This window comes from Lactuca sativa, chromosome 3 (assembly GCF_002870075.4).
Source record: "Lactuca sativa cultivar Salinas chromosome 3, Lsat_Salinas_v11, whole genome shotgun sequence".
NCBI classification, from domain to species: domain Eukaryota; kingdom Viridiplantae; phylum Streptophyta; class Magnoliopsida; order Asterales; family Asteraceae; genus Lactuca; species Lactuca sativa.
Genome location: NC_056625.2, coordinates 109440924 through 109513012, shown reverse-complemented (window position 1 = coordinate 109513012; position 72089 = coordinate 109440924). Strand labels below are relative to the sequence as shown.

The 72089-nt window shown below is 38.8% G+C and overlaps 4 protein-coding genes and 1 long non-coding RNA gene across 5 annotated transcripts; 1 reads left to right on the top strand and 4 right to left on the bottom strand.

Moving 5' to 3' along the window:
• The first annotated feature begins 20988 nt into the window (after window positions 1-20988).
• LOC111897271 (folate transporter 1, chloroplastic) lies at window positions 20989-23269 on the top strand. The gene is made up of 11 exons (XM_023893232.3): window positions 20989-21215; window positions 21303-21379; window positions 21597-21673; window positions 21772-21862; window positions 21967-22060; window positions 22135-22208; window positions 22319-22429; window positions 22521-22592; window positions 22691-22711; window positions 22800-22867; window positions 22989-23269. Exons 1-11 carry the CDS (start codon window positions 21098-21100, stop codon window positions 23116-23118), a joined length of 933 nt encoding a protein of 310 aa, XP_023749000.1. The 5' UTR covers window positions 20989-21097; the 3' UTR covers window positions 23119-23269.
• A 126-nt stretch (window positions 23270-23395) lies between these two features.
• On the bottom strand, window positions 23396-24750 carry LOC111897263 (uncharacterized). The gene is made up of 4 exons (XM_023893226.3): window positions 24346-24750; window positions 24088-24267; window positions 23769-24007; window positions 23396-23698 (listed from the first exon to the last, which is right to left on the bottom strand). The coding sequence occupies exons 1-4, from the start codon at window positions 24649-24651 to the stop codon at window positions 23458-23460; spliced, it is 966 nt and encodes a 321-aa protein (XP_023748994.1). The 5' UTR covers window positions 24652-24750; the 3' UTR covers window positions 23396-23457.
• A 4585-nt stretch (window positions 24751-29335) lies between these two features.
• LOC111897277 (uncharacterized) lies at window positions 29336-30821 on the bottom strand. The gene is made up of 4 exons (XM_023893244.2): window positions 30409-30821; window positions 30151-30330; window positions 29827-30068; window positions 29336-29752 (listed from the first exon to the last, which is right to left on the bottom strand). The coding sequence occupies exons 1-4, from the start codon at window positions 30715-30717 to the stop codon at window positions 29512-29514; spliced, it is 972 nt and encodes a 323-aa protein (XP_023749012.1). The 5' UTR covers window positions 30718-30821; the 3' UTR covers window positions 29336-29511.
• Window positions 30822-34301: 3480 nt separating this feature from the next.
• Window positions 34302-35538, bottom strand: LOC111897287 (uncharacterized). Its single transcript, XR_002852170.3, has 2 exons — window positions 34658-35538; window positions 34302-34572 (listed from the first exon to the last, which is right to left on the bottom strand). It is a non-coding gene; the product is annotated as an uncharacterized LOC111897287 (long non-coding RNA).
• A 763-nt stretch (window positions 35539-36301) lies between these two features.
• Window positions 36302-37710, bottom strand: LOC111897292 (uncharacterized). Its single transcript, XM_023893254.3, has 4 exons — window positions 37347-37710; window positions 37091-37273; window positions 36777-37018; window positions 36302-36688 (listed from the first exon to the last, which is right to left on the bottom strand). Exons 1-4 carry the CDS (start codon window positions 37644-37646, stop codon window positions 36448-36450), a joined length of 966 nt encoding a protein of 321 aa, XP_023749022.1. The 5' UTR covers window positions 37647-37710; the 3' UTR covers window positions 36302-36447.
• Between the last annotated feature and the right edge of the window lie 34379 nt (window positions 37711-72089).

Here is a 72089-nt window from a genome sequence, read left to right as displayed (position 1 = left end):
CAACTCACCGAGTTCCAGGCCATCTTCAAGCAACTCGTCGAGTCCACCCATGTGACTCGCCGAGTACCACCGGTCTGAATCCATACAGAAGCACTCCAGGCCATGCAATTGCTCCAAAACATAGATCTAGCCACCTACCACTCATCCATCACGTAAAGTGGCAAACTTTACGTGAATCCAAAGAGATCTATGCATTTTGCACATTAGGGCTAAGGTTTGGGACAAGATAGCTTCATCCAACACTCAACACAGGGACTTTCATGCATTCTAACTCTTCTCCATCCCAGATCTGAGGTAGCAACCTCAGATCTAGCCTCTAAACTCCAATACATCCAAAGGATATGATCTCAACACCCCCAAAATGAAGAATCTAGACAATAGCAGCTCAAACAATGGAAAGATACCTCAAAAGGAAGCTCCAGGAGAAGATTATCCCGAATCCTTGCAAAGCCCTTTGATCCAAGCCTCTTCTTCTTTGGAATCTCTTCAACAACCACCTCTTCAAGCTCCAAATTGCTCAACAATGGTGCTTCTCCACGATTTTAGGGTTTCTGGAACTTAAGGGGGAACAAAGAGGCTGGGAGGAAAACATAATGATCTTTATATAGGGCTCAACCCCGAGAATTAGGGTTTTCTCCACTCAGCGCCTACTCGCCGAGTCGGCTACTTAACATGCGACCCAGTCGCGACTCTACTCGCCGAGTCCACCCATGGACTCGCCGAGTCACTCATTCCCAATTACTCTTTTAGCCCTTCCACTATACTCTTGATATTTCGGGATGTTACAATTCTCCCCCACTTAAATTAGGCTTCGTCCTCGAAGCCTACAGCAATTCAATCACAAAGATAGTCCCACAACGTGCCACCTGGCCTTAACCGGGCCAAGTCCCTCAAGGCATACCCATCGAAACTCAAACACACTTTCTCTTTCCTTACGGTGTCCTGACCACCGTCTCGAGCCGGCCACCAGCTGTACCCTCTGATAATCACACTCAACAATCGAGAATTACCCGAGATGCATCACTGCTCCAAATCTCAAAAATCGTTCGACCCATAAGGCTAGAAAGCCATGAACCATCGGATCCCCGATCCGAATCCCACTCTATCAATTTCGCGATGACGGAAAGACCCATTCTCAATCTCAGAGCAACTCCCACGAGTTCTCCTCTTGCAATCACATACACATACTGAACTTTCTCCAACACCCTCAGGTTGGGAAAAACCTGATACACTGATGATATCTTCCAACATCCCCCAGGATGAACCGCTAATACATATCCAATACCATGATCAGAATCACACTGAGAGCCCAAGGCTCTCTCCCTGCATCCCTTCCGAGCGTCTTGGCTCTACATCTGCGGAATTCCTCCGCAACCTCAGCAGACATCCCAAACCGGATGAGCTTCTATTCCACTTCCGCAAACACGCTGCTCACAAACCATACTCGAATTACTCTAATCATAACTCTGCTCTGCTGCTTTCACTTCCGTGAACTTGCACTCCCTCTCGGAGTTACACACCTCTCTCACTTCCTTTCCCAAGGAATCCACTTGGCCATATTGCTACTCCAACAAGTGCCACGGTGCTCGCCCAACGCTACACCACCCCTTGCGTATCCGCTATCCATCCAACACATATACTCTGACTCTCATCGTAGGGACTCTCAAGCCCATGCACTATCTCCACTAGTCAAGATCACTACCCGGGGCCAGACCTTCTAATGCAAACGCACTGCAACGAACACAATCCATATCCTCAAACTGATCCAATGATACCTGCAGAGTCTTCAGTATGACTGGACCGCCTCACTAGGCCTTCAGCCCATCTGGACCACTCTCTCAGAACCTTCAGCCAATCTGGACCGCTCTCAGTGCCTTCAGTTTGACTGGACCGTTCTCCGAGCCTTCGGCCTGACTGGTACGCCTACCAGCCTTCAGTCTATCCGGACCGCTCAACTAGCATTCAACATTCCGGGCTATCCTCCCGGAAAATCTCCCATGCATACCGTTCTAGCCCTCGAGGGGTTCTGAACTCTAACTCCATCATACATACTTGATCCTGGCCTGCTCCCAGGCCCTCCACAATCAAATGCCCTAGGTCTGTATCCCGCCCCGCATGCTCGATACTCACTCCTATCAACCCATACTCTGGGCTGACAGAACACTTGCTGAATCCCAACAGCTAAGCACTTTCGTTTACTCATCGATCTCCCGGAGAATTCTCCAATTCTCCCCCACTTGGGCACTAACTATCAACCACCGGTCGCCATCACCGACCTCCAAGAACAACTCTTCCACAAAGAAAACACTTACACGCGGACTGCTCCCCACAAGCATAAACAACCTCAACGAGATCTCACATCAACACTGATCAACCTGCTCGAAAGAAACTCGATCTGCATCTAACCACTCCTCAGAAAGCAGATGCTACCCGGCCTGCAACCCAATGCCGGGTTTTCAATAATAATCCTCATGAATGATAACCGACGGAATTCCCAAAACTATAACCCATAACCAAAACTACAACCCGTAAATTGAAGAATACCACATCGAAAACCAACAAAATACCAGCTCATAAACATTACACCACAAAAATCACAAGGTAACAAGACATCAAGAAAGAAACATACCCGCAGCTGCATCCGGCACTGCCCTGACCTCCTCTGCTGTAAGCTGGTAAGCACGACCCTGAGCCCTTGGGGGCTCCGCTCCACCCTGACCTCCACCTGTGATCCTCAAAGTGGCCGGTGCTGGAGCCTGCACCGGTCCTGCAACAAGCTGTGGACAGTTGACCCTCAAATGCCCCACCTGATGACAATGATAGCAAATCCTCAAATCCCGAACTGGCGCTGACTGCCGACAATCCCTCGCATAGTGCCCCTCCTTTCCGCACTTGCAGCATGCACCACCGGACCTACAAACTCCGGTGTGACCCCTCCCACACTTCCCATAAGTGTGGCTGCTCGGATCCCCCACTCTAACATCAACGGTCTTGGACCATTTCGGTGTCGGCTGCGACTGCACCGGAGCCTGCCTCAGCTCACGCAACTGCAACTCAATCTCTAACTCATGCCGCCTAGCGGCCTCTTGCAACTCCAACAAGGTCTCGCACCTCTGTGCAGACACAAACTGTCTGATGTCCCTCTTGAGCATGCTCAGATATCGAGACATCTGAGCCTGCTCCGAAGTGAACTCTGGGCAAAATATCGCCCTCTCAGTGAACATCCTGGTGATCTCAGTCACCGACTCCGAACCCTGCTTCAGCTCAAGGAACTCCTGATCCAATCTCTCACTCTCAACCTGCGGAACATAACGAGTGATGAACATCTCTCGGAACTGATCCCATGATACCGCAGCCCTTTGCGCATCCGAATATGACCCCGTGGTCAATCTCCACCAATCCTTCGCCCCGAGCCTCAACAGGTTCAGAGCACACCTCACCTTCTGATCAGCAGGGCATGAACACGTGAAGAAACACCCCTCCACGTCTGATAACCACCTCATAGCAACAATCGGGTCCTGAACTCCATCGAATGTGGGAGGCTTCGTATTAGCGAAGTCCCGATACTGAAAACCCCGACTAGCTCCTCCCCTTGCCGCAGCTACAGCCGTTGTAGCCGCCGCGGCAGCCGTCTCAGTGAGAGCTGCATAGCGCTCATCAAAATACTCAACCATGGCGGTCTTAATCGACCCAAACAGCTCTGGCAACTCATCCCGGAACAACTCAGCAATCTCATCACGCATGATCTCACGAATCCTCGCATCCAGCTCGCTCGTACTCATCTGACCGATAACCTCGGGCGGCACCGATTCGCCCGGAACTCTCTCTCCAGCTCCTGATCCTGACCCGGATCCACTCTCATCATGCCTCGGAATCTCCATACTGAAAAACACCACACAAAATCTCAGACTCTTCCCACAACCTGGGATCCAACTCTCTCTCAACCCAACCCTAGAGATCATGGTTTCCCTGATACGCGTATGGGTCCTGTGCTTTCAGTAGTATGGGCCCAAACTACCTTCCACACCTACCCATATTTGTATGAAGTACTACCACAACGCCCTAGAGAAACATGCATAACAACGCTCAACCCTCACCACTAGAGGAACACTGAAAATATCCCATAAGGAACCCTAGGCTACAGGCATCAAAAATCAGGCAACATATCATGAAATCCTGAAGATCCCTAGCCTATCACTAGCATGCTGTTCTATCAAAGCTCAAAAAAACACAATAACATGCATGGTATTTTGGAGTTACTTACTGGCTCCGGCTGATCGTACCTCCGCGTCCTCCCTTACTCATTTTGAAAACCATTTTAAATACTCTTTTGAAAACTCTCCTCGATTTGAGACTGGAGTCACACGAATGTTCCTCCAATTCACTCAAACCAAGGCTCTGATACCAACTTGTAACGACCGAAAAATACAACCAATTTTAATTTTTCAAAAACATCTCGATTCCATTAAATCTTTACAAAGAGGTTTTCAATACAAAACATTTAACGTGTTCCCAGAATCACAATACTACGAAATCATGAGGAGCTGTACGATCACGCCTTCGCCTTGCCACAGTCTCCTGAAGAACCTGAAAAACATGAAACCACAACTGTAAGCCCAAAAGCTTAGTGAGATATCCCCAAAATACCAACCACAAATACCATACACGCATAACATGGCATAACATATCCGATCACAGAACAGCCATGCACTTCGGGTCTACTGTGTGACTGGTCCGCCGCACCGGCCTACAGTCCACCTGGTCCACCCTCCGAGTCTATCCACATACATCGAGTCTGCAGTGTGATTGGTCCGCCCGTTCCCGGGCCTTCAATCCACCTGGTCCACTCTCTGAGCCTACAGTATGACTAGTCCGCCCGCACCGGGCCTTCAGTCTCTCTGGTCCACTCTCCGAGCCTTCGGCACGTCTGGTCCGCCCTTTCGGGGCCTACAGCCTATCCGGGCCGCTCTTTGGGCCTTCGGGACAACCGGTCCGCCCTGGGTATCTTGGCCTACAGCACACAGCAGGACCTGCCTCAACCCAACTCCAGTCCGAACAACCATGTGCACATATACAAACAATCATATAGCAATTCACAGTCAACAAGCAGATCAAATAGATCACATAGCATATCATCATCCTAACCAGGATACCGACCTAACAGGTCACTAGCATAGCATCACCCTATCTCTTAGGATACCAATCTCAAACAGGTCTCTATATACCATCCTAGCTCTCAGGATGCAAACATAACATAGCAACAACATAACAACAACTACCCGGATCTCAATCCGATAAGGGCCGGCCTTGGTGCCTTAGACCCTGTTGATATAGTGAGGATAACTCACCTCGAAACTGCCGACTGAACAGATAACTCAAACTGCTCCGATCACTGATACAATCTCCACCACTGAACAACCGCCAATGCACTGAACTCAAAACAACAATCAACAATTACCAAAATGCCCCTGGAAACCACTGGTCAACCCTTGATCAAAGACAAGGTCAAAGTCAACCCCTGACTGACTCTACTCGCCGAGTCCCCATACTCAGAACTTCCCTCAATCCGCGACCTAACTCGCCGAGTCACCCCGAGACTCGTCGAGTTCAACAACTCTGATTCCACTCGCACACAACTCACCGAGTCATCCCTTGACTCACCGATTCTCGACTCGACCAGAAAATATTAGGACTCTTCGACAAGACTCGCCGAGCCCAAGAACAGACTCGCCGAGTCTAAGGCTATCTTCAACCTACTCGCCGAGTTGTTCATACAACTCGCCGAGTTCCAGGCAATCTTCATCCTACTCGCCAAGTTGTTCATACAACTCGCCGAGTTCCAGGCCATCTTCAAGCAACTCGTCGAGTCCACCCATGTGACTCGCCGAGTACCACCGGTCTGAATCCATACAGAAGCACTCCAAGCCATGCAATTGCTCCAAAACATAGATCTAGCCACCTACCACTCATCCATCACGTAAAGTGGCAAACTTTACGTGAATCCAAAGAGATCTATGCATTTTGCACATTAGGGCTAAGGTTTGGGACAAGATAGCTTCATCCAACACTCAACACAGGGACTTTCATGCATTCTAACTCTTCTCCATCCCAGATCTGAGGTAGCAACCTCAGATCTAGCCTCTAAACTCCAATACATTCAAAGGATATGATCTCAACACCCCCAAAATGAAGAATCTAGACAATAGCAGCTCAAACATTGGAAAGATACCTCAAAAGGAAGCTCCAGGAGAAGATTACCCCGAATCCTTGCAAAGCCCTTTGATCCAAGCCTCTTCTTCTTTGGAATCTCTTCAACAACCACCTCTTCAAGCTCCAAATTGCTCAACAATGGTGCTTCTCCACGATTTTAGGGTTTCTGGAACTTAAGGGGGAACAAAGAGGTTGGGAGGAAAACATAATGATCTTTATATAGGGCTCAACCCCGAGAATTAGGGTTTTCTCCACTCAGCGCCTACTCGCCGAGTCCATCTTACTGACTCGCCAAGTCCGCTACTTAACACGCGACCCAGTCGCGACTCTACTCGCCGAGTCCACCCATGGACTCGCCGAGTCACTCATTCCCAATTACTCTTTTAGCCCTTCCACTCTACTCTTGATATTTCGGGATGTTACAATGAAAATTTTATTAAACTTGGGCCAAAAAGGTTAATTTTTATGTATTTGGGCGGAAAATGTCAACTTTTATAAAATTGGGCAGAAAATGATAATTCTAACAAAAGTGGGCTAAAAATGTCATTGTATTTTGAAACAAGCCCTTAAATGTAAATTTTTGGTCTTAAGGGACTTAAAGCGTCATTTTTACCAAAAATGTGTCTTAATTGTTAATTTTCATTTTTATGGTCCAAAAGTGTCATTTTTACAAAAAGTCGGCATTTTATGTCATCTTAGGAAACAATTGAGTTTAAATGATCAATGTAATAACAAACGAAACAAATACGTCATTTACACTTTTAATTTGTTCTGGAATAAACATTACATGTTTATTGGCCCTTTGTGGACCATTTACATGTTTATTGGGCCTGTAAGACACATTACCTGTTTATTAGGCCTTTGTGGTCCATTTACATGTTTATTGGACCTTTGTGATCCATTTACGTGCATATTGGGCCTGGAATACACATTACATGTTTATTGGGCCTTTGTGGTCCATTTACATGCTTGTTGCGCCTAATAAACTTAAAACATACACGGAAACATTATTCATTGCGATACATAGTGTAATACAATATTCACGTAAATTCAGTTAAGGCTCTTGTGAGACATTTCATTCATCTGTACCTATCTAGTATACAACCGTAAACCTGTAGTTATAACCAAAGTCTCCTGGAGGGAGAGCGAGAGTTTGTGTATAGATCTATACGGGGTTGACCCCCCCCCCCCCTCCACACACACACACACACACCTGAGCTGTTCGCTACAGTTAGACTAGACCAATCTAGGGTGACAAACCTTACGATAAACAAGTCGGCGCCTAAAAAACGTAAAGACAGACGAACCAGTCGTTATCAAGTATGATTATAACGACTCACATAGAGAATAACTGCATCGTATATTTACGGAATACATATACCATTTTTATGATACAAAAACATACATACACTGATACTCAGTCTTAGGGTTTTAAGACCACAACACTTTTATAAACAGAAAATATCGAATTTTCTGGGAAAACATACAATTATACAATACGTTCTACTTACAACAGAAAATATAAGATTTTCTAGAATACTCTCTTTATTGTTCCACTAGCTAGGATAAAATTATAAGATGTCCCTTGCATTATTACAACCTTCTTTTTTGATGTCAAAGACCAGAAGCTACGCGAAAATTTTCATTCGATCTTGGTTGTTCTTAACACCGATGGCTATTCATTTAAGTCTTCGGGTAGCACCACTAGACCTTCAACAAGGTGGAAATTCTCGTATTCCTTATGTACACGTTCCTACGGCTCGGATGATACATTTTAAAACAAAAACACACATGCTTTAGCACAGGATTGGACACAAAACTTTCAAACCATTTTTTACAGAACATATCAAATTTTCTGCTGTTTACTAAACGATACAAAACTTTTCATTCAAACATGCTTATGAACTCACCAACATTATATATGTTGACGTTTTCAAAATAACTTGTATTATCAGGAAATCATTAAGCAAGTAGACATCAAGAACATGTGGATTTTGTTGCATTTTGTTGCTATTATAAACCTTATATTTTTGGGATGTAACTTTTGTAAACAATTACAATGATCTAAACTCAATATTGTTGTATTATTGTATGTGTGATGATGATGTTGTCTTGTCTCAATTATACACACTGTGATGATATTACAAGATGAAGTCACCCAACCCCCGGACATTTCCGCCGTTTCTCCGGTTCGGGGTGTGACAATGTTGTAGTGCTCAAAATCCATCATATACATCATAACCAAAAATCTCTACTTGGATAAAAAGACCATTTTACTCCTAACATAGCTTGGTCCAAGAATGAAGCGCACAACCACAATCCTATGGGGCCAAAAGTTAAAAAAAAACTATCAAGGCCCAAAATATGGCTCAATTTCCATTTGAGCCAAATCCCTTCACATGGGCCTTAGCCCAAGGCCTAATAATATTCATGGCTTAAAACCTATCAAAATCAGATGGCCCCACTAAACCCTAGCCTTCTAAGCCCAAACTGAAAGTCCAACATCGAAAATGCCACCAGACTCAGTACGCTAGGCATACTCAGCTGGTACGCTAAGTGTACTGGCTCGAGGGCTTGTACACTGCACGTACAGGCTTGTACACCCATCGTACTTAACCAGTTCAACCACCTTCTAATTTAAGCACTTAACTCGTTAAGACTCCACCCCAAAGTGCAGACCTAGCCTCTTTAAACTGAAATATCACGTAAAGTTGCTAACTTTACGTCCATACATGACCATAAGTAGCTCTAAAGCTCAAAAAGGACTTAATGAATGCATGAGACCTCTAAACCCATAAAGTTGGCACCTTTATGTCAAAAGAGCCCATGAAGACCTTAGATCTGAAAGAATAAGCATTTGGGACGTCCTAATCCCAACATCCATCCAAACCATGGCTAAAACATAACTATTTAACCCAAAAAGAGATCTAAGCATCTAGCAACCAAGATAAGAACTTGATTGTAACATCCCAAAAACACAGTCCAAAAATTTTGTTTCAATTTAACAATAAACCATAGTCATCATACGTCATAGAAAAATCGTAAACAATGTAGCTCAGAATACTATAACAACTGTCATGTATATCAGAATATAAACATCCCAGGCTGAACAAATGGTGTGTGCACTGCAACCTTCTCGAGCTCCTCTTTTGAAAACTGAAGTACCTGAAAACAAAACTGAAAACTGTAAGCACGAAGCTTAGTGACTCTCCTCATACTACCACATACCATACACATAATCACATAACTTGGGCCTAGCCCATTGCATCGGGCCCTGCCTGGCATCGGACCGTAATCCGGTACATATAAACAAATCCACAATGCATATAACATAAACACATAACATAAATATAACTCTAAGACTACTCCCAACTGCATCGGGATGAATCCCGACATCGGCTTACCTGGCATCGGACTCCTGCCCGACATCGGGCTCACCCCGACATCCGACCGCATCGGGCATCGGGCTCACCCCAGCATCAGGCTTGCCCTGGCATCGGGCTTACCCCGACATATACACAACATAGAATATATCACATAACATAATCACATAATCTGCATCGGGCTTGCCCCGACATTGGACCGAAGCCCGTAACATATAACATATAACATATAAACTAGCATACATTGGGCTTGCCCTGGAACACATTGTCGGATATAGTGTCTAAGCCCATAACTATATTTGGTATATACTTGACCCGACCCGGCATGGTCCATTTGGGTTGCACTTCACCCAAACAATTTATGGATAATATTTGAGAATAGTACAAGTTATGATTTATTAATATATTATAAGTTCTAATATATTAATATAAGATCATATTATTTAATTAGTAGTGATCTATAATTAATCTAGGATTAATTTAGTGATCAAAGATATTACTAATTAAATATGGGCTTCTATATTTATATAGTGTGGGCTTATGCTTATTTGGAATGGGCTAGGCTTGGATGGAGAAGTCCATGGATACTCCATGGAGCTTTAACCCATGGATCTCATGGAAATGAAGAGACATGGGTATTAGGGTTTACATGGATGTAACCCTAATCCACCACACTATATAAAGGAGGCTTTGGCTCTTGAAATCACACTAGTTGACACATGTTGAGGTGAGGGCCGATTTCAAGAGAAGTGTGACTATTCTCTCAAAGTTCCAAGTTTGTGGTGATTTGTGACTTTCATTTGAGGCATCCACATTATTGGTGCTAGGCTCTAAAACTCCAAGGAATCAACTACAACTACAAGGTAAGTGTTTCTACTAGCTTTATTTGATTCAAGTTCCCCATGCCATGCTAGTTAGGATATAAGCCTTGGAAAAATAATTATTTGCATGTATCTTAGAAAAACATAGATCCAAGGTTTATTAGGGTTGCATGTACACTTAGGAAGTGTTAGAATGCTCAAAACCCATCAGTGGTATCAGAGTCTAGGCTTGTTTGTTTGATACTTGTTGCAATATGCTTGAAAAAGTCGAAATCTTGCTGTCTGACTGATGGACTCGCCGAGTCCAAGGGGGGACTCGCCGAGTCCACTTGTATCTTCAACCTACTCGCCGAGTAGGTTCATGCACTCGACGAGTAGGGTCGAAAGAGTGCAGTTTTTCGACTTTAGTTGCTGGAAATGGATTAGAAACATTACCCTAAACTGTTTTGGTACTTGAAAACTTGTTTTAGAAGGTGTAATGTCTTTTCTAACTCATTTACAACAACTAGTTATCAAAATTACAAAGATTAAGTGTGATTTTGATATATGAAAGTGTTCATGTTCATGATCTTGTTCTTATGATGTGTAGATGATCATAGGAATTATTTGTAACCTATGTGGTAGATTAATTCTTGATCATAATGTTTTTTAATGGAGTCCATAACTTGTCCTCAAGTTATGGAAAACCAAAAGTCTCTTGGATTGAAAACCATTAAAAGAACACAAGAGTTAGAAAAATGAAGAGTCTTCATTTTATTACTCTATTAAACTCATAAGTTACAAGATATGAAAAGTTTTGAAAGTTTACAAAACTTGCCCTCAAGTTTTGGAACAAGTAAAGTCAAGTTAAAACTTTAGTTCCAACCCTTAGAATTTTAAAAGTTAAAATTCAACCCTTATACTTATATTATTATGATTTAATAATTATATATATATGTATAAGAACAAAGTCGTCTTACCGCTAGTACGCCTCATTCACGAAGTCGGTCTATAAGGTGGGTATAAGGTTGTTGCCTATAAAATGGTGACTTAATGGGTGTCCACTCTCACCCACCGCTTGCTTGACTGGTGGAGGGTCGTTAGCCGAACGGGTAAGACAAGGACTTATAAATTCTCATTCAAAGTATGATGAATATTATAAAGTAACTAAATGTTTTATTAAATTCCCAATCTTAGTTACTTTAGGAAAAATGTGAATAAGGTGCTAATCCATGAAATTACACTTTACACTTTGTTTAAGTCGTTGGTGGAGCGTGTGTGGTTAACCGGCACACTAACTTGGACTTAACAAGGTAGGTAAAGGGTGACTTAAAGGTTTATTATAGTATCGATGGAGCGTGTGTGGTTTACCGGCACATCGATTGAATGATAAACTTTAAAGGGTACCAAGTGATTTGCATGGTTACTTCACACCTCGTTTTGTGATCCTCGGCATCCCAGTCACAAAACCTGGAGGGCACACTCGAGATTGAAACATGCCTTTGAAAAGTTCATTGAATCTCAAAGAATCTAGGAATTTCTAAGAACCAATCAAAGCCTAATACTTAAATATTTCAGTTTTCGTGGTGGAAATTGGTGAATCGTCATTCACCTACCTTTCAAATATGGTATAGCTTAGATTACGGCATACCTCTTCTAAGTTATATTATATTGTGATTGGATCCTAGCCTTAATATTACATTTGGGTGTTTTATTAAGGACTCTCTTATATCTAAACTAATCTTGTTCTCTTCTTTTTAGATGTCTTCAAACAATGCTGCTTCTGGCTCTAATCCTAATGGCTCCTTTACCCTTATGAACTTGTGTGGGAAAGTCACCTTTGATGGATCCAACTTCAATGAGTGGATCAGAAACATCAAGATGATTACCCGCTACGAGGACAAAGAATATGCCCTTGACAAGGAGCTTAAGGAGATTGATGAGACCACTGCAACTCCTCAGGAGATCGCTGAATTCCGGGCACATGAAAGGGATGCTACGAAAGTGGCTTGCATCATGATGGCCACGATGACAGCGGAACTCCAAAAGTCTTATGAGGATTTCTACCCTTATGAAATGCACCAAGATTTGATGGAAAGATACCATCAAAGTGCAAGACAAGAGAGGTATGAAATCATCTGCTCCATGATAACAACCATGATGAAGGACGGGGAATCCGTCACGAGCCACATGCAGAAAATGCAAAGGTATGTGGATCGTTTGCTGAAGCTTAATGTGAACTTCCCTGAGGATCTTGCAATAGATATCATTTTGCACTCCTTACCATCGTGCTATGATCAATTCCGCATGACATATCACATGAATAAGGAAGAGGTCACACTCAGCAAACTTCAGGGACTTCTCAAGACCGCAGAATCAGGTCTTAAGGGGAAGTCGGTTGCTATCACTCCTACTCCAAACTCAACTCCGGTTTTGGCAATTGGGAAAAATCGATGGAGGAAGAGAAAGAGATCCTCGAAGGGTACCAAGGCTCGGACCCTTGATGGCTCTTCTTCAAATGGAACCAAGAAAGGTTTCGTCACTCCTTCTTTTGACCCAAAAGAGGCTGAATGCTTCTATTGTCATGAAAAATCCCATTGGAAGCGGAACTGCCCAAAGTACCAGCAGGATGTGAAGGATGGTAAAGTCAAACCCAACCATGCAGGTACTTACACTATCATTTCTAATAACTCACCCCATTCTAAGTCTTGGGTCCTTGATACCGGTTGTGGTATTCATATTTGTTGTGACTTGCAGGGACTAAGAAGAAGTGAGAATGTGGAGCAAGGAAGAATAAACTTGATCATGGGGAATAGGAAAGCTTTACCTGTTACCAAGATTGGAGTTTATACTTTATCGCTAAGTAGTGGGTTTAATTTAGATTTGAATAAGTGTTGTTATTCGTCAGGAATGGCAAAAAATATTATTTCCTTTCATGCTTTGTACAAACAAGGGTTTACCTTTTCATTTAATAATGAAGTTGGTTCTATAGATGTTTTCTATAATAATGTTTTTTATTTTAAAGCATTACCTTGTGATGGTGTGTATGAAGCTGTATCTGTTGTAGATAACTTGGGAAATAATGTTTTGTGTATTGATTCTACTAATAATAATAACTTGGATAAAGCATCATTATGGCATTGTCGTCTTGGACATATAAGCAAGAAACGCATAGGCCAACTCCAAAAGGATGGAGTCTTTGAGTCGTTTGACCTAAAGTCAGATGATAGTTGCGAATCATGCTTACTTGGAAAAATGACAAAGTCACCCTTCACAGGCTCGTGTGAGAGGGGTGAAGGTTTGTTGGACCTTATACACATGGATGTGTGTGGACCATTCAAACATGCCACAAGGTATGCTAATCGTTATTATTTGACTTTTACTGATGATTACAGTAGATATGGATATGTCTACTTAATCAAGCATAAGTCAGAGACTTTCGAGAGGTTTAAGGAATTTAAACAGGAAGTCGAGAATCAATTGGGCAGGAACATTAAGATACTTCGATCCGATCGAGGAGGTGAGTATCTTAGTTCAGAGTTCCTCGACTATCTTAGGGAATGTGGGATTGTCTCACAATTGACACCTCCCAGGACACCACAGTTGAATGGTGTGGCTGAGAGGCGTAATCGAACCTTGTTGGATATGGTTCGTTCCATGGTGAGTCGAGCTACGCTACCAATCTCATTCTGGGGGTATGCCTTAGAGACTGCCGCCCATATTCTTAATCTTGTCCCTACAAAGAAAGTTGCCAAAACTCCTCACGAGATGTGGACTGGCAAAGTACCTAAGCTAGACCACATCAAGATTTGGGGTTGTGAGGCTTTCGTGAGACGCGAGACTCATGATAAGCTCGAACCTCGAAGCGAGAGGTGTATTTTCATCGGCTACCCACAGCAATCCTTTGGTTACCTCTTCTACAGACCTAGTGACAATGTGGTCTTTGTAGCAAGAAGAGGAGTCTTTCGAGAGAGAGAATTTATAAGCCAAGGAGACAGTGGGAGGCAAATTGATCTTGAAGAAATTCAAGAATCAAGCGGTGAAGGAACTTCAAACACTAGCCCTCAACTTGAGGAGGAAACTCCTGTTGAGCCAGTTGATGAGCCTGTACCTCTGAGGCGTTCCACGAGAGTTAGGAATGTACCTGAGCATTACTATGGTTTCCATATTACTGCGGAAGGTAAGACACTTATTAGTGATGAGACACTAGTAGGTCTGGATGAACCTAACAACTACATGGAAGCCATGGCAGGCCCTGAGGCTGCTAAATGGAAAGAGGCCATGGATAGCGAGATACAATCCATGTATGACAATCAAGTTTGGAACTTGGTTGAGAATGTACCTGGTCGTAAGACTGTAGGGTGCAAGTGGGTCTTCAAGAAGAAGACCGACATGGATGGTAAAGTACACACTTATAAGGCGAGACTGGTTGCAAAGGGCTTCTCTCAAATTCCTGGAGTGGACTATGATGAGACCTTTTCTCCAGTAGCCAAGATTAAGTCTATTTGGGTTCTGTTAGCCATAGCTACATTTCATGACTATGAAATATGGCAAATGGATGTCAAAACCGCTTTCCTTAATGGAAAGTTGGCTGAAGATGTTTACATGAGTCAGCCAGAGGGTTTTGTCAGCAACGAGTACCCTAATAGAGTGTGTAAACTCGAGAAATCCATTTATGGATTGAAACAGGCACCTCGCAGGTGGAATCTTTGCTTTGATGAGAAAGTCAAGGAATTTGGCTTTTCGAGGAGTGAAGATGAATCTTGCGTCTATATCAAGGCTAGTGGGAGCATAGTCAGTTTTTTGGTACTGTATGTGGATGACATACTACTCATAGGAAATGACATCCCAACCCTGCAGGAAGTAAAGTCCTGGCTTGGGAAGTGTTTCGCTATGAAGGACCTTGGTGAAGCTGCCTATATCTTAGGGATAAAGATTTTGAGAAACAGGAGTAAAAGACTAATTGGACTTAGTTAAAGTACCTACTTGGACAAAGTGTTGAAAAGATTCAACATGCATAACTCCAAGTGAGTTACCCATTCAGTGTAACGCTAGATTGAGTAAGACACAAAGCCCTAGTACTGAGGCTGAGATAGCAGAAATGAGTCGATTTCCTTATGCTTCAGCTGTAGGATCGATCATGTATGCTATGACGTGTACTCGACCTGATGTAGCCTTTGCTTTGAGCATGGTTAGCAGGTATCAGGCGAACCCTGGAAAGGAACACTGGACTGCGGTAAAGAATATCCTCAAGTACCTACGAAGGACTAAGGACTGGGTCCTTACCTTCGGTGGGAGTGATTACTTGAGAGTTGTAGGGTATAGTGATGCTAGTTTCCAGACTGATAGGGATAATTTCCGCTCTCAGTCAGGCTGGGTCTTTACCCTAAACGGAGGAGCAATTTCTTGGAAGAGTTCCAAGCAGGAGACAGTGGCTGATTCCACTTGTGAATCAGAGTATATAGCAGCAAGCGAGGCAGCAAAGGAGGCGATATGGCTAAAGAACTTCATCGGAGACCTTGGAGTTGTTCCAGCTATGAAAGAGCCAATGGAGATTTTCTGTGACAGCAATAGTGCGGTTGCCTTAGCCAAGGAACCAAGGGATCACAGGAGATCCATACACATCGACAGAAAATACCATTTTATCAGACATCGAATTGAAGAAGGACTCCTCATGGCGAAGAGGGTATCATCGGATGAGAACCCAGCAGATCCCATCACGAAGGGACTGAGTAGGGTTAAGCATCTCCAGCATGCTCGGAGCATAGGGCTGAAGGATGATATAAGTTTTAGTAGTTAGATAACCCAGAAATTTGTAAAGTGTAATTGACATTTGATGATGAATAAAAGGTGTTTTATTTATGAGTAAAGTGTTGCTATCTCTTGTCGATCTTTTACTATATTTCTTTTGCATGTTTTGACTTCCAGAATAATTATGTTTGGTATATCATATTATTCAAACCTCCACAGTCGGTCATATGTCGGAAGTAGGTATGAATCAAGACTGTCATGATTGGTTGCAGAGGTCTAAGGTGTTGGACATGGCTACAACAATCATGAGTGCTCATAAGTTCTGAGCACTGGACTCAACCCACGCTCACTGGAATCACTTCATGGAATTTTATCTCGAGTGATCGTGAGACGGTAATATCATATAAGTCTTCAAACCTAGAGATATGATTTGTTACTTACGAGTTGGTTATGCATTGATTGTACGTAAACGCATTGGTAACTCGATGTTATAAAACGTGCCTTTGTGTGTAATTCAATGAGTGGTAGAACAAACATATGCATCGAAGTTTATCTGTTCCTTCTTGGATTAGAAGCTGATATATGGGCCCCTCGATGATTTTGTTTTGACCTATGTACCGGGCCCGGTCAGAACTAAATTGATGTGTTCAGTTGAGTTCTATGTCAAACAAATCGGAAATCGGGAAACAAATGCTGGACAATAAGCAAGACAATGTTCCATGTGTTTGTCCGGCTGATATCTAGAACAGAGGATTATATGATCACTTATCTAAATGACGCGTTCTAGTTCAACAGAGTTTAAAGAGCTACGATTGCGGATCGGTTCCTGAAGTTATACTTGCAAATATAGTTACTAGACTTATCCAAGTGGGAGACTGTTGGATATAGTGTCTAAGCCCATAACTATATTTGGTATATACTTGACCCAACCCGGCATGGTCCATTTGGGTTGCACTTCACCCGAACAATTTATGGATAATATTTGAGAATAGTACAAGTTATGATTTATTAATATATTATAAGTTCTAATATATTAATATAAGATCATATTATTTAATTAGTAGTGATCTATAATTAATCTAGGATTAATTTAGTGATCAAAGATATTACTAATTAAATATAGGCTTCTATATTTATATAGTGTGGGCTTATGCTTATTTGGAATGGGCTAGGCTTGGATGGAGAAGTCCATGGATACTCCATGGAGCTTTAACCCATGGATCTCATGGAAATGAAGAGACATGGGTATTAGGGTTTACATGGATGTAACCCTAATCCACCACACTATATAAAGGAGGCTTTGGCTCTTGAAATCACACTAGTTGACACATGTTGAGGTGAGGGCCGATTTCAAGAGAAGTGTGACTATTCTCTCAAAGTTCCAAGTTTATGGTGATTTGTGACTTTCATTTGAGGCATCCACATTATTGGTGCTAGGCTCTAAAACTCCAAGGAATCAACTACAACTACAAGGTAAGTGTTTCTACTAGCTTTATTTGATTCAAGTTCCCCATGCCATGCTAGTTAGGATATAAGCCTTGGAAAAATAATTATTTGCATGTATCTTAGACAAACATAGATCCAAGGTTTATTAGGGTTGCATGTACACTTAGGAAGTGTTAGAATGCTCAAAACCCATCACACATAACACATGGCATAATAACTAACATACATTGGGCTTGCCCCAGCATCAGCTTACCCCAGAACACATAACACACAACATGTAAATTAACATATATCGAGCTTGCCCCGACATCAGACCGAAGTCCGGAACACATAGCTCATATCATATAACCTCCATGAATCACAAAGACATCACACATACTTAACTACTTCTCGGGATCGCCCCGACATCAGACGGAAGTCTGGAAATATATAAACTGCATCGGGCTTACCCGACATACTACAACTACTTAAACGAGCCGACATTGTGGCCTTAGACTCGTTCCTACTGGAAGAGGACTCACCTCACACTGCTGAAGTCCTGTTGACAAAACCATAGCTGCTAGATGACAGATTCCCGATCTGTCAATATCAAATAACACCACATTAATAATTGGGTTCCAACTCATAACCATAAGTCCATACTTGGGGTAAAAGACTACTTTACCCCTATCTTAGCTTGACTCAAGCCCAAGGCCCAATCCAAAGGCCCAAAAGTCTAATAATGGACCAGGGCCCAACTATGGCCTTTCTATGACCTAATTTTCCCAATTGGGCCCAAGTCTCTACATGGTCTTGATCAAAGGCCCAACCATTTAGTCCAGCCCAACATTTAGCATTCTAATGGCCCAATATCATATAACCATCAAGGCCCGAACTATGGCCCAATTTTCTAAATTTGGCCCAAACCCTTATATGGGCCTTACCCTAAGTCCATTAAATTATTCTAGTCCGTTTGCTTACTCTTGGACGATCCATTATTATCCCCCATCACCAAGGCCCAATAGGAAGGCCCAACTAAGTCCAAGTGAAATTAGGGTTTCACATAAAATGACAATTAAGGTTAAGTGTTTCTCACTTGACTCATTAAAGACTTAATCCATTAAGTCATTTACTCTACTATATAAATGATATGGAGTAATTGGGCTTAATACATAATCCAATCCTAATGGCTCAAAAATGGGTCCAAATAAGTCTAAGGCTCAAATACTCACAATTAGGGTTTTCCACCCAAACATGGCCCAATAGGCCCAAAACTAATATTTATGCCCATTAGGGTTCGCTAGTGGGCCACCACCCACTACCACCTCGGGTGGTGGTGGTCAATGGCGGCACACGACGGCAGCCACTACCTTACGGTAGTGGTTTGCGTTTCTTTCATTAATCTTTTCGATAATTACAATTACAAGGCTTTTAATCCAAAGATACACACACACACACTAACTACTCTAACACACATACAGTAAACACACACTATAGCCTTTGTCCGGAATAGAAGCACACCCACCCACCTGTGGCGTTGATGGCGACAGGAGCAGTACTAACGGCGGCAGCCACCATGGTAGACCGCCATGGTGGTTCTTCATAACCCTAGCTCGACAGAATACTCATACAACACATCCACATCGCAAAATATCAGCCCTAAAACTCACCATCATTCTCCGGTGATAACAAAACCACCACGAACTCATCCATCCACAAGGCGGCAGGTGGCGGATGCCGGTTGTTTGCTGCGAAGAAGAAATCGGAGGATGAGAAGATTATTTAAGCTGCAACAACGACCATGGCGTCGGCCTCGACCATCGTCGTAGAAGAGACATCAACGACAGTTACGTCATCGGCCAAGGATGGCGACGGCGGCAACAAAAGAAAGAACGAAGGCGGAGGAGGTTGGCGACCCAAATAGCGAACAACGGCAGCACGGTCCTTGATCTCCCGACCAACCCGCACTCGACTCGTGGCGCCTCATCTTCAGCGACGGCGTGGTGACTGAACTCGACCTTACAACGGCAGTCGGGGGTTGAGGGTGAAGAGGGGTGGCAGCTGGAAGGCCCAAGCATGGCGGCTGCTTCTTTTGCTTAGAGTTAGGGTTTCCCGGTGGAAGGTTAAGGGTTATATACCCGAACCCTAATCTTTTTACCCATAATGACACATTTACCCCCTAGTTCTCTTTTTCTTTCAATTTAAATCCTTAATTTACCAACTAAAGCCTCGCTCTCATAATTCTTTTCATACTGAGTCCTTTAGTTACCAAACAACCCCTTAACTCCCAAAATCTCTTCAAATTAAGCCCCAATAATTACCATTTAGTCCCTGCCTTCCATAATACTTACAAATTAAATCTGGATTTACACTTTTAACCCCCGGCTTCTATAATTATGACTTTTAACTCCTCGAAACTAACGTCTTGCTCAATTATTATTGATTTTAGGGCTTCTATGCATTTATTTATTTATTTTATAAACGGGGTGTTACATTGGTACCTCAAACTTCTTGAAAAAATGGGTAGTGGTTCTGGATCTAAGACTTCTTTCTCCAAGCTTAGCAACTTCAAGATCTTCCAACTCCTTCACAATGAACAAAATGAACACCAAGCTCTCTTCAAAGACTCAAACGCTTGACAAAGGAGGCTACAACCCGTTTTAGGGGTTTGGAGGCTTTGGGTGTTGGTAAAGAGGTCAGCTCCAGACGATAAGGATGCTTAAATATGGTGCAACACCCCATTTAGGGTTTAATTAAAGTCTACGTACGCCCAACGTACACATGTGTACGCCTAACGTACGCGACCTAAGTCCCGTCCTGCCACCAACCCAGTACGCTAAGCGTACAAAGTGGTACGCCCCGCGTATTGGCTTCTACAAAAGACCAAGTGTGTATAAAATAAGAACTATATTACCCTTCTAGACCCTTTTTCTATTGTTTTTATTAATCATGCACGACGCACGTGTATAAACCTAGTTTAAATTAATGTTTTAAAAACCGATCGGACCGGGGACTATAGCGGTTCAACGATGACCGATTTATGCTAAGTTCTAGATCGTATTGAACCGGACAGTTTCTTTAAAAACCGGGTTGAATTGGTATGATAGAAATAATAATAAAAAAAAAAATAAAATAAAATAAAAAAAAAAAAAAAATCGTTTGAACTATTTTATTAAACTTTAATATTTAGATTTCACTTCCTTTAATAACAAAAACAATCCATTTTTAAAGAAACTTGAGTAGCATGATTGATAAAGTTATCTAGCATCTACACAAATCAAAAGACAACGCCACTGTCAAATATAAATCAGCAATCGGATGGATTAAACTGAAAATCAATTATTATTTACAGATAACTAAAAAACCAAATTTTAAAACGTTGGTTTAAAACTTTAAATATATTTGGAAATTGCAACTTGCAACTTACTAGTACATGTTTCTGGGAGACCAAGATTGCCAACCAAACTGCCTTTTCTTTTCTTCTCACAAGGAACACTACTGAAGCAACCGCAATCGGAAAAGCTAAAGATGGCCGCCGCTCAGGCGGCACACTGGCAGTGGGAGAACGCCGCCGCCGGATCCGTAGCCGGATTCACTACCGTCACGTTTTCGCATCCCCTGGACGTCGTTCGTACCAGATTCCAAGGTGCGTTAGTATCAATCTCCTGAATTTGTCATAAATAAGAAAACCTAATACTCCCCTTCTTTCTACCTTCTACTCGATTTTCAACAGTTAATGATGGTCAAAACCCTCATCTCCCGAGCTACAAGAACACTCGTCAGGCTCTCTTCACCATAGCTCGATCAGAGGTTGCTTTCCTAAACTTAATTGATTCCCAATTGCAATTTCTCTGTATTCTCTCCTAGAGTGACACTTTTATAGCTCAAGTAAACCAAATGTATGTGCCTAAAGCTACTGAACCCAATTGAAATCACGATGTTCGTATTCTAGGATTGAATAGAGAAGTTTAATTACCTTTTAAAACCTAAATTTTTGGATCGAATCACTTGATACGATCCTTTTCAGGGTCTCAGAGGACTCTATGGTGGCTTTTATCCTGCTGTTCTTGGCTCCACTATCTCTTGGGGTTTATACTTCTTCTTGTAAGTAATTTAGACTCTAGATTTCACATCAATGATAGAATTAAACATTAATGGAGTTGCTTATACGAAATCGAAACAATCTTCTCCTTTTCTTATAGCTATAGCAAAGCTAAACAAAGGTATCTGAAGAATAGAGATGAGCTAACCCCAGGTCTTCATCTTGCTTCAGCTGCAGAAGCCGGAGGTTTGGTGAGTATATTTCTTCTTCAATTTTTATGTCTTTTTTGGTATATTTATACGTTTTAACTATATAAATTACCTTGATTATCATAAAATTCGTCATATTTTTTCAGGTATGTTTTTTAACCAATCCCATTTGGCTTGTGAAAACAAGATTACAACTTCAGACTCCTCAACATCTTACTCAACCATATTCTGGTTTCCATGGTGTGTTCTGAATCTTAAATTAAAAACATAAATTTTACATTTATTTGATTATCGAATCTGCTGAATGGTTTCAGACGCTTTAAAAACCGTTGTGAAAGACGAAGGGTGGAAGGCGTTATACAAAGGGCTTGCACCTGGTCTTATTCTGGTTAGATTTGGTATTATTTTCAATTTATTATTTATATTTTGAAATTCCGTTTAAAAACATCGTCACATTTCATGAATGTTTAAATACAATTTGCGTGTAAATATATGCAGCAAGTGAGTCATGGAGCTATTCAATTTACTGCATATGAGGAGCTGCGTAAATTTCTTGTCAACTCTAGATTTGAACAAAGCGTGTTGATTTCCAATAGTGCTGATTTATTGGTAACTTTGGTTATTCATATAAACGATTATATATATTTAAAATGAAATTTTGTTTTTATAAAAATATAATTTAGTTTGATTTTTCTTGTAGACGACAATTGATTATGCAACGTTAGGAGCTTCTTCAAAACTGGCTGCTATCCTTGTCACGTATCCATTTCAGGTTTTCTAAATATCCAATTATACAAACTAATTAAAACATGGAACTTTTTTTTTTAATTAGTTAATTCTCATCATTTTAAATGGTGTAACGTTTTTCAGGTCATTCGTTCTCGCTTGCAGGTAAACAAGCTTTTGACTACACCATTTCTCGAGTTTTATATATATCTGAACCTTTTATTTTTTTTTTAAAAATCATTTCAAATTTTAGCAAAGACCAGGTATAGATGGAATTCCAAGATATGTGGACAGCTGGCATGTCGTGAAGAAAACTGCTAAGTGAGTGTAATACACGTGTGATGTTATGTTAATATTTAATGTTATGTTATGTTAATACTTAATAGTTAATATGTTATAGTGTCACTAATTCCGTTTGATACTAACGGAGTTTGGGTTGTAGGTTAGAGGGTGTACGTGGTTTCTATAAAGGCATCACAGCAAATCTTCTCAAGAATCTTCCTTCTGCTTCACTCACATTTGTTGTATACGAAAATATTCTCAATATGCTCACATTACCAAGAGCTGATTAAGACCTAACAATTTTTACATGTATAATAATATCACTAAATGGTATATCTAGTATTTAGTATTAAGTAGGAAGCAAGTATTTATTGTTGTTTTTTGATAAACTATGTACTTCAAAAGAACAACAAACTTCATAGTTAACTTTTTTTTTTTCTACTTCGAATGTCTTCCAACAATTTGAAAGATTCATTCATTTTGATTTTTCTTTAATCCCACTATTTGTTTCTTGTAAGATTGACAATTTTAAAAAAGTTAATTGGTTTCTTTATTATGAATTAGACATTTTATGGTAGATAGTAATAAATAACTAAAATTTGTGTTTCTTAATAAATCATATAAAGTCTTTATGCAAGTTTGTGAAGAAAAGATAAGATGTGATCAGAAACTTGTTGAGGTTTCTCTTGATGAATAAAATGGTGGCCTTTGATCATCACAACTTCAATATCAGGAATCAATTCTTTCATAACATCACTCTCAACAAATTCTTTCGTCCAGCTTTTAAACCCATTATCTTCGTCTCCAATAATCAGCTTCGATGGAACTTTAATCTTTGCCCCTTGCCATGGCGCTTCAAGCTCCCACGACCTTCAAAATTACAAAAATAAGTATAAACAAAATTACAAATCAGATCCAATATCTGTGTTTTGAAACTTACAGATCCATAGCACGATAGTAATTTAAGCCTCCAGTAAATCCAGTCTCCTGAAACTTATCTGCATACGCTTGAAGCTCATCTTCAGTAATCCATGGAGGCAATGAAGGAGTTTCCATGTGATCGATAATCTCAATTCCAGAAGGTGCTACCAGTACATCGCCATGGTTGATCAGCAAAAACTTTTTGATTACAGTCAAGCAATCGTATTTCGCAAAAGCCCTCTCTGCTCTTCCCAATTCCTATATTAATTTCCTAAACTTTATGAAACTCATCTCCATGTAAACACAGTGAGAGAAAGAAGAAGAAGAAGAAGAAGAACCTGGAACTGAGTGATGTATAAATTATCTCCAAACGATTTGGTGAATAACTGAGTTGGACTGATTGGGGATCTAGGAAACAACGGAATACCGAGAGCAACGATTCCTTTGACTCTATCTGGCCGGAAAAGACTCAGATGCCAGGCGGCGTGTGCGCCCCAATCGTGTCCCACCACAAACACCTGATATTCATGCGTACACAAAATCAACCCTAATGCTAATTAAAGCTTCATCGCCATTAAAGCACACAAATGACATACCTGTTGTTGATTGAAGTGATCTAGAACGCCAATGAGATCACCGACTATGTGGAAGAAGGTGTAGGAAGAGGGAGACGATGGGGAGTCGGAATCGCCATAGCCGCGGAGGTCAGGTGCGAGGACACGGTAACCGTGGTTAGTTAAGTAAGTGATCTGATGGTGCCATGAAAACCAGAGCTCCGGGAAGCCATGGAGGAGGAGCACTACAGGTCCGTTGCCTTTTTCTGCAACATGCATCGATATTCCGTTGGTTTTGATTGTATGGTGAGTTATTTCACCCATCTTCTTCATCCATTCCATTTCCATGTCTGTAACTGGAGAGACGTTTGTTTCCTGTTAGAACACTGGATCATGAAAGTCAAAATTAAAACTTGCTGCATTCAAACTTATTGTGATTCTGGTCAACGGCCCCATTTTCAAACACGTATGTGATTTTACTTCTTTTATACTTCTTTTATATTAGAGAAGATTGTAAATTTGGTCCATGTAGTTTGCTAATATGCTTGGTACAGTCCAATCGGTTTTAAAAATTATCGATACGGTCCTTTTGGTTTACTTTTATTATAGATTTGGAAGACGGTTTACTCATTTCTTTTTTTTTTTCCATTTATTATTATTATTATTATTTTGGTTATTTTAGAAATAAGAAACAGTCAAACGCACGGTTTTTCATGTAATTTCTACTCAAGAACTCACATGCAGTTAGAAAAAAACTTACCACCATTGTTGCGATTCTTTCACTTTTATCAGTGTACTTTCAAGTTTCAATCGAAACCAAATGACACAGTTTCATATAAAGTTTCATCGTCGACCCTCTAGCAGCACCATGACCACACCCATGATCATTGGCACGAACCACCATCCAAGAATGTTTGTGGTCATGTTTCCTTTTACGATAATGAGATCACCTTCAAGTCAATCCCTTTATATAGGCATAGTCCTATAAATTATTTCTATTTGACTCAATTAACTACACTCGGTAGAAACGATTATGAGTTTAAAAGTCAATATTAATAAAGATCTTTGTATTAAGTACTTGGCATAAGAAGGGATTCGATATACAACAAGGGGCCAAGATAGTGATAGCTAGGGATGAGTGTGGATGTGGGGATATGTGTGATCATTTTTTATATACATTTGACCATTGAAATTATTCCACATATTTAAGAAAATATAATATTACTTATAACAATAGATAGTATTATCTTTTTAGGTGCATTTGAAACAACTTCAATGGTAAAATGTGTACAAAAAATATTATTGGCTAAATATGAACATCAAAACAAAGTATTTTACTCATTTAAGTCATTATCCATAGAAAAAACCAAGTTATTTATGGTTGTAGATGAAACTAAATTATTTGTCAATTGATGTGATTTATGAAAATTATTATTTCGATTTGATATGTTACTTAATATATATATATATATATATATATATATATATATATATATATATATATATATATATATATATATATATATATATGCTTAAAATAAAAAATATAAGGTTAATTGTCATGATACATAATATTTCAGATAAATTGTTTTGTCCCTCCTACACTATGTCATACTTACACTATGTTATACTGACATTTATTCCAAATTTCTTTTTCACCTATTCCATAGGTTGCCTAATACTCATTTTCAGTTTGTGTAGGAATTCAAGTGTGTAATGGCTACAAATCCAATCATAGTTAACAATTAATTCTAACTTAAAATTTATAGCATAATTATGATCATTAATAAGAGATTTGATTTGGAATGAATTTTCTTCACTCATCCATGAACCCCAAAGCATAAAAGTGCACTTTCCGAAACAACATTTGACCAGTAATCTCCTATTATTATTTTTTTTAATCTCCTACTATTATTTTTTTTTATAATATAATCGATACCCATTAGCACCTGCAGAATTGAAAACCATATGTTTTAACTGTTTGGGACTTTCAAGCCTCATACCTAGTACATGCTTCTACTTCTTCCAGTAAACATCTTCATTGAAGCTTGTTTGCATATCAATTTATGGATCATTGGTAGCGGTCATCCTTAGGTACTTTTTTAGGGTTGGATTCTCCTTACTAGGGTCGGCCTTATTGTTATAGGCCCCCCTTAACGGAAAATTAAATTAGTTGATTGTTTTTTCGGATTCTTCATTCAAGCACATCAGCAGAAACTACGACTCGATAACTGTTCTTCACTTCTACTTTCTCTGTCCTCTGAATCTAACTAACAATTAGTGATTTCATTCTTGATTCTACTCAGAACCGTAGAAACCATTACTTCTCTGATTCTCTATTCTTCTTCTAATCTTCTTCCTAGCGATTTGTAATAAATTGATTGATTCTTCTTTTTGAAAAGGACGTCAAGTGTCAAGATTAACTCAACTAATTTGGTGATTCATGTCCTGAAACTTGAAAGGTTGAATTTTGAAAAGATATGTTCTATTATTCTTCTTCGGTTCTTCCTCTGATTCTCTGTTCACCATAACCGATAACTCCATCAGTCCATTATACATTGCTGATTATCTATGATTGTGAATTTGTGATAATCTGATAATCTAGTATCTATGATAATCGATAAATTTTGTTATTTTGATAAAGTTTTATTTGATGTAGAAAATAGAAATTTGTTTGATGTAGTATTTTATGCACAAAAGAAGGAAGAAATCTATTTTTTTATACTTTGATGTAGATTGTAGAATAGTAGTGACTGACTCTTTTTTCTTGATTAGACTATTTATTAGGGTTAATATGACTTAATTTTTTTTTTAATATTCATTGTGTCAAGTTGGATTTTGGAAAGGAGGAGGATTTAATTTATAACATTAATTATAGTAATGACAATGGGCCCTAATTTTTTGTTCGCTTAAAGCTTCCAAACTAGTTGAGCCGCTCATGCTCCTTACTGTAAAGTTTACTGAGGAAAGGATCATTCATAGTCTTGTTCATAGGAGTCACATCATTAAGGCCAACCTCACAATCCAGATCTTTAACATCATCTTCTGGAAAATCCGAATTTTGACAAGGATCTTCTTTCACATCTCTAACATTTAAGTGATGGTCCTCGTGAAGATCTTAATGTAGCCACTCCTTCATATTATCCCCAAGATGGTCTATCTACATTTCCAGTACACACCCACAATTGTAACCAACATCAATTAACTCATCGTAGTCAAAATCTGTTCCTTTAAAGTTCTAACCTTTTGAAAAATTATCTTCGGGTGAACAAATAATACACCTTCAGACATCTCCTAGCAGTATATCTTTACAAAAAAGCATAAAATTATTTCTTGTCCATCCTCGTTAACTCGATATATTCAAACAAATGATGTATGTCATTAGTGTACATTAAAGATGGATATCTTGAAAAAAAAATACCTTGAAAGTTACCATCAGCCATCATATACACAACCATTATAGACAAAACTAGACGAAGGTAGAGCAAAATGGATTTGTAGTAAGGAGAAAGACAAGAAATGATACTTATTCATCAGAAGCTTTTTAAATAAGTTTTAATTATATAAATCCTTAGGGCATCTCCCACCCACCCCCAATCTCCATTTCTTCCCTCATTTCTTCTCCAACCCTACCCCATTTTAACCTCCATTTTTGAAGATATGAATAGTATTCCCCCATATATGGAGGAATACTATTCATATCTCCAAAAATAAAGGTGAAGTTTGGTTGCCAATTTTAGTCTATCTTATTTTTATTTTATACATTTCTAGTTTATTTTATCTACTAAGTATAATTTAAATGCAATACTTAATATTTATAATATCATGTTATATATACTAATTTATATTAATTAATCATAAATATAGAGTTTAATTAGTAGATGGATGTATTTGATAATATATATAAGTTATAAAAATGGAATATTCTAAGAATATATTTTTTGGGGTAAAAAATGGGGTAGAATATGGAGTAGGATTGGAAATGAAATACTATTTACTCCATTTTTTACTCCATTTATGGGGGGAAAATGAAGATGCGTTGGAGATTGTCTTAGTGGCACATGGAGGTATGACATAGCAAACTCCATTAAATGAGGTGGCATATATCGGGTTTCATCTAATGAAACCTTGAATTTTACCAAAATGACTTTTTAAAACATAAAACCGGACTTCATTCCCTTAGAATGCAAATAAAACAAGGTTCCAAATAACATAAGGTGTAACTTGTCGGCAATGTCAAACCCGAAACTTTTACAAACCTTGGTGAGCTAAGTCGTTTGTATGGCGTGACTTAAGGCGGCAATTTTGTACATAAGTAATATTTTTATATGTATTTTCAACTATTATTCATTTTTATACACATATATGAGTTAAGGCGGCATTTTAGTAAAGTTTGGTGGCAAGCACAAGCTTTGGAGCCATGACGAGCTTTTTAGAACTTGAAATAAAATGAAAATAACAAGAAAATTTTAAGAACGTTTTAAAAAATAGGGTAAATTACACGGATGGTCCATGTGGTTTAGGGTAATCTGCTAGCTTGGTCCCTAACAACTTTTTTTAATTCGGACCGTCCCTAATTTATATTTTTGTTGCACGCTTGGTCCCTGTCCGTTATAAAAAGACTATTTTACCCTTAATCTGGAGAAGACATCGTTAATCTGTGAGATTTTCCGACGAGAGGAGTGATATTTTCCGACGACTGAAATCAAGGAAGGAAGGGAGGGGATGAGGCTTCGGTTGTGTAGGTTCTTGAATCAGACCAACATATTTTTTTAATTAACACTTTTTCCACATTTAATTAATTGATAATTTAAAATAGGTAAAAGAAATCAGTAAGGGTAAATTAGACTTTTTATAATGGTTAGGGGACCAAGCGTGTAACGAAAAAATAAATTAGGGATGGTCCGAGTTAAAAAAAAGTTGTTAGGGACCAATCTAGCAGATTACCCTAAACCACAGGGACCATCTGTGTAATTTACCCTAAAAAATAAACCAATAGTTAGTTGCGCGATATGACATTAGGCCCGGATAATAATAAGAATTAACGAAATTTTCAATTTCATAATTAATACATAAATAATAACAAGTGGAGTCCATGAGCTTATTTATTACTATTTATTATGCTTTGATATTGTTTTTTAGTGGTAGAGAGAGTAATACTCTCTGTATACTAATACTATCAGAGTATACAGATCCTAGAACCCAAACTCATGCAAGTTTGTGTAGGAACGATAAGATGTGATCAGAAACCTCTTGATGCTTCTCTTGTTGAATAAAATGGTGGCCTTCGATAATCACAACTTCAACATCAGGAATCAGTTCTTTCATAACATCTCCCTCAACATATTCCTTCGTCCAGCTTTCAAATCCAATATCTTCGTCTCCAATAATCAGCTTCGATGGAACTTTGATCTTTGCCCCTTGCCATGGCGCTTCCAGTTCCCACGTCCTTCAAATCAATTCATACGATTACTGTTGCAAAAAAGTAGAAATCAAATCCAATATCTACGTTTTCAGTCTTACAGATCCATGGCACGATAGTAATTTAAAGCTCCAGTGAATCCAGTCTCCTGAAACTTATCAGCGTACACTTGAAGCTCATCTTCAGTAATCCATGGAGGTAATGAAGAAGGAATTTGCAGGTGATCGATAATCTCCACTCCAGGAGGTGCTACCAGTACATCGCCAACGTTGATAAGCAAAAACTTTTTGATTACAGTCAAGCAATCGTATTTCGCAAAAGCCCTCTCTGCTCTTCCTAATTCCTGTATCAATTTCCTGAACTTTATGAAACTCATCTCCATGTAAACACAGTGAGAGAAAGAAGAAGAAGAGAAGAAGAAGAACCTGGAATTGAGAGATGTATAAATTATCTCCAAACGATTTGGTGAATAACTGAGTTGGACTGATTGGGGATCTAGGAAACAACGGAATAGCGAGAGCAACGATTCCTCTGACTCTATCTGGCCGGAAAAGACTCAGATGCCAGGCGGCGGTTGCCCCCCAATCGTGTCCCACCACAAACACCTGATATTCATGCGTACACAAAATCAACCCTAATGCTAATTAAAGCTTCATCGCCATTAAAGCACACAAATGACGTACCTGTTGTTGATTGAAGTGATCTAGAACGCCGATGAGATCACCGACTATGTGGAAGAAGGTGTAGGAAGAGGGAGAGGATGGAGAGTCGGAATCGCCATAGCCGCGGAGGTCAGGTGCGAGGACACGGTAACCATGGTTACTTAAGTGAGTGATCTGATGACGCCATGAAAACCAGAACTCCGGGAAGCCATGGAGGAGGAGCACTACTACAGGTCCGTCGCCTTTTTCTGCAACATGCATCGATATTCCGTTGGTTTTGATTGTATGGTGAGTTATTTCACCCATCTTCTTCATCCATTCCATTTCCATGTCTGTAACTGGAGAGACGTTTGTTTCCTGTAAGAACACTGGATCATGTAGTCAAACGTAAAACTTGCTGCATTTAAACTTATTGTGATTATGGTCAACGGCCCCATTTTCAAACACGTATGTGATTATACTTCTTTTATATTAGAGAAGATTGTAAAATTGGTCCATGTAGTTTGCTGATATAATTGGTACAGTCCAATTGGTTTTATAAATTATCAATATGGTCCTTTTGGTTTCCTTTTATTATAGATTTGGTCTATTTTAGAAGATGGTTTTACTCTTTTTTTTTCATTTATTTTTTGGGGTTATTTTAGAAATAAGAAATAGTGAAACACACGGTTATTCATGTAATTTCTACTCAAGAACCTGCATGCAGCTCGAAAAAGCTCACCACCATTGCTTCGAATCTTTCACTTCTATAGGTGTACTTTCAATCGAAACCAAATGACATAGTTACTTATAAAGCTTCATCGTCTACATTCCAGCAGCACCATGATCACACCCATGATCATTGGCACGAACCACCATCAAAGAATGCTTGTCGTTATGTTTCCTTTTACGATAATGAGACCACCTTCAAGTGAATCCCTTTAGAGCATCTCAAAAGGAGATCGATCAATGTTAGTGTGATAATTATTGTTATACGAAAATTCTGCTAACGGAAGATATGTATTCCAACTCCCACCAAAATTCAATACACATGCACGCAACATATCCTCAAGAGTCTGAATCGGTCGCTCACTCTGCCCATAGGTCTGTGGATGAAATGTTGTATGAAATGGGGACGAGTGCTTGTCTCTTCATGAAACCACTTCCAAAATCTGGAAATAAAACGAATATCCCGGTCTAAAATCACTGATACTGGCACCCCATGACGTGTCACCACCTCCCAGACATAAATCTCGGCCAATTTCTCTGTAGAAAAACTCTCCTGGATCAGAATGAAATGCGCACTCTTGGTCAATCGATCCACGATGACCCAGATAGAATCCACTCCGCGCGCGGTCCTAGGAAGCTTCATGGTAAAATCCATCGTTATGTCTTCCCATTTCCAAACGGGAATCTCCAACGGTTGCATCTTGTCGTGAGGTCACTGATGCTCGGCCTTGACTTTCCTGCAAGTCAAGCACCGCTCCATAAACCATGTCACATCCCACTTCATGCAGGGCCACCAATAATCAGGACGAAGATCCCTATACATCTTCATCGCCCCGGGATGAATGAAGAATCTCGACTTGTGAGCCTCCTCCATCAGAATTTGTCACGCACCGCCCCAATAAGGAACCCATACCCTCCGATGCAGGGTCCACAATCCTTGGCTATCATAATCGAAGGAAGCCACTTGAACCACAATATGCTCGCTCTTCTGATGCTCTTCTTTCATCGCTTCAATCTGTGCCTCACGAGTGTGTTCCAACAACGGAGTAACCAGGGTCATCCTCAAGCATAAATCTCTGATCGGAGCCACGACCGCTTTGCGGCTGAGAGCATCGGCCACCACATTGGCCTTCCCCAGGTGATAAAGTATACTGCATTCATAATCCTTCACCACATCCAACCAACAACGTTGCCTCATATTCAGGTTTGGCTGATCCATTAAATACCTCAGGCTCTTGTGGTACGTGTAAATAATACAACAAACCCCATAGAGGTAATGCCGCCAAATCTTGAGGGCGAAATCACAGCCCCCAACTCCAAATCATGTGTCGGATAATTTGCCTCATGAGGTTTCAGCCACCTCGAAGCGTAAGCGATCACGCGACCCCGTTGCATTAATACTACACCCAAACCCGTGATCGAGGCATCACAATAAACTACAAAATCATCGACACCCTCAGGCAAGGTCATAATTAGCCTTTTATTGCAAATATCCCTTCACGATGAACCATGCTTTGTGTTTTGTTACCTTACCGTCTACATCCATTTTTAGTTTAAATACTCATTTCAACCTAGTGAGTCAATGTATGTATTTTATTTTATTTCGATTGAATCCAATTCACTTTTTATCACTTCTAGGCACTGTCGATCCCTGTTGCCTCTAGATAAGTCGAAGACTCTTCACCAACAAACATCAAGTCTACTTGTTTATCTTTTATAGGATGAGTTTCAACGTATATATCATGCACGGATCAAAACCCACATACAAGGGTATGATCGAACATCGATGGGCTTACTCCTTGACTTGACTGTTTTCAAAAGATTCAATAGACGAATCAATCATAACGGGTGTTGAGTTTAATTGGTTGCTTGTACTCGTGGCACTTCTGTTGGTGATTTTAGTGTCACCATGTCATTTTATGTAACTAGAACTAACATGTGAGCTAAGGGGCTTCATAATTTGTACTCTAATATATGTACGAGGTTTGTGTGGAGTGCACGCATGTATAAGATCGAATTAGAAGACGGTTCGATGACATGTTGGGGGTCCAGGGGCAGTGCCCCTAACGGGGTCCAAGGAGCAGAGCCCCTGGCTGGGGCACTGCCTCTTCAAAAAATACATATGGGAACATAGTGGGAAAATCGAATTCTTGAGGGTGATTATGGTAAAAACTAACGAAATTCGTCAGTTTTAGAAACCCTAAATCCTCATTAAAATCCGGATTACCCTGACTTGCTTGTAAAGCAACTGATGACGATCCAACCCTAATGAAACCTTAATTTCGTTTATTATATATAAACGACTCTTCCTTTTAGAAGTGACACACAAAATTTAGCTCTCGTTTTTCTTCAAACACTCACATAATCATTCTAGCAATTTGGCTTACGATTTTTGTGCCTAGAATCGTAAGTGTCCTCTTTGATCATCCTAAGCTAAATTTCTTGTAATCTAGGCATAAGGTAGAAATATCAGTTCGAAAAGTGTTCACACGATCCAAGTTTGTATCCAGATCTCCACTATAAACACTATACATTTTAACAACTTCTAATGGAGTAAACACCGGTGACTGATTTTGATTTGTGTCCAATTGGAAAAATAGACTATACTCTCTTGTTTTTTAAATAATAAAGCCCTTAAACCACTACGATTTTTAATTTAACTCTCCACTTTGAGCATCAGCCCAATTCCAATTAACTTTCTTCATATCGGCCAACCATCACCTTATTCTCTTGACAAAATTGTAAGAATGCTCCCTTTGGTATGGCAAAACTAGCATGTTTGGGACAAAACGGTTTGGGCTAGCATCAATGGTCCAAAAGTTTCATTTACTTGCAAGTTTGGTCCAATTTGGTTTGATTTTTTTTGTAAAAACGATTCTGCCCTTGTAATTTAATTTTCCATTTTTGTTTTATTACCAGTAACTAAAAAACAATTAAAACAAAAACAAAAATAAAATTCTCTCTCTCTCTCTCTCTCTCTCTCTCTCTCTCTCTCTCTCTCTCTCTCTCTCTCTCTCTCTCTCTCTCTCTCTCTCTCTCTCTCTCTCTCTCCTCTCTCTCTCTCTCTCTCTCTCTCTCTCTCTCTCTCTCTACACAAAATTAATATAGATCTGGAAGTGGATTTGTAAAAAGAACCCTCACTTTTATCAATGTTGTTCAATTAATTATGTGAAATAAAAATAGAACTAAACACATACACACAAATATAAATATGAATCTCAAGAACACTTGTGTTTTTTTTTAGTTCAAGAACAAGAACATCATATTCACGAACCCAGAAATCGATTTCTGATAAACTGCCATCACCACCACCTGAATCGATTTCTTCTATGAACTGCCCAACTCAAACCCACAAGCACACAAACAACTCAATAAACATGAAGATGAGGGCAAACTGGACCCGTTTTATCCCTCTCCCTGAATCGCAGACACCGTATACCCCAAATCAGTACAAGGAAAAACTGACACTAGCCAGCCCTATAAAACCCAAATCGAAAATCAAAAATTTAGGAGGTGAATCAAGGGGTTGGGAGATAGACGCATGATTTTTTCTTTGACATACCATAACCCTAAAATACTTGCTTGATGATGCTAGGATTGGGATGCCATTTCCCGCTTTCTCTTAAACTTTACTCCTCCGATATGCAATCTGGTGAAATACTTGATTGACTGACGAAGAATGCCAGAGCTAAGTAGCAAATCGAGGTCATAAATCTGCTTGGGATTACAATTTACAGGTGAAAGGGATTACGATTACAGATGAAAGGGATTACGATTTACAGCGTAGAAAGTTTTGCGACCTTTCTAATGATTGAATCAAATGTCAATCATGTCCCTCTCTCTTGTTCTTCTCTGAATCGGTGTGTGTATCGATTTTAGGTGTGTAGAAGATGACTCTTGTAGAAGAACGACGATAACAGTGGCATTGTAGATCTAAACGACGGTGGTTGAAAACCCAAGTACGATGGTCTGACCTAGGAGGTCAGGCTTAGGCTCGGACAACTGAAGTGGATCGATGGTGGTTGAGTAGTCACGAAGAAGGGGAGCCCGTTTTTCCGGTGAGTCAAGGAAGAATTTGTGAAATCGCCAGTTCCTCCTTCCCTTCCTTCACCGGAGGTTAAAACGAGAGAGAGAGAGAGATATATGAGTATTTTCTTTTTTCTTTTCTTTTATTTTTTAGATTTTTGTAATAAAAACTGAAAAAAGAAAATAGCGAGGGCAAAATCATCACTTTATAAAAAATCAAAACAAAATGGACTCGCAACAAAATGAAAGAGTAAATTACACGAATGGTCCCTATGGTTTGGGTAATTTGCACGTTTGGTCCCTAATTTATTTTTTAACTCGGAAGTTCCTACTGTTTGTTTTTGTTGCGAGCTTGGTCCCTGTCTTACCTAAAAAAACTATTTTGCCCTTTATTTTTTAATTTATTTAAATAAACATACCTCTAACCCCACTTTCACCTCACCTAACTTTACTTTACATACGCCACTTTATTCAAATAAATTAAAAAATCAAGGGCAAAATAGTCTTTTTAGGTAAGACAGGGACCAAACGTGCAAAAAAAACAAGTTGTAGGGACCTTCCGAATTAAAAATATAAGTTAGGAACCAAACGTGCAAATTACCCCAAACCATAGGGACCATTCGTGTAATTTACTCAAAATGAAACTTTTAGACCATCTTGTAAGTTCAAACTTGTTTGGCCCAAACATAATAGTTTTGACATGCATGCACCATTCTTGCAATTTTGTGCATTTTCTTTAGGGTTGCAAACATTGAAAGTTTTTTCTTTGCAAAATGAATCAAAATATTGTTTCATTCTTGACTTGGCTCAAAGGCATCCAAACTCCTTGAACCCGAAACCAAAAAACTAAACCGGAACCGAGAAACTGAACCCATTGTTTTGGTTTGGGTTGGGTTCTAGTTTTTTGAAAACCAACATTTCGGTCTTGGGTCATTTTTTACCGCAAAACTGACCCAACCCGGTTCATGCTCGCCCTAAATTATTACCCAGTTTTGATATTTTTGTTTATAAAAAACTTGAATAAATAAATTTATCAATCAATTTATTGAAATTTATTTTGGTAATCATGAAACATGTGTGTATATTCAAGCTTATCTATTGCAGTTTCTAAAAAGCTTAAACAGAATATATGGTGTGGTTTTGTGATTTTAACTGTAAACCACCGGATCATGAACAACTATGCAGTCCAAATGTGTGAGTTCCTACTTCACGTCTTTTTGATTACTTCAAAATTTACAATGTGTTCGTGAAATAAAAACAAAAAACTGGAGAAAGAAAAGTCCAACAAATACTTGCATTGGGTTTATGAGACACTAAAACCCTAACTTATGCAAGTTTGTTAAGGAAAGATAAGATGTGATCAGAAACCTCTTGATGTTTCTCAAGTTGAATAAAATGGTGGCCTTCCATAATCACAACTTCAACACCAGGAATCAATCCTTTCATAACATCTCCATGAACGTATGCTTTTTTCCAACTTTCATATCCAATATCTTTGTCCCCAACAATCAGCTTCGATGGAACTCTTATCTTAGCCCCTTGCCATGGCGCTTGTAGCTCCCAATTCCTGCAAATCAATTCATACCATTACAAAGAACAAAAAAAGGAAGTGAATTTAATCAAATCAAAGCAAATATCTGTGTTTTGAGTCTTACAGATCTATAGCACGATAGTAATTTAAACCTCCAGTGAATCCAGTCTCCTGAAACTTATCTGCATACACTTGAAGCTCATCTTCTGTTATCCATGGAGGTAATGAAGAAGGAATTTGCAGGTGATCGATAATCTCCATTCCAGGAGGTGCTACCAGTACATCGCCATGGTTGATCAGCAAAAACTTCTTCATTAGAGTCAAGCAATCGTATTTCGCAAAAGCCCTCTCTGCTCTTCCTGATTCCTGTATTAATTTCTCAAACTTTATAAAATTCATCTCCATTTGTTTAACACAGAGTGAGGAGAAGAAGTTGACCTGGAATTGGGTCATATAGAAACTATCTCCGAATGATTTCGTTAACGATTGAATCGGACTGATGTCTGGAGATCTAGCAGAGAACACAACACTGAGAGCAACGATTCCTTTCACCCGATCTGGCCGGAAAAGGCCAAGATGCCAGGCGGCGTGTGCTCCCCAATCGTGTCCCACCACAAACACCTGATATTCATACTTACACTAAATCAACCCTAAAACGCTAATTAAAGCTTCATCGCCATTAAAGCACACATACCTGTTGTTGATTGAAGTGGTCTAGTACGCCGATGAGGTCTGCGACGATGTGGAAGATGGTGTAGGAAGAGGGAGAGGGCGGAGCGTCGGAATTGCCATAGCCGCGGAGGTCAGGTACGAGCACGCGGTAACCGTGGTTAGTTAAGTAAGTGATCTGATGGCGCCATGAAAACCAGAACTCCGGGAAGCCATGGAGGAGGAGGACTACTGGTCCTTCGCCTTTTTCTGCAACGTGCATCCAGATTCCATTGGTCTTGATTCTATGGTGAGTTATCTCTCCCATCTTCTTCATACATTCCATGTCTGTAAGTGGAGAGACGTTTGTTTCCTGTTAGAACACTGGAAAATGGAGTCAAACGTAAACTTGCTGCATTCAAACTTGTCGTCATTCTGGTCAACGGCCCCATTTTCAACTTATGTGACCATACTTTTTCCTTTTCATATTAAATTTGGTCTCATGCTAATTTCAGTATGTGTTCAGTCAATATTGAACAGGTAACAAAGAAAGCCTGTCATGAGAAATGAAATATTGAAGAGGTAACAAAGAAAGCGGGTCATGAGGAATCAAATATCATCAAAACCTTTAATGAGCCAAAACAAATGGACTGTTATTATTGTTATTATAAGTTTTTATTTTTAAATAAAAATATATAATAATAAAAAGTGGGTCTTATATGGCTGCCTATTTTGTCTTCCCTCAACGCTCCTTATAGATAACCGATTTAAGAATACATACCAAGTGATAAAATGGGTTAAAAATGATACTGGGTAGTACGCAAATTGAACTAACATTCATTATGGTATGGATACCAAGTATGATACCGATTTTCAGTACTAGCATCGGTTCGAATCTTGAATGTCGTGATTTTAGATAACCGAACATCGTCTCATATTAACATAAACAATGTCGGTTCGGATCAAGAATTCAATAGTCTTGTTCCCCCCTAGTATAGTCCATACTTGTAAAATTATCGATGGTTTACTATGGATTTGATCCGTTCGAATTTGAAAATACTGTTTTATCATTTACTTTTTTCCTTTATTTATTTGTTTTGGTTATCTAAATTTAAGAAATAAACTCGCATCTCTCTCTCTCTCTGTCTCTCTCTCTCTCTCTCTCTCTCTCTCTCTCTCTCTCTCTCTCTCTCTCTCTCTCTCTCTCTCCAATGAATGTTGTGATTTTAGAGTACTGAGCACTATCACATATTAACATAAATGATGACGATTTGGTAACGATACATGTCTGATAGCAGTTTGGAAAAGATTAGGAATTTATGTAATCTTGTTCACTCCTAATATAGTTCAGACTTTTAAAGAATTGAAGGCTACTAGAATGACGATTCATATGGCTAATCGTTCAGTGACTCATCCTCAAGGCATAGTTAAGGACATTTTGGTAAAAATTAGAAAATTTATTTTTCCAATTGATTTTGTAGTGCTAGATATGAAGGATGATAAAAATATCTCAATTATCCTTGGACGCCCTTCACTCAATCCTGCACGAGCTTTGGTGGATATTCGCGAGTCAAAGCTTACCTTACGAGTGGGAAATGATGAAATGACTTTTGGAGTGGAAGACGGATTCAAGACAGATTGTGCTCAAAATGTAGTATTCTTTATGAATGAAGAAAATGAGCTTGAGGAGTTGGAGAAATTGATGGAATAAGAAATTAAAATGATAGAACAAGTCAAGTGTACCAAGCCAAGAGTTTCAACTCCAAAGATCTTTGAGGTCTTTGCTTTTCAAACTCCAAAGTCTCTAATAAGTGAAGAAAGTGAAGAAAGTTTGGTCTCAAGTGAGGATGAGGAAGAAGAGATTACACAAGCCTTGAGCAAGCCAATTTTAGATAAAGAGGATGTTGAAACTAAGGAACTACAAAACGAAAAGGGAGAAACTAAACTTGTTTTAAGAAATAAAGGGGTGAAACGAAAGCACGAAGAAGGAGATTCTAAAACGAAAAAGGAAAATTCTAAGAATGATTATTTAAGAAGAGTGCAAGAGTACAAGAAAAGGTGAAGGGAACAAAAGGTGCAAGTGGAGTTCCTGATCTCAACTGATACAACGTAGGGCAACACGGAGTCCGGTTCATGACTCCAACATAAAGAATTGCTTCTCGGGTAGCAACCCGAGCTCGGTTTGCGCTTTTCTTTTTGTTTTTTTGTATTTGCGTTTTTAGATTTTGCATTTCTATTAAGTTTTAGGATACATCACCATCAAAGTCATCTTAATTTTTGGAAATAGGACAAAAAATCAAGTGTGGGATTAAAATTATAGAGTGGTCGATTTTTTTAGAAAAATAGTGTTTTTGGTAAAAATCTCGAAACCACGACGTGAGAAACTTTTTCCAATTAATATTTACACAGTTTAAAGCTCACGACGTGAGCCATAGAAAAACACGGGGGGGGGGGGGGGGGGGGGCATTTGATACCTGACTTCAAACATTGACCATTACTTTAAATTATTACCACTCACACACGAATGCACAACAAGGTTTTGGTCCCCACACTCGATTTTGGCTAAGATTTCCCGCTTTTTTCCTCAAAGTTCTCTCGATTTCGTGTTTTTTTCAGTTTCGGTAAGATCTCACTCGCTAATCTTCTTAATATTGCTAATTTTATGCATTTTAGGCTAGGGTTTGTTAATAATGAAATATGACGAAATTAAAGTTGATTTTTAGTGAAATATCTATTGCATGTGTGATTTTTGAACATTAGAATGTTGTTATACAAAACCCATGGAAAAATTTTGGCTTCGTGATGCTTGATTATGGTCCGATGGCAGACTTCGTTCACGGCTCACGACATAGCCTTCGAGCTCACGACGTGGCTTTCAAGCTCACGATGTGAGCTCGGTTCAAACAGGATTCTGTGATTTTTGTGCTGAGTGTTTGATCTTTGTTACTTCCTTTGGGTTTGTTTCTTGTCTATTTTGCAAAAAATTGCCTTAATGAGAACCAATGAACAATTCCACGGAAACATCTTTGATCTTCACCCATTATACCAACTTTCGGTCAACATGCCTTAAAGTGTGGTGACAAACTTCAAAAACAAGATGGGTTGGTTATATAACAGAGAATTCACTATTTCTCCTCGAATTGATTAGGTTAAATTAGGGAAACTCGGGCTCACGGAAAGGATGGCACCATATTTAACGAAGACGTTTATTGGGACAAGTTTTCTTTCACTTGTAATGGGGGGAAGAATGTATTTGCTATTAGAAAGCCTTTTTTTAAAGAATTATGTGTTGAGTTTTTCGCGTCGATATCATTTGAAGACGCCACGGTGGATCCATACTTTGCACGAGCTTTAGTTTTCGCCTTGGAGGCGAATATCGGGAATGCAGTTTAGCGGAATTTTCTTGAAGGATGGGTATTTATGACGAGAATGAAACAAGGTCTCCGGTTTTTTATATCTTTTTAGGACTGCTGCTCGAGAATATTTACCGGGAGTGAGTAGTTATGATTTTTGGACTACCATTCGAACAAGGGATTTTATTCGGGTGTCTCGCATGAGAGCCATATCTGGTCACCGATTCATCGACTCCTTCATCGATTAGTTACCTTTTCCATCAACCATAAGAAGCACGGAGACAAAGTTACAAGTTTAAACTTGTTCTTTTTGTGGTCTATTATTGCACCGACGATTTCTATAATGTTCCATACCATCTTTCTAGTTACGTGGGTAGCAAGGCAGTAATATCACGAGCCATGAGCCCTATCGCAGGAGGACATTTTGTTACTCGCTTGGAGAGGTCTTATGGTCTCTTGACGCCTTGTTTGACTCGTACATTGACATGCAAGGCGGGAGACGATCTTTCTTTGGGATATTTGTGTTGGATTAGGTGTCTAAGCCCATAACTATATTTGGTATGTACTTGACCCGATGATAGCATGGTCCTTTTGGGTTGCCATCACCGAAGCAACTTGACTAGATGAATAATAGAGAAAGAGGTTATTATGGTTTATTAATATATTATATGAATAATATATTAAAAGAGAAATAATATTATTTAACTAACATTTTTCAAGAATTATTTAAGAATTAATTTTGTGGTCAAAAGAGGTTAATTGAATTAAGGGGACTGAAGTTGTAATTATAAGATAATTGCATAGTGGGCTGAGAACCTTTTGGAAAAGAGGTGGACAAAATCTTATGGGATCCCATAAGGATTTAGTCCAAGGTCCAAAGGCTAGGGATTCTGGAATGTTCCTATGAGTTGCTTAGAGCCTAAGCAACCGGATTAGGTATTTGACTGAAACCCTAACTACTCAGCTATATAAGGAACCCTAGGGTAAGCATTGTCGGTCACTTGAACCCTAAGAAGAGTACCAGCCAAATTTGTGATCCCTTCCCTTCTCTCTCTCTAAGATTCTTCCAACTTGCTTTGGTTTTTGTGATTCATTAGAGGCACCACATTTAATGTGCTAGGTTCTCATAAGCTCAAGATCTTCAAGCTACAATCAAAGGTAATACTCTTACTAGTTTATTTGTGTTAATTTCGATTTTGGTATGCTAGATCTATGGTTCATAAGCCTTGGATGATTATTACGTGTACAATTAGAAAAACCTAGATCCAAAGCTTTAGGGTTTGCATGTGCACCATAGGATGGATGATTTGCTCATAGCATAACAGTGGTATCAGAGCCTAGGATGTCTTTCTATTGTATTTGATGCATTGCTAATTTGTTCAAAGCTGAAAAGTCAAAACATTGTGCATCTGAATGATGAACTCGTCGAGTCACCTAATGAACTCGACGAGTCAAGGCAACTCGACGAGTCCAATCAGTGACTCGGCGAGTCGGGTCATCAGATGGCTGGTTTTTCGGGATTTTGACTAAAATTGAATTAGGATAATTACCAAAAACATTTTTGACTGATAAAATTCGATTTTTTCAATATGGTATTGATTATCCTAATGCAATTGAAAGACAATTGTCATAAATAAGATAATTACTTGTTTTATATGATAAAGATTGATTATTTGTATTTTGATTTGAATTATCTTGTCAAGAAAATAGATTAGGTGAAATTATGTGATAAAAAATTAATAATATGATTATTTAATTATTTTTCAAATTTGATCTAAAAGATGTATTGAAAAGTTTTAAAACTTGTCCTCGAGTTTTGGGATTTAAATTTTTTATTAAAAGTTTAATTTTGAAATATTTAAATTCTAAACCCTAGAATTTTACAAGTTTAAAATTGAACCCTTATACTATTATAATATTATAAGATTAATAATTATATATATATATATATATATATATATATATATATATATATATATATATATATATATATATATATATATATATATATAAGATAAAACTAGTCTTACCGTTAGTAGGCCTCATTTACGGAGCCAATCTATAATGGGGGTATAAGGAAACTGCCTATAAAATGGCGGTTGAATGGGTGTCCACTCTCACCCACCGTTTCCTTGATTGGTGGAGGGTTGTTAGCCGAACGGGTAGGATAGGGCAACAAATTCCTCATTAATACGTATAATGATTCGTATAAAGTAACTAAATGTTTTTTATAAATTCCCAATCTTAGTTACTTTAGGAAAAATGTGAAAATGATGCTATTCCATGAAATTACACTTTGCACATTGCCAAGTCGTTAGTGGAGCATGTGTCGTTAACTGGCACACTAATTTGGGACTAACAAAGGTGGCAAAGGGTGACTCGATGTTTATCATGGATCAATAGAGTGTGTATGGATAACCGACATATTGATTAGGTGGTAAATGACATCGAGAATACCAAGTACATTCGCATGGTTATTCACATCTTGTTTATGATCCTCAGTATCTCAGTCACAATCTTGAAGAGCATATCGAGATTGAAACATGCCATTGAAAAGTTCAATGAATCTCAAAAGAATCTAGGAATTTCAATTCATTTAAAACTTAATTGTCTTTTTTGTTTTTCATTGTGGAAATTGGTAAATTGTCATTTACCTACCTTCAAATTATTTTCAATTAGATTACGGCATCCCTCTTCTAAATTGTAAATAATTGTGTTGGGTCCTAGCCCTAATTTTTCATTCGGGTGTTTAATTGGAGATTCTTATCTAATCTAAACTTTGTCTCTTTTCCTTTTCAGATGACTACTCAAAACAACAACGCTTCTGGCTCAACACCTTCCACCTCATTCTCACTCATAAACTTGTGTGGGAGGGTGATTTTTGATGGGTCCAACTTCAACGATTGGATCTGCAGCATCCGAATGGTTACCCATTACGAGGACATAGAGTATGTTCTCGACAAGGAGCTAAAGTAGATTGAAACCAACATTGCTACTCCCGAGGATATTTCTACCTACGAGGCTCATGAGCGAGATGCTACAAAGGTTCATTGCATCATGCTTGCAGCAATGACTGTTGAACTCCAAAAGTCCTACGAGGACTACTATCTGTACGAGATGCACCAAGATTTGATGGATAGGTACCATCAAAGTGCTAGACAGGAAAGGTACAAGATCATCGTTGCAATGATCACTACCAAAATGAAGGATGGAGAGTCCATCACAACCCACTTGCAGAAAATACAAAGGTATGTGGACCGCTTGCTAAAGTTGAATGTCAACTTTGATGAGGAGCTGACCATAGATATCATTCTACACTCCTTGCCTCCTTTCTACCACCAATTTCGTATGACCTACCACATGAACAAGGAGGAGGTCACTCTAAGCAAGCTTCAAGGCCTACTAAGGATTGCTGAGAGGAGTCTAAAAGGCAAATCTATTGCATCTACTCCTACTGTTGTTGGCCCCGTCTTGGCTACTGGGCAAGGAAAGGGAAAGAAGAGGAAGGCTCCTTCTAAGAGCCACCGCAAGGGAAAGTCCCAAGATGGTACTGATGGGTTTTGGCCAAAAGACATCCTATGTGCTCATGCAAACCCTAAAGCTTGGATCTAGGTTTCTCTATTGTACATGCTTTTAATCCAAGACTTAAAACCCTAGATCTAATCAATATAACATATGAATACGGGTTTAGATCATACCTTGATTGTTATATTGTAATAACAATCTCAATTCCTTCTTGTATTGACTTTAGAAAGCTTAGAGTCACAAATGTCACTCCTCTAATGGCTCACAAACACCAAGAGCAAGAGGATGAAGAAGAGAAGAGAAGGAGCTGCCCAAAAACGTGTGGAAACCCTAACCAATTAGTTCACCACGTTTTTTAGGCTTAAGGGTCCTATTTATACATGTAGGCTATTAGGGTTTTAAACTAGGAAACCCTAATTTGGATGCTTAGGCCCTAAGCAACCCATGGACCCTTTCTTAAAGGCCCTTGGACGATTTCTAATGGGTTTCCCCATAGAATTCGTCCAACCTTAAATAATAAGGTAATCCATAGCCCAATTGCAATTATCTATAATTACAATTCTAGTCCCTTAAGTTTAATTAATCTCTTTTAGCCACAAACTTAATTCTTATTAATTCTTGACTAAAATTAATTAAACAATATGATTTCTCCTTTAATATATTATTCTCATAATATATTAATAAATCATATTTAATCATTTTTCTCCATAATTCATCCTATCAAGTTGCTTTGATGAAGGCAACCCAAAAGGACCATGCACCATCGGGTCAAGTACATACCAAAATAGTTATGGACTTAGACACTAATCCAACAGTCTCCCACTTGGATAAGTCTAATAACTATTATGCATATAACTTCAGATCCTGATCTGCAATCGTAGCTTTCTAAAGCCGTTGTCAACTCTGATCCTATCAGATACACGTGTCCTTTAGATAAGGGATCATATATTCCTCCATTCTAGATATTGTCGTATAGACTGAGACATGGATCTAAATCATTCTCTCTGTCTATGTGCTATTTCCCGAATTCAGATTTATGACGACTGACAACAGACTACAATTGAACACATCAATTTAGTCCCGGCTTGGCCAAGCGCTTAGGTGCCATCACTAAATCATCGAGGGGCCCACAGATATCGCTTTTATCCTACTTTGGATAAAAGGAACGGATAAACTTTGACTCAATGCTCGCTTGCACTTACTCATCAAATCACACACAACAATATGTTTTATAACACCAAGTTACTGGTGCGTTTACATATTATCAATGTGCAACCGACTCGCAAGATACAACTCACACATCTCGGTTTCAAGAATATAAGATGTTATCGTCTCACCAATCACTCGTGATAAACTCCATGAAGTCATCCAAGTGAGCATGGGTTTAATCCAATGCTCAAATAATATTCATAAGCACTCATGAACGTTGCAGCAAACAATTTCTTATGTCTAATACTCTTTAGGCAATCCACACACCAATTCACGACAGTCTTCATTCATACCTACTTCCAACATATGAACGACTGTGGTCTATTTAAATAATATGACTGTTCTTAACCAATTAAATTATTCAGGAAGTCAAAACATGCAAAGTGAAACACAAGGATAATACTAATCACATATGGCCTCAAACCTTTGAGTATAAATAAAACACGTTTTATTTATCACCATATTGATTACTCATTATTTGTCGTTCAAAAGATCAACTTCTTTACTTGAATTATTACACCACTTGTCCCATGCTCTTAGCATGCACACAATGCTTTCTTATGGTTCTTACTTTGTGAAATAGATCAAATGAACACATTACCAATCATACTCATTTCACAATTCCCAATTCCTATCACAAGTGTAAGAATATCAAATTTTTACCACTTATAGAATATGTTAGACTCTAACATTTTATGCAATGATCCTTTTGTAATATCACTGCACTAAAGTTACAATGACTATTGCCAATTGAATTACAAAACTCTCTATCGGAAATTGTTACAAGACAATTCCATAGATGTGATGTCTCTCACTCAAAGTACACTCCTTTGAACATCCTTTTGCATAAAAGTTTCTAATCTTAGACATGGATTCTCAATATTTAACTCCCAATATGGAAACCTTTCCATACTTACCATATCACAACTCATTCTTAATAGAATCTTATCTATTCATAATAATGTCGATATGCTCCATCCAATATCATACTTCCAACTACTCACAAGCGACCAATCCTCGGCGAACTTTGGATTGTCCTTTGATAGTTGTTTAATTATCTTAGTCAAAACCGATTCTTGTCCTTTTTCCCTCTAAATGCGCTAGACATTTGGAAAATTTTAGAATGGTCAAATATTATAGCATTCGCAATCGATCCTATACCCGAAGCGTATTGGACACGATGCACAATGTCTTACATAAAGATATGATGCTTTATCAATCTTTTGCCATAATATTTTATGTGCTACATTCTCATAATTCAAAATATGAAGAGGAATGCCGTAATCATAATCGAAATTTAAGATCGCACTATGTATCCTTTGACTAAATTTATTAAAATTTCTCAATCTAAGCTTTAGATATTGAAACGAAATACAGTATTCTCTCCCTTAATTATAGCAAAACAACTTTACTACTTTGCAAGGTATAACTCTTGTTTTCTATAATTAATATTGCTCTCTTGCAATACTTGCCTTAATAATCATACAATCATAACATTTATGCTCCCACTATCATGATGATTATTATAAACATAACACTTATGCTCCCACTAGCTTTGACATGTGTTTAGAAAACAACTTAACTTATAGAAAAACAATACCTATTGAATTTCTTAAGTTCATATTTCTAATACTTAATGCTTTGATAATCTTTTATCTAAGCTTCTTAATCTCATACACCTTTATCCAAGATAGCTCATATGTGTGTCTTGAATAATTCAGACTAATTGCCAAATCTCACAATTCGAATTATGGAGAGAGATACCGTAACCATAATCAAATTTGAGAATGCAATTTTACAATTGCTATCTTCTTAAAATCTCTCTTAGTGAAAGCATTTCCTCACAGTCATTTTCATGAAGGAGGGAATCTTATGACACTGAGATTTTAATGGTGTATGTGTTCCTATCCATGTGAATTTGTCAAAACAAAGTTTACGACAAATTTAAACTCATATGGACCGAACATTTTTCAATCTTGATCTCTTGCCTTCTGGTAACACGGCTGCCCACCATGTCTTCCAAGTAGTTAAGCAGCTCACCCTTTCCCATCAATGTACTTTTCATTGATTAAGGTCCTTGCCTTTTATGCATTCAAATGAGAACTCATAGAACTCACATGCATAATTAACTCAATTGGAATGGCACAGAAACAAGATAATGTCAACACGATAGGTTGTAAACCTCAAGTCGTGTGCTAGTGATGATTGATAAGGTTTATTTTGATTTGTTCTTGAAACCTTTCAAGACCATTAAGACTCCCACTGACTCCTTGACATATAAGATTCTCTTGTCAATAAAACATTTCTTGACAAACAAATATTCAAGAGTTAGTGTAGTTTTATCAAGACAACACACTTCACAAAATTGGTCCTAGTTGATCTTTGTCTTATCCAAGACATCACAACTTTCCAATTTCAAATGTGCAAGAATAGGAAAACTCTTTCCATATTCTACATTTGACGAGTGTTATAAACCTTCTTAAGACTTGTTACTTAATGTCACAATCTTAACTTTAAGATTTTGTTTTGGAACGAAGTATGATTGACTTCTTGATTTAAACATTTCTTCAATTCTTGATTCCTCTTGCACTAAGACTCACTTAGAGGATCAATTGAGATATGGTTCTTAATCATTAAGACCTATCATAAAACATAATAAAAGGTACTCTCCCTTCTTCTTAGAATAGAGAAACTTTTATCTTTCTACCTACTTGATTCCTTTTATTCGTTCTGCTATTGATTTAAACCCTTTTCAATCAACTAAGAATTACACTTAATCTCATAAGTTTAATCATATTTACTTAACCTTAGTAAATCATGACGAATATCTTTGTTACTCTTGTGGTGGACTTGATCAACACACAATCTTGTGTACTTGATCTCCTAGTCATTCACTTGACACTTTGTCAATGAATTAGTCTAATTCTCAAATGTGAAAATTTTTCATTCATCATACAATACTTGTTGCATGACTCCAAGTTTCTGTCCACTTGAAACTTGGTTGATGAGAAACTTTCCATATTTGGTAAATTCTTGACCTTTCCACAAATAACATTATTAAGAATCACATCCATTCGTTGTAGAAATATGCAAACATCAATTCTTCATAACGATTTCATTGCAAGGAAATAAATAAATAAATGAGTCAAACCAAAATTTATTTTATTCATAAAAGCAGCGGAAAACAATTTTGTCCTTACAATGCAAAATCAACTGAAAAACTATGTAATTAAATATTCCTAACAACTCTATCATAACTTTCTAAGCTCGAAATCTAATCTTCGAATCCATGCGATTGAGATCCATTTTCTTTGTGATTAGATCCATCTTGCTCTTTCATCAAGCTTCCTCTCCTTTCATTGATCCTGCAAAACATTCAAATGCAATCTTATCACATCATGTATTAAGAATCAACGAATAGGAACTTAATGGAGTTAGATAGTGGATTTTACCTGAAGCACAACCATACTCTTTGACTCTCCCATCTTCTGGACTCTTCAGGCTCTTAGGGCAGACTTGTATCCAACGCCCTTTCTCTTGGCAGCAAACGCAGGTCGGTTCTCCTAGAATGTCCTCGGAAGCATGGTTGGTTGACTTTCCTAACAAATACACTCCATTGCTTTGCCAAATCATTTCTGATTCTACAGCAATGAGCATGTAAGTTAGGTCAATGAGGTTTGCGTCATGATCCATCATATAATACTTTCTTTTGAACTCATTATATGATTCAGGGAGTGACTGTAGAACCCAGCCTATAGCCAACTCATCAGGGAATGACGCACCCAACATTATCAACCTATCGATGTGTGATTTCATTCCTAGAACGTGAGCACACACGGGTTTACCATCTTCATGTTTCATTTCCAATAGGGATTTAGTGACATTGAACCTTTCAATTCTTCGATCTTGTGGGTTAGGGAGAACAACGGGAGGAGGAGGAGGAAGTGAAGCATGATTTCTTGTTCCTCGATCGAATCATGGAATATCATATTCATATGGAATGCTTGTTCCATGGGATTTGGGAAGACCTTAGTTGTCGTACTTTGACATCTACAAAACGGGAGAAAACAAATCCAAGTTAGTTGATAGATTGAGTCCTTAATAAATCACCCAAATGAGATATTAAGGCTAGGACCCAACACAATGTTCTACAACTCGGGAGAGGGATGTCGTAACCCTAATTGCAGAACATTTGAAGGTAAGTGAATGAAGATTCACTAATTTTCCACCATTAAAAACGAAAAAGAATTTTAAGTTTTAAATCTATGAAAACTCCTAGATCCTTTGAGATTCATTGAATTTTTCAATGGCATGTTTAAATCTCGATATGCCCCTCTAGTTTGTGACTGGGATGCCGAGGATCACAAAGCGGGTGTGAATAACCATGCAAACTTACATGGTGCCCCCACATGTTACGGTCACCTATTCGATGTGCCGGTTAACCACACACGCTCCACCAAACTATGACAAACATTGAGTCACCCTTTGCTACCTTTGCTTAGAACCATTTAGTGTGTCGGTTAACCACACACGCTCCACTAACGTCTTAGCAAGGGCACAAAGTGTAATTTCATGGAATTGCATCAATCCACTTTTGCCTAAAGTAACTAAGATTGGGAATTTTATGAAAATATTTAGTTACTTTTATACTTCATTATACTTATAATGGAAGGTTTATGTCCTATCCTACCCATTCAGCTTACGACCCTCCACTAGTCAAGAGTGCGGTGGGTAAGAGTGGATACCCATTCAATCGCCATTTTATAGGCAATTTTCTTAAACACCCCTTATAGACCAGCTTCGTGAATAAGGCCTACTAACGGTAAGACTGACTTTTACTTATACATATATATAATGTTAGACTTTTAATGTTATATATAGTATAGGGTGTATTTTATACTTTTAAAATACTAGGTGTTCTAATTTAATAATTATACTTTTAATTTAATTAAATTGTAAACCAAAACTTATGGATTTATTAAATCTCTTTTAATTATACACCTTAATTAATTAATAAAACCATAAGGGTGTGATTTGAACTTTTCAAAACAATACTAGGGTTTTAGAATTTAACATTTCTAAATTAAAATTTTAATCAACTTTTAAATTCCAAAACTTGAGGGAAAGTTTTGAAACATTTCAAAACATTTGGGTTTAGAATTTAAATATTTCAAAATCAAACTTTTTAATCAAAATTTAAATTCCAAAACTTGAGGGCAAGTTTTGAAACTATTCAAAACATTAGGGTTTTAACTATTTAAATTTCAAAAACAATACTTTTGAGATTAAATTTAAACTATAAAACTTAAAGGGGAAAAATTGAAACTTTTCACAAGATAATTCAAATCTAAATTACAAATAATCAAATTTTATCTAATAAAACAAGTGATTATCTAAATTTTGACGATTATCTTCTATTTAGGTGTGACATCCCCATTTTTCACGGCCAGAAAAGACCGATTTGTTTATGCTTTGTTTTATAAATCAGAGTAATCGTTTAAGGAAAACGGTTGCGGAATTTGTTCCCAAAATAAAATATGATAACCATTTTATCAAAACATTTCTCGAAAAGAATGTATTTTTATTAAATAATAAAACCTCGGGATGTCATGTTCGTTACAGACCAAAAGCATAAACAACATAAAATAGACCTTACAATAGTTATTCAACTACTGATCTATAATCCAAAATCTCTCGCCAAGTCCGCCGACTTATACTCTTGTGTCATTACCTGTAATGAAAAGAAAACTGAGTGGGTCAGGCTTGGGAGCCTGGTGAGCATATAGGGTTTTCATCCCACAATGTTATATCATATATTTATAAATATAGAACATTCAAACCTGCACAATTTCACCATATAAAGACAACTCTTAACCCACCCCATTGATCCTCACAATGACACGATCTAAACTCTCGCATCTAATATTTTTCCTCTTTTACCTGATCCCTACTCATGGATCTAAAACTACCCGATCCATACCCACGGATCTAAAACTACCTGATCCATACTCACGGATCTAAAACTACCTCCTGATCTGATCCATACTCCCGGATCAATAATTGTACCCAATCCATACTCCCGGAATAGGGACAATTAACTATACCTTAATCCTGATCTGATCCATACTCCCGGATCTATAACTGTGCCCAATCCATACTCCCGGACTAGGGACAATTATCTTAATCTTAATCCATATCTGATCCATACTCCCGGATCTATAACTGTGCCCAATCCATACTCCCGGACTAGGGACAATTATCTTAATCTTAATCCATATCTGATCCATACTCCCGGATCTATAACTGTGCCCAATCCATACTCCCGGACTAGGGACAATTAACTTAGTCTTAATCCATACTCCCGGACTAATAGCAAGTTTATCTCCTTACCTGATCCATACTCACGGATCTAAAACTAACCTCTAAATCTGATCCCTACTCACGGATCTAAACTGACCTCTTGATTTGATCCCTACTCACGGATCTAAACTAACCTCTTGATCTAATCCATACTCGCTGAATAACTAGATCAACAACAACAACATCGGGGCCTCTCATCTGTTTATCACACATCAACTGTCTCCCCATGTTCTACCCAACATATTAGTAGATAAAAATATATATTTTTATCCATAGTTTGAAACCTGTATAACATTCTCATTCAATACCTATTCCACATAACAGATGAGGCACACCCACATAACACGTATTTCATAGAGAATAAATCAGATCTATGAGATAGAAGAAAGTGAATATACATTCACACACATAACAACAAAACTATACACATAACACGTATTTCGTATAAAATACTTCATATTGATGTGTTAGAAGAAAGCAACTACACACCCACACATATAAACAACAATATACTTAATACACTCAAACCATACTTGTATTATTATCGTGTTTATGAAAGGTAGTATACACTCACTTGATCAGAAGATGATCGGACAGCACTACGGCTTATAAAAGTAGTAATCCACAGCAGATCTGGAAGATCTCTTCGAAAATCGAACTTCCCACGGGCAGAGCTTCGACTCGGGAACCGCACTTCTCGGGATCTTCGGGGTCTCGGGACTTGCCTCGGGGCTAGAGTATAATACCGGGGCTTCGGGGTAGCTTCGGGGGTTTACGCGCAGAGCTTCGGCACAAAAACGAGAGGAAATTAGCAAATGACTCGGCTGCCTTCGGATTCCTTTTATAGAGGCTGGAGCCTCGGAGTACGCGGGGCGTACAGGCGTACGCAGCGCGTACGCGTCCGAAATCGTCATTGCATGCGTCATCCGAAGTGTCGACACTATGCTGAGTACGCGGTAGCGTAACCTCGTACGCGGGGCGTACTCCGGATCACACCGGTGACTCGGCTTCGGATAATGCTTCCGATTTTGAATTAAAAATAAATATAAAATGATTAATAAACTTCGGAAATTCATAACTTCTTCATACGAACTCCGTTTTCGACGTTCTTTATATCCACGCGAAGGTGAGACCATGCTCTACGACTTTCGTTTAGACTCCGTCGGCTAATTTTGACTTTATTTTTATTAATTATTTTTAATAGGCCGCGACATAAACTTTCGTTATAATTTCATAACTTCTTCGTTTGACGTCCGTTCTCGCCTAACTTTTTATCGCTTCGATACCCACAATGAGATCTTCGATTCTCATTTAGATTGCTTCGGCTAAATACCGCTCTAACGTAAATTCACTTTTTACGTTGCATTGTGTTGTGCCGGTTCTGTCGCGAAACTTCGACGGGCCATAACTTCTTCGTTATAACTCGGATTTTGGCGTTCTTTATATGCACGGAAACCTTGTGACATATACTACAACTTGGTTAAGATTAATCCTTCTAGATAATCTTCCATCAAAAAGTCATTTTTGACGCTTATTGTTTCTAAATTGACTAGCCCTGATCTACGGGCGTTACAATTATCTCCCCCTTAGGATGATTACGTCCCGGAATCATCAACGAAATAGGATTCGCATACTGACTCCATAAGTTATCTTTCCATTCTAAGTAATAACCTTGATGCTCAATCCTGCATCTGCTCTTCATACTATCTTGGACTTTCAATCAAAATCTTTGAGTTACAAAATAAGTCCTTATTGCGAACTCTTTCTTCTTCTTAGGATAAATATATTCCTTTATCCAATGTAACAAACCGATGGGTCGTGCTCTATCGACCTCTCATCGCACGATGCGACGCTTAGACTCGGTCTTTAATAAAGTTAAATTCCAGAATGGAATATACCTTCCTTCATATTCTAATGCGATATAATCACATTTCAGCATGTAGCATTTCTGCCTACAAACTTCTTTTAACAACGAGAGCGACACTATCAATCGCATTAACTTCAACCTTCTGACTTAAGTCAGATGTTACATCTAACTTGGTCCTCTAGACCACGTAACATACTCCTCGTAGTCGAACTCAAATTAAACATGACCACTAGGGTCGGAACAAGAACCATCTTACTAGTCATCACCGAAACAATGGTAATGACATACCAGAATAAAATGGAATCAATCACTAGTTTCTTGGTAACCTTGTGACTCTCCCTGATCCAAGTGCGAGTCCTGTGCTTCCGGTAGTATATGCATCTACTACCTTTCACACCTACTCATACTTGTCCCAAGTATTGTCCCGCAGTCGACCAAGTCACCATACAAGAAAATCACATAATCAATCAACACATCAGATAGCAAAACTAGGGTTTATATTAATTCCTTGAAACGGTTACACAAAAGTTCAAGTTCACCCTATACCATGCCTCTAATAGGCTACACCACATGTTACTTTTCATATCGCTACTTTATATCTTGATCTTTGGATATAAAATCCTCATTCCTGATTCCTTGCATTGCCATCTGCTTCATCAAGGATCATGTGGAATGCTTTTGGTTTCGGTGGTGCATTTGGCCTTTTAGCCTCTTCTCTTCTTGGGCAGTTTTGCTTGAAGTGCCCTTCTTCGCCACACTTAAAACAGACTTCTCTTTTGGTTGGGCATTTGCTGGCGTAATGACCAATCTTCCCGCATTTAAAGCAGGTCATTTCTTTAGAGCATTCACCAATGTGCTTCCTTTTGCACTTGTCACACCATTGTGCTCCTCCCTCGAGCTTCTTCGAATCATACTTCGAAAATTTTCTCTTCTCATCGGACCTTGAAGATCCTTCCATCTTTCTTTTCTCACCCACCTCGTTTCTCTCCAGACCCCTTTCCTTTAACTGGGTCTCCACATTTTTAGCTGCTCGGACTGCTGTCTTCAAAGTAGTTGCCATCTTGACCGTTGGGCCAAAGTCGGCAGGCAGTCCATTTGCGAACCTCTCAATTTTTGAGAGTTCAGATGGCACTAAGTATGGAAATAACTTCATCTTTTCGGTAAATGCAGTAGCATAATCATCAATGCTCAATTTACCTTTCTTCATGTTCTGGAATTCATTGTTTAGATCAATCAGATCTATCTCTGAGCAGTACTGCATCTTTAACTGCTCCAGGAATGATTCCCAAGACATCTTCAGGGCTTCCCCTCGAGGCATCATATCTGCCAGTAACTTCCACCAGCTCAAGACTCCGGTCTTTAGTTGTCTAACTGCAAAGACAGTCTTCTGTTTGTTGCTACAGTCGCAACTCTCAAACACCATCTCCATTTCGGAGATCCAGTCCATAATCTCAACAGGCTTTGGGCTTCCAGAAAGACTTGGCGGTTTGGCGCCCAAGAAATTTTTATACATACGCCCATCCCTGTTTCTTTCCCTCTCTGGGTCATTCCTTTCTACTACTGGGGGTTCTGCTCGTCCAACCGTCCCACTGTAGTTACCTCCCTCTGAATGCCCTCCATTCACTTCAGGCTCCTCCACTTGAAGTGACACTTCCTCACGATTCTGTTGGAGTAATCGCCTTGTCTCCTCCATTTGGCGATCCAACATCATCTGTATCATCGCTTGCACCCCAGCCATTGTCATCGGCTCTGGTGCTGCTGCTACAACAGGTGCTTGCTCAACCACAGGTGGTTGATTCCTGTTTTCATCAGCATTTCCAACTCCACTTCTTGTTCTCACCATTTTTGATCTACACACCGAATAAGGTGAAATTATATCCTCAATCACGATAGATATTCACATCGCCCTTATCACTCCGAAACGTTTACATGCTAGTTCTAATATCGTAGACGTACGCTTAGAATCCTAAACACATAAGGTTTCCAGATCCGGTCGGCAACAGACCATAGATCCGAACAAATAATAGCATCAATTTAGCTATCACACAAAACATTTAGCACATAAAAGCATTTTAGGCATCATTCCTAAAATGAACTAGTGCTTGTGTCAATTTAGGTGTACTACCTAACATATTTTAGACACACTCCTCACAATCATTACTTAGCATTCTAAGTTTAAGTCTAGAAATTTCCTACAAATTCCTAGTTCGCTTAAACTAATGCTCTGATACCAACTGTGACATCCCCATTTTTCACGGCCAGAAAAGACCGATTTGTTTATGCTTTGTTTTATAAATCAGAGTAATCGTTTAAGGAAAACGGTTGCGGAATTTGTTCCCAAAATAAAATATGATAACCATTTTATCAAAACATTTCTCGAAAAGAATGTATTTTTATTAAATAATAAAACCTCGGGATGTCATGTTCGTTACAGACCAAAAGCATAAACAACATAAAATAGACCTTACAATAGTTATTCAACTACTGATCTATAATCCAAAATCTCTCGCCAAGTCCGCCGACTTATACTCTTGTGTCATTACCTGTAATGAAAAGAAAACTGAGTGGGTCAGGCTTGGGAGCCTGGTGAGCATATAGGGTTTTCATCCCACAATGTTATATCATATATTTATAAATATAGAACATTCAAACCTGCACAATTTCACCATATAAAGACAACTCTTAACCCACCCCATTGATCCTCACAATGACACGATCTAAACTCTCGCATCTAATATTTTTCCTCTTTTACCTGATCCCTACTCATGGATCTAAAACTACCCGATCCATACCCACGGATCTAAAACTACCTGATCCATACTCACGGATCTAAAACTACCTCCTGATCTGATCCATACTCCCGGATCAATAATTGTACCCAATCCATACTCCCGGAATAGGGACAATTAACTATACCTTAATCCTGATCTGATCCATACTCCCGGATCTATAACTGTGCCCAATCCATACTCCCGGACTAGGGACAATTATCTTAATCTTAATCCATATCTGATCCATACTCCCGGATCTATAACTGTGCCCAATCCATACTCCCGGACTAGGGACAATTATCTTAATCTTAATCCATATCTGATCCATACTCCCGGATCTATAACTGTGCCCAATCCATACTCCCGGACTAGGGACAATTAACTTAGTCTTAATCCATACTCCCGGACTAATAGCAAGTTTATCTCCTTACCTGATCCATACTCACGGATCTAAAACTAACCTCTAAATCTGATCCCTACTCACGGATCTAAACTGACCTCTTGATTTGATCCCTACTCACGGATCTAAACTAACCTCTTGATCTAATCCATACTCGCTGAATAACTAGATCAACAACAACAACATCGGGGCCTCTCATCTGTTTATCACACATCAACTGTCTCCCCATGTTCTACCCAACATATTAGTAGATAAAAATATATATTTTTATCCATAGTTTGAAACCTGTATAACATTCTCATTCAATACCTATTCCACATAACAGATGAGGCACACCCACATAACACGTATTTCATAGAGAATAAATCAGATCTATGAGATAGAAGAAAGTGAATATACATTCACACACATAACAACAAAACTATACACATAACACGTATTTCGTATAAAATACTTCATATTGATGTGTTAGAAGAAAGCAACTACACACCCACACATATAAACAACAATATACTTAATACACTCAAACCATACTTGTATTATTATCGTGTTTATGAAAGGTAGTATACACTCACTTGATCAGAAGATGATCGGACAGCACTACGGCTTATAAAAGTAGTAATCCACAGCAGATCTGGAAGATCTCTTCGAAAATCGAACTTCCCGCGGGCAGAGCTTCGACTCGGGAACCGCACTTCTCGGGATCTTCGGGGTCTCGGGACTTGCCTCGGGGCTAGAGTATAATACCGGGGCTTCGGGGTAGCTTCGGGGGTTTACGCGCAGAGCTTCGGCACAAAAACGAGAGGAAATTAGCAAATGACTCGGCTGCCTTCGGATTCCTTTTATAGAGGCTGGAGCCTCGGAGTACGCGGGGCGTACAGGCGTACGCAGCGCGTACGCGTCCGAAATCGTCATTGCATGCGTCATCCGAAGTGTCGACACTATGCTGAGTACGCGGTAGCGTAACCTCGTACGCGGGGCGTACTCCGGATCACACCGGTGACTCGGCTTCGGATAATGCTTCCGATTTTGAATTAAAAATAAATATAAAATGATTAATAAACTTCGGAAATTCATAACTTCTTCATACGAACTCCGTTTTCGACGTTCTTTATATCCACGCGAAGGTGAGACCATGCTCTACGACTTTCGTTTAGACTCCGTCGGCTAATTTTGACTTTATTTTTATTAATTATTTTTAATAGGCCGCGACATAAACTTTCGTTATAATTTCATAACTTCTTCGTTTGACGTCCGTTCTCGCCTAACTTTTTATCGCTTCGATACCCACAATGAGATCTTCGATTCTCATTTAGATTGCTTCGGCTAAATACCGCTCTAACGTAAATTCACTTTTTACGTTGCATTGCGTTGTGCCGGTTCTGTCGCGAAACTTCGACGGGCCATAACTTCTTCGTTATAACTCGGATTTTGGCGTTCTTTATATGCACGGAAACCTTGTGACATATAATACAACTTGGTTAAGATTAATCCTTCTAGATAATCTTCCATCAAAAAGTCATTTTTGACGCTTATTGTTTCTAAATTGACTAGCCCTGATCTACGGGCGTTACATTAGGTAAGGATAATCACCAAATATTGATAAAATTCGGATTTTATAACAAAAAATATATTTAAGGTAATTATCCAAACCCAAAACAGGAAGAAAATCACGAAAATTAGTTGTCAGACGTTTCGACTAATCGAGTCTGGACTTGGACTCGTCGAGTACACCAGACTCGACGAGTGCACCAAGTGACTCGGCGAGTCAAACACTCAGAATCAAAAAAAAATTGATTTTCAATGCTGATTTCGATCAAATATGCATCAATACAATAGAAACCAATCTAGGCTCTGAACCACTGATGGGTTTTGGCCAAAAGACATCCTATGTGCTCATGCAAACCCTAAAGCTTGGATCTAGGTTTCTCTATTGTACATGCTTTTAATCCAAGACTTAAAACCCTAGATCTACTCAATATAACATATGAATACGGGTTTAGATCATACCTTGATTGTTATATTGTAATAACAATCTCAATTCCTTCTTGTATTGACTTTAAAAAGCTTAGAGTCACAAATGTCACTCCTCTAATGGCTCACAAACACCAAGAGCAAGAGGATGAAGAAGAGAAGAGAAGGAGCTGCCCAAAAATGTGTGGAAACCCTAACCAATTAGTTCACCACGTTTTTTAGGCTTAAGGGTCCTATTTATACATGTAGGCTATTAGGGTTTTAAACTAGGAAACCCTAATTTGGATGCTTAGGCCCTAAGCAACCCATGGACCCTTTCTTAAAGGCCCTTGGACGATTTCTAATGGGTTTCCCCATAGAATTCGTCCAACCTTAAATAATAAGGTAATCCATAACCCAATTGCAATTATCTTATAATTGTTGGAATAGTGTCTAAGGCTGCAACTATATTAGGCAAGTATTTGACCCGATTGTGTATGGTCCTTTTGGGTTGCCTTCACCATAGCAACTTGATAGGATGATTTATTATGAGAGAATAAATATTATTAATATATTATAAGCATAATATAAGGAATAATAATATTATTGTTTGATTAATATAAGTCATAGAATTAATTAGAATTAATTTGGTGACTTAACGAGATTAATTAAACAAAGCGGTATAAACTGTCAATTGTTTGATAGTTACACTTTGGGCTGTAAATCCTTATAGGATAGGTGGTGGACGGATTCTAGAGCTAAGGATAGCTCAAAATCGTCCAAGGCATTATCCTTGAAGGGGTTTAGAATTCTTTGAGTAATAGTTATCCAGCCAAGGTTTTTGAGTGAAACTCAAAGAGCCTTACAAGTATAAATAGACCCCTTAGGCATGGGAATTTGGTATCTCTTCTAAAGTAGAGGAACCCTGGCCGAAAATCATCCCTAACCTCTCTCTCAAATCATCCTCTTTGCTAGTTGGTGTTTGTAAGCCATTAGAGGAGTGACAATTGTGACTCTAGAGCTCCAAGACAACAAGATCAAACAAGAGGTTCAAAGGTAAACTTCCAGATCTGATTTTGTGTTGTTCTTATACCTAATTAGTCATTAGAAGTCTTGGATTCAAAGCATGTTTAATTAGAAAGCCTAGATCCAAGCATTAGGGTTTTGCATGCGCACATAGGAAAGTTCTTATGGCTAAAACCCATTAGTGGTATCAGAGACTAGCTTGGTTTCTATTAAATTGTTGCTTGCTTATTTGATTCTTAACTGCAAAATTCGAATTGTGTGTTTCTGAGTCATGGACTCTGCGAGTCCCATGGTGGACTCGACGAGTTGGCCTGACTCGGCGAGTCCCATGGTGCACTCGGCGAGTCTGAGCGTCAGGAAAGGATAAAAACGGGATTTTTTGGTATTTATCTTATGGAAACTTACCTTTTACATATTAGATCACCACTAATCCGATTTTTTGATATATATGACTATAATTTTGATCTAATTAAAGATATTTATCAACTAATAAAATTTTTAATTTCCTTATATGATAATTAATTGATTATTTTGATTAAATTGGTAATTATCTTACAAGAAATCATTAAATAAATCAAATATGGATAATTGTGGAATTAATTGTTAATTAAAATTATTTGTTATTTGATCCTCCATGTTTTAAATGTTTTAAAATTTGTCCTCAAGTTTTGAAATTTATGTTTTGTGATTAAAAGTTTAATTTAGACAATTTAAATTTCAAACCCTAGATTTTAAAAGTTTAAAATACAACCCTATACTAGTATAATATTACAAGATTAATATATATATATATATATATATATATATATATATATATATATGTATATATATATATATATATATATATATATATATATATATGTATGTATGTATAACTAAAATGCTAGTCTTACCGTTAGTAGGCCTCATTCACGAAGTCGATCTATAAGGTGGGTATAAGGTTGCGACCTATAAAATGGCGCTTAATGGGTGAACACTCTCACCCACCGCTTGCTTGATCGGTGGAGGGTCGTTAGCCGAACGGGTAGGATAGGGCAACCTTCTCCTCTCATTAAAAGTATAATAAGAAATATAAATAACTACATGTTTTAAAAATTTCCCAATCTTAGTTACTTTAGGAAAAGTGAATTGATGCAATCCCATGAAATTACACTTTGCACCCTTGCTAAGAAGTTAGTAGAGCGTGTGTGGTTTACCGGAACACTAATTGATACTAAGCAAAGGTGGCAAAGGGTGATTCATTGTTTATCATAGTTCGATGGAGCGTGTGTGGTTTACCGGCACGTCGAATAGGTGATTGTTACAATGAAGGCACCATGTGAATTTGCATGGTAATTCACACCCGCTTTGTGATCCTCGGTATCCCAGTCACAAACAAGAGGGGCATATCGAGATTTAAACATGCCATTGAAAAGTTTCAATGAATCTCATCTAAACCTAGGAATTCTCAACACATTTAGGCTTAAAGTTAGGTTTTATGGTGGAGAATTAGTGAATCGTCATTCACTTACCTTCAAAATGTTTGCATGTTAGATTACGGTATCCCTTTTCTAATGTGTAAATATTGTTGTTGGATCCTAGCCCTAATTTTCTTATTGGGTGATAATTAGGGATTCAAATTCTAATCTATCTTTGTCTTTTCTATTTGTAGATGTCGAACGCAAACAACGCTGCTGCTAGTTCATTCACTTTGATGAGCCTTTGTCAAAAGGTCACCTTCGATGGAACGAACTTTAGCGAATGGATAAGATACATTCGCACGATCGCTCACTATGAGGATAAGGAGTATGTCCTCGATGAGAAGCTCGAGAAGATCAATCCATAAATCGCTACTATGGCTGAAATGACCGCTTTTGAAACTCATGAGCGAGATGCAACGAAGGTACATTGCATCATGATAGCCACTATGAACTCCGAATTCCAAAAGTCCTATGAGGACATGTATCCGTATGAAATGCACCAAGACTTGTTGGAGAGATACCATCAAAACGCGAGACAAGAGCGTTATGAGATTTTCACTAACATGATTTCCGCTAAGATGGGTCATGGAGAGTCTCTTACCGTGCACCTGCAAAAGATGCAAAGGTATGTCGACCGTCTTCGCAAGTTGAATGTTGACTTTGGGGAAGACTTGGCGATCGACATGGTGCTTCACTCTTTGCCTCCAAGCTACAATCAATTTAGGATGACCTACCACATGAACAAAGAGGAGGTCACCCTAAGCAAACTCCAAGGTCTCTTGAGGGTCGCTGAGAGCAACTTCAAGGACAAGTCTGTTGCACCAACTCCCAATCCACCCGTTGCTCCTGTCTTGGCTATTGGACAAGGAAAAGGGAAGAAGAGGAAGACTTCGTCTAAGAACTATCGCAAGGTTAAAGCCCGAGATGGTGCCTCTTCTAGTGGGACCAAAGTTGATCCTGCCAAGCCCTGCTCTAACCCAAAGGAGGCAGAGTGCCACCACTGCCACAAGATAGGACATTGGAAGAGAAGCTGCCCAGAGTACCTGCAAGCCATCAAGGAAGGAAAGATCAAGCCGTCTTTCGTAGGTATATACACAATTAAATCTAACGATTCATCTCATGCTATTTCTTGGGTTCTTGATACCGGTTGTGGTTACCACATTTGTTCTAATGTGCAGGGACTAAGAAGAAATAGGGATGTGGAGGCTGGAAGAATAAATCTAATCATGGGGAACAGAAGATCGTCGCCTGTGACCAAGATTAGAGTGTATTCTTTAGTACTTAGGAATGGTTTATCTTTAGATTTGAACAATTGTTGCTATTCGCCAGAAATGGCTAGAAACATCATTTCATTTCATGGTTTGTTTAGACAAGGTTTTAGATTTTCTTTTAATAATGAGAATGGTTCTATTTTGGCTTATCTAAATGGTGTCTTTTATTTTGAAGCTATACCATGTAATGGAATTTATGAAACTGTTATGATTGTTGATGACTTAGGAAATGATGTTTTGAACATAGATTCTTCCAATGGTATGGATAAAGCATCCTTGTGGCATTGTCGCCTTGGACATGTCAACAAGAAACGCATAGCCCAACTCCAAAAGGATGGAGTGTTGGAGTCATTCGTCCTTAGGGAAGATGACACATGCGAGTCTTGTTTGCTTGGAAAGATGACTAAGTCACCCTTCGCTGGTTCTTGCGAAAGGGGTGAGGGTCTATTGGACCTAATACATACCGATGTATGTGGACCGTTTAGATCAACCACGAAGGATGGAAACCGCTTCTACGTGACTTTTACCGATGACTATAGTAGATATGGGTATATCTATTTAATCAAGCAAAAGTCAGAAACTTTTGAAAAGTTCAAGGAGTTCAAGAATGAAGTGGAGAATCAATTGGGCAGGAAAATCAAGATGCTTTGATCCGATCGAGGAGGAGAGTACCTAAGTCTTGAATTCCACGATTATCTCAAGGAGTGTGGAATAGTTTCACAATTGACGCCACCTAGGACACCACAATTGAATGGTGTGGCAGAAAGGCGTAATCAAACCTTGTTAGACATGGTTTGCTCTATGATGAGTCGTGCTTCACTATCAATCTCTTTTTGGGGGTATGCCTTAGAGACTGCCGCCCATATCCTTAACCGAGTCCCTACTAAGAAGGTTGCCAAAACACCTCACGAGATGTGGACAGGGAAAGCTCCATCGTTGGCACATATCAAGGTTTGGGGTTGTGAAGCTTTCGTAAGACGAGATACTCACGACAAACTCGAACCTCGAAGTGAGCGATGTATTTTCATCGGCTACCCACAGAAATCCTTTGGATATCTCTTCTATAGACCGAAGGACAATGTAGTCTTCGTTGCGAGGAGAGGAGTTTTCCGAGAGCAAGAACTCATAGGCCAAGGAGACAGTGGGAGGCAAATTGAACTTGAAGAGATTCAAGAATCGATAGATGAAGGAACCTCTACCGCTGGCACTCAATCCGAGGAGGAAACTCCGGTTGAACCGATTGACGTATCGTTACCTCTTAGACGTTCCGAAAGAGTTAGGTTTCAACCCCAGTTGTATGGTTTTCATATTACTACCGAAGGGGACACGTATATTAGTGATAGTACACTAAAAAACCTTGATGAACCTAATAGCTTTAAGGAAGCCATGGCAGGCCCGGAGTCTGCGAAATGGAAAGAGGCAATGGATAGCGAGATCCAATCCATGTACGATAACCAAGTTTGGAATTTGGTTGATAATGTACCCGAACGTAAGACCGTTGGGTGCAAATGGATCTTCAAGAAGAAAACTGATGTGGATGGAAAAGTACACACGTATAAGGCACGATTGGTTGCGAAGGGCTTTACGAAGCAAAGATGAATCATGTGTATATGTTAAAGCCAGTAGGAGTATAGTAAGCTTCCTCGTTCAATATGTCGATGACATATTACTCATAGGAAACGACGTCCCGACTCTGCAGGAGGTTAAGTCCTGGCTCGGGAAGTGCTTCGCTATGAAGGACCTCGGAGAGGCTTCCTATATTTTGGGAATAAGGATAGTAAGAGAGAGAAGTAAGAGACTAATAGGACTTAGTCAGAACACTTACTTAGAGAAGGTACTAAAACATTTTAGTATGGAGAACTCGAAGAAGGGAGAATTACCGATACAAAGTAATGCCAAGTTGAGTAAGACTCAAAGTCCGAGTACCGAAGCTGAAATGGCAGAAATGAGCCGAGTACCATACGCTTCCACAGTTGGCTCAATCATGTACGCTATGACTTGTACTCGCCCTGATGTAGCCTTTGCTTTGAGCATGGTTAGCAGATATCAAGGGAATCCTAGCAGAGCTCATTGGATTGTGGTGAAGAATATCCTTAAGTACCTTCGGAGGATGAAGGAATGGTTTTTAGTCCTCGGGGGAGTGATGACTTGAAGGTGCGAGGGTATAGTGACACCAGTTTTCAGACCGACAGGGACAACTACCGTTCACAGTCGGGCTGGGTCTTTACCCTAAAAGGAGGAGCAGTGACTTAGAAAAGTTCCAAGCAGGAAACCGTAGCTGATTCAACGTGCGAATCAGAGTACATTGCAGCGAGCGAAGCGTCAAAGGAGGCAATATGGTTGAAGAACTTCATTGGTGATCTTGGAGTTGTACATGAAGGAGCGGTTGCCTTGACAAAGGAACCGAGGGATCATGGTAGATCTCGACATATCGACAGAAAATACCACTTTATTAGACATCATGTAGAAGAAGGACAACTCGTAGTGAAGAGGATATCATCAGAAGATAACCTAGCAGATCCGCTTACGAAGGGACTGAGTAGGGTTAAGCACTTGCAGCATGCTAGGAGTATTAGGCTGAAGGATGATATTAGCATAGATTAGATAGTATTAGAAACGTGTAATAGATAAATGTAATTAACATTTGATGATTAAATAAAGGAGTTTTATTTATGAGTAATGTTACTGTCTTATGTTAATTATTTAACTATTGTTTCACTTTGCATGTTTTGACTTCCAGAATAATTGAGTTTATTGAGAATAATCGAATTATTCAAATTGTCCACAATCGTTCATATGTCGGAAGTAGATATGAATGAAGATTGTCATGAATCGGTGCGTAGATTGTCTAAATGGTATTAGACATGGCAAAAGATTGTTGCGACGTTCATGAGTGCTTATGAATTGGTTTTGAGCATTGGAACAAACCCGCGCTTGCTGGAATCACCTTATGGAATATGATATAAAAGGGTGATCGCAAGACAATAATATCATATAGTCTTAAAACCTAGATATATGGTTTGTTATTTGTTAATTAGTTGTACATTGATAATGCGAAAACGCATCAATAACTTGTTGTTATAAAACGCATTGTTGTGTATAGTTGATTAATGAATAAGTAAATGCATATAAGTCGAAGTTTATCTGTGACTTTTATCCTAAGAGGTTAAAAGCGATATCTCGGCCGCTCGATGATTTGATTTGACTTATGTGTCGGGCCCGGTCACAACTGAATTGATGTGTTCGATTAAGTTCTATGTCGAATAAATCAGAGATCGAGAAACCTAAATGCTTGACTAATCATTCCATAGAATAGTCAGCATGATATTTAACAGAGGACTGTACGATCCCTTATCTAAAGGACAAGATTGATTAGATTAGAGTTTGACAGCGTCTTTAAGAGCTACGATTGCAAATCGAATTGTATTTGTGCATATAGTTACTAGACTTATCCAAGTGGGAGACTGTTGGAATAGTGTCTAAGGCTGCAACTATATTAGGCAAGTATTTGACCCGATTGTGCATGGTCCTTTTGGGTTGCCTTCACCATAGCAACTTGACAGGATGATTTATTAAAAGAGAATAAATATTATTAATATATTATAAGCATAATATAAGGAATAATAATATTATTGTTTGATTAATATAAGTCATAGAATTAATTAGAATTAATTTGGTGACTTAAAGAGATTAATTAAACAAAGGGGTATAAACTGTCAATTGTTTGATAGTTACACTTTGGGCTGTAAATCCTTATAGGATAGGTGGTGGACGGATTCTAGAGCTAAGGATAGCTCAAAATCGTCCAAGGCATTATCCTGGAAGGGGTTTAGATTGCTTTGAGTAATAGTTATCCAGCCAAGGTTTTTGAGTGAAACTCAAAGAGCCTTACAAGTATAAATAGACCCCTTAGGCATGGGAATTTGGTATCTCTTCTAAAGTAGAGGAACTCTGGCCGAAAATCATCCCTAACCTCTCTCTCAAATCATCCTCTTTGCTAGTTGGTGTTTGTAAGCCATTAGAGGAGTGACAATTGTGACTCTAGAGCTCCAAGACAACAAGATCAAACAAGAGGTTCAAAGGTAAACTTCCAGATCTGATTTTGTGTTGTTCTTATACCTAATTAGTCATTAGAAGTCTTGGATTCAAAGCATGTTTAATTAGAAAGCCTAGATCCAAGCATTAGGGTTTTGCATGCGCACATAGGAAAGTTCTTATGGCTAAAACCCATCAATAATTACAATTCTAGTCCCTTAAGTTTAATTAATCTCTTTTAGCCACAAACTTAATTCTTGACTAATATTAATTAAACAATATGATTTCTCCTTTAATATATTATTCTCATAATATATTAATAAATCATATTTAATCCTTTCTCTCCATAATTCATCCTATCAAGTTGCTTTAACGAAGGCAACCCAAAAGGACCATGCACCATCGGGTCAAGTACATACCAAAATAGTTATGGACTTAGACACTAATCCAACAGGTACCTCTTCTAGTGGAACCAAGGCTGGTCATGTTACTCCTTCTTCAAACCCAAAGGATGCAAATTTCTTCTACTACCATGACAAAGGTCATTGGAAATGAAGCTGCCCGAAGTATCTACAAGATGTCAAGGATGGGAAGATAAAGCCATCCTTTGCAGGTATTTATACTATTCATTCTAACAACTCATCATATGCTATGTCTTGGGTCCTCGATATAGGATGTGGTTTTCACATTTGTTCTGATTTGCAGGGTCTAAGAAGTAGGGATATGGAGCATGGGAAGATAAACTTGATCATGGGGAATAGAAAAGTGTCGCTTCTCACTAAGATTGGAGTTTACTCTTTAGTGCTTAGTAGTGGGTTAGGTTTAGATTTAAATAATTGTTGCTATTCGTCATAAATGACACGAAACATTATTTCTTTCCATGGTTTGTATAAACAAGGTTTTAGATTTTCATTTAATAATGAAACTGGTTCTATTAATGCTTTCTTTAATGGTAGTTTCTATTTTGAAGCATTGCCTTGTAATGGAATATATGAAACTGTGATGGTTGTAGAGAACTTAGAAAATGATGGGTTGCATATCGTTTCTTCCAATGGTTTAGATAAAGCATGTTTGTGGCATTGTCGTCTTGGACATGTCAACAAGAAGCGCATAGCCCAACTCCAAAAAGATGGAATGTTGGAGTCATTCGGCCTTAGGGACGATGACACGCACGAGTCTTGTTTACTTGGAAAGATGACCAAGTCACCCTTCACTGGTACTTGTGGAAGGGGTGAGGGTTTATTGGATCTCATACATGCCAATGTATGTAGTCCCTTTAGATCCACCATAAGGGATGCGAACCGCTTCTATGTGACTTATACCGATGATTATAGCAGATATGGGTATATCTGCTTAATCAAGCACAATTCAGAAACTTTTGAAAAGTTCAAAGAGTTTAAGAATGAAGTGGAGAATCAGCTGGGCAGGAAGATAAAGATGCTCCGATCCGATAGAGGAGGAGAGTATCTTAGTATCGAGTTCTACGACTACCTCAAGGAATGCGGAATTGTTTCGCACTTAACGCCACCTAGGACACTACAGTTGAATGGTGTCACTGAGAGGCACAATCGAACCTTGTTTGACATGGTTCGTTCAATGATGATTCGAGCTTCGTTGCCTATCTCATTCTGGGGGTATGCCATAGACACTGCCGCCTATATCCTTAAACTAGTCCCGACTAAGAAGGTTGCCAAAACACCTCACGAGATATGGATAGGGAAAACTCCCTTGTTGGCACATATCAAGGTTTTGGGTTGCGATGCTTTTGTAAGACGAGAGACTCACGACAAGCTCAAACCTCGTAGTGAGCGGTGTATTTTCATCGTCTATCCACAGAAGTCCTTTGGATATCTCTTCTATATACCGGGTGACAATGTTGTCCTCGTTGCGAGGAGAGGGGTTTTCTGAGAGCAAGAACTCATATGCCAAGAGGACAGTGGGAGGCAAATTGATCTTGAAGAGCTTCAAGAATCAAGCGATGAAGGAACCTCTAACACCGATGCTCAACCTAAGGAGGAAACTCCTGTGGAACAAATTGATGAGTCATTACCTCTTAGACGCTCTAGTAGTGTTAGTGTTCCACATGTATTATATGATTTCCATATAACTATTGAGGGTGATACATTTATTAGTGATAGTACACTAATAAATTTGGGTGAACCTAACAACTACAAGGAAGCCATGGCACGCCCGGAGTCTACAAAGTGGAAATAAGCAATGGACAATGAGATTCAGTCAATGTATGAAAATCAAGTTTGGAACTTGGTTGACAATGTGCCAGGTCATAAGACGGTCGGGTGCAAGTGGATCTTCAAGTAGAATACTGACATGGATGGGAAGGTACACACGTATAAGGCGCGATTGGTTGCGAAGGGCTTTACTCAAACTCCCGGAGTTGACTATGATGAGACCTTATCACCAGTAGCAAAGATTACGGCTATAAGGGTTATGCTAGCTATAGTTGTGTTTCATGACTATGAAATATGGAAAATGGATGTCAAAACTGCTTTCCTTAATGGGAAGTTGGCTGAAGATGTTTACATGAGTCAGCCATAGGGTTTTGTCGATGCAAAGTACCCTAATAGACAGTGTGAGCTTGAGAAATCCATCTATGGATTAAAACAAGCGTCTCGCAGATGGAATATTTTTTTCGAAAAGAAAGTCAAAGATTTTGGTTTCTTGAGAAGTGAGGATGAGTCTTGTGTATATGTCAAAGCCAGTAGGTTATAGTCCTGGCTTGGGAAGTGCTTCGCTATGAAGGACCACGGAAAAGTTGCTTATATTCTTGGGATAAAGATATTGAGAAATAGGAGTAAAAGACTAATAGGACTTAGTCAAAGTACTTACTTGGATAAAGTTTTGAAATGTTTCAGCATGGAGAATTCCAAGAAAGGGGAGTTGCCAATCCAAAGCAATACCAAGTTAAGTAAGACTCAAAGCCCAAGTACCGAAGCTGAGATAGAAGAGATGAGTCGAGTATCTTACACTTCCGTTGTTGGCTCGATCATGTATGTTATGACATGTGCTCACCCTGATGTGGCTTTCTCTTTGAGCATGTTTAGTTGATATCAAGGAAATCCTGGAGCTCACTGGACTGCGGTAAAGAATATTCTTAAGTACCTACGGAGGACTAAGGAGTGGGTTCTCATCCTAGGTGGGAGTGATGACTTGAGAGTGCAATGGTATAGTGACGCCAGTTTTCATACCGACCAAGATAATTTCCGATCTCAGTCGGGCTAGGTCTTTACCCTGAATGGAGGAGCAGTGACTTGGAAAAGTTCCAAGCAGGAGACCGTAGTTGATTCAACGTGCGAATCAGAGTGCATAGCAACGAGCGAAGCGTCAAAAGAGGCAATATGGCTAAAGAAAATCATCGGAGACCTTAGAATTGTACTGGCCATAAAGGAGCCTATGGAGATTTTATGTGATAATGAAGGTGTGATTGCCTTAACCAAGGAACCGAGGGATCATCGTAGATCCAGGCATATCGACAGAAAATACCATTTTATTAGACATTGGTGGAAGAGGGACTCCTCGTAGTAAAGAGGGTATCGTCAGAAGAGAACCCAAAAGATCCCCTTACTAAGGGACATAGTAGGATTAAGCACTTGCAGCATGCTAGGAGCATTGGGTTGAAGGACGATATTAGTTTTGGTGATTAGATAGTTTTAGAAACTAGTAATAGATAAATCGTAATTAACATTTGATGATTAAATAAAGGAGTATTATTTATGAGTAAAGTTGTTGTCTTGTGTTAATTATTTACTATTGCTTCAATTTTGCATGTTTTGACTTCCCAAATAATAAGATTATTTTAACCATCCACAGTCGCTCAAACGTTGGAAGTAGGTATGAAAGTAGACTGTCATGAATTGGCTTGTAGATTCTCTAAAGCGTTTAGACATAACAAATGTTTGTTGCAACGTTCATGAGTGCTCCTGAAATAAGATTTGAGAATTAGATTAAACCCGTGCTCACATGAATCACTTCATGGAATTCAATCATGAGTGATTAGGAGACGATAATATCATATAGTCTTGAAACCTAGATATATGAATTGTTGTTTACTAGTTGGTTGTGCAGTGATAATGCGTAAACGCATCACTAACTTGATGTTATAAAACGTATTGTTGTGTACGATTTAATGAGTAAATAGTACAAGCATATAAGTCGAAGTTTATTTATTCCTTTATTCTACAAGGATGAAAGAGATATATTAGGCCCCTCGATGATTTGGTTTGACTTATGTGTCGAGCCCGGTCAGAACTAAATTGATGTGTCAATTAAGATCTATGTCAGACAAACAGAGATCGAGAAACAAACTGGTGGACAATAAGTATGATTACGTTCCATGTATTTGCCCACATGATATCTTGAGAGTGGAGGACTATACGATCCCTTATCTAAAGGACGTGTCAGATTTCGACAACAGCTTTTGAGAGCTATGATTGCTAATCGGATTTTGAAGTCGTACTTGCATTTATAGTTATTAGACTTATCTAAGTGGGAGACTACTGGATTAGGTGTCTAAGCCCATTACTATATTTGGTATGTACTTGACCCGTTGATAACATGGTCCTTTTGGGTTGCCTTCACCGAAGCAACTTGACTGGATGAATAATAGACAAAGTGGTTATTATGGTTTATTAATATATTATATGAATAATATATTAAAAGAGAAATCATATTATTTAACTAACATTGGTCAAGAATTATTTAAGAATTAATTTCATGGTCAAAAGAGGTTAATTGAATTAAGGGGATTGAAGTTGTAATTATAAGATAATTGCATAGTGGGCTGAGAACCTTTTGGAAAGGAGATGGACGAAATCTTATGGGAGCCCATAAGGATGTTGTCCAAGTTCCAAAGGCTAGGGATTTTGGAATGTTCATATGGGCTGCTTAGAGCCTAAGAAATCAGATTAGGTATTTGATTAAAACCCCAACTGCTCAGCTATATAAGGAACCCTAAGGTAAGAAATTTTGGCCACTTGAACCCTAAGAAGAGTACCAGCCGAACTTATGATCCTTTCCCTTCTCTCTCTCTCTCTTTAAGATTCTTCCAACTTGCTTTGGTGTTTATGATTCATTAGAGGCATTACATTTGAGGTGCTAGGTTCTCATAAGCTCAAGATCTTCAAGCCATAATCAAAGGTAATACTCTTACTAGTTTATTTGTGTTAATTTTGATTTTGGTATTCTAGATCATAGGGTTCATAAGCTTTGGATGATTATTGCATGTACAATTAGAAAAACCTAGATCCAAAGCTTTAGGGTTTGCATGTGCACCATAAGATAGATGATTTGCTTATAACCCAACAATTTGGAGTTAATGTATATCATTGTTAATATGGGCTTGCATTGGAGTATTCTTGCCGATAATGATGGGGAGCAATTTGGACAACCCGAATAGTAGTCACATCCAAGAGGAATAAGGAATGTGAGGGGATGAGGAGAGAGAGAGAGAGAGAGAGAGAGAGAGATCAACCAGTGCAACAAAATGTACCCATAAGAGGAGGACCTTCTCGCGATGAGATGATGGCGGGTTATTTTATTGGA

What these genes read in the sequence shown, in the direction of transcription:
- LOC111897271 (XM_023893232.3), top strand. Translation starts at nt 21,098, where the DNA reads ATGGCCGCCGCTCAGGCGGCACACTGGCAGTGGGAGAACGCCGCCGCC. An exon ending in TGGGGTTTATACTTCTTCTT is followed by an intron (nt 21,674 to 21,771) that starts GTAAGTAATTTA and finishes CTTTTCTTATAG; the next exon opens with CTATAGCAAAGCTAAACAAA. An exon ending in GTCGTGAAGAAAACTGCTAA is followed by an intron (nt 22,868 to 22,988) that starts GTGAGTGTAATA and finishes TTTGGGTTGTAG; the next exon opens with GTTAGAGGGTGTACGTGGTT.
- LOC111897263 (XM_023893226.3), bottom strand. Translation starts at nt 24,651, where the DNA reads ATGGAAATGGAATGGATGAAGAAGATGGGTGAAATAACTCACCATACA. An exon ending in ATCACTTCAATCAACAACAG is followed by an intron (nt 24,268 to 24,345) that starts GTATGTCATTTG and finishes CATGAATATCAG; the next exon opens with GTGTTTGTGGTGGGACACGA. An exon ending in TACTATCGTGCTATGGATCT is followed by an intron (nt 23,699 to 23,768) that starts GTAAGTTTCAAA and finishes GTAATTTTGAAG; the next exon opens with GTCGTGGGAGCTTGAAGCGC.
- LOC111897277 (XM_023893244.2), bottom strand. Translation starts at nt 30,717, where the DNA reads ATGGAAATGGAATGGATGAAGAAGATGGGTGAAATAACTCACCATACA. An exon ending in TATACATCTCTCAATTCCAG is followed by an intron (nt 30,069 to 30,150) that starts GTTCTTCTTCTT and finishes AAATTGATACAG; the next exon opens with GAATTAGGAAGAGCAGAGAG. An exon ending in TACTATCGTGCCATGGATCT is followed by an intron (nt 29,753 to 29,826) that starts GTAAGACTGAAA and finishes ATTGATTTGAAG; the next exon opens with GACGTGGGAACTGGAAGCGC.
- LOC111897292 (XM_023893254.3), bottom strand. Translation starts at nt 37,646, where the DNA reads ATGGAATGTATGAAGAAGATGGGAGAGATAACTCACCATAGAATCAAG. An exon ending in ACCACTTCAATCAACAACAG is followed by an intron (nt 37,274 to 37,346) that starts GTATGTGTGCTT and finishes TATGAATATCAG; the next exon opens with GTGTTTGTGGTGGGACACGA. An exon ending in TCTATATGACCCAATTCCAG is followed by an intron (nt 37,019 to 37,090) that starts GTCAACTTCTTC and finishes AAATTAATACAG; the next exon opens with GAATCAGGAAGAGCAGAGAG.